Source organism: Bidens hawaiensis, unplaced genomic scaffold (genome assembly GCF_021521415.1).
Source record: "Bidens hawaiensis isolate Kalapana, Puna unplaced genomic scaffold, B.hawaiensis_p1.1 tig00035861_1, whole genome shotgun sequence".
Lineage (NCBI taxonomy): Eukaryota > Viridiplantae > Streptophyta > Magnoliopsida > Asterales > Asteraceae > Bidens > Bidens hawaiensis.
Genome location: NW_027496231.1, coordinates 154,484 through 226,572, shown reverse-complemented (window position 1 = coordinate 226,572; position 72,089 = coordinate 154,484). Strand labels below are relative to the sequence as shown.

At 37.6% G+C, this 72,089-nt stretch overlaps 2 protein-coding genes and 3 pseudogenes across 4 annotated transcripts in view; 3 read left to right on the top strand and 2 right to left on the bottom strand.

Annotated features, from left to right (window-relative positions):
- The window catches only part of LOC143587758 (U-box domain-containing protein 5-like), a 2,981-nt pseudogene extending 1,483 nt beyond the window's left edge, over window positions 1–1,498 (bottom strand). Inside the window, exons 1-4 of the transcript XR_013144965.1 lie at window positions 1,445–1,498; window positions 668–853; window positions 496–603; window positions 1–405 (exon numbers count right to left, since the gene is read on the bottom strand). The exon at window positions 1–405 is cut by the window's left edge and continues 398 nt beyond it. The product of XR_013144965.1 is annotated as a U-box domain-containing protein 5-like (transcript). The remainder of the gene's footprint in view (window positions 406–495; window positions 604–667; window positions 854–1,444) is intronic.
- Window positions 1,499–45,508: 44,010 nt separating this feature from the next.
- Window positions 45,509–53,252, top strand: LOC143587755 (uncharacterized). The gene is made up of 6 exons (XM_077068951.1): window positions 45,509–45,722; window positions 50,221–50,361; window positions 50,438–50,475; window positions 51,196–51,273; window positions 51,356–51,447; window positions 53,096–53,252. The coding sequence occupies exons 1-6, from the start codon at window positions 45,509–45,511 to the stop codon at window positions 53,160–53,162; spliced, it is 630 nt and encodes a 209-aa protein (XP_076925066.1). The 3' UTR covers window positions 53,163–53,252.
- A 369-nt stretch (window positions 53,253–53,621) lies between these two features.
- LOC143587753 (kihadalactone A synthase LFS-like) lies at window positions 53,622–54,373 on the top strand (annotated as a pseudogene).
- A 3,262-nt stretch (window positions 54,374–57,635) lies between these two features.
- Window positions 57,636–62,366, top strand: LOC143587757 (bifunctional aspartokinase/homoserine dehydrogenase, chloroplastic-like; annotated as a pseudogene). The gene is made up of 18 exons (XR_013144964.1): window positions 57,636–57,781; window positions 57,868–57,938; window positions 58,382–58,756; window positions 58,847–58,935; window positions 59,035–59,338; window positions 59,458–59,510; window positions 59,588–59,802; window positions 59,893–59,980; window positions 60,057–60,170; window positions 60,252–60,350; window positions 60,444–60,638; window positions 60,708–60,790; window positions 60,861–61,086; window positions 61,167–61,312; window positions 61,394–61,529; window positions 61,595–61,678; window positions 61,774–61,866; window positions 61,952–62,366. The product of XR_013144964.1 is annotated as a bifunctional aspartokinase/homoserine dehydrogenase, chloroplastic-like (transcript).
- Window positions 62,367–67,786: 5,420 nt separating this feature from the next.
- Window positions 67,787–68,251, bottom strand: LOC143587752 (putative mitochondrial protein AtMg01250). Its single transcript, XM_077068949.1, has one exon. It carries the CDS (start codon window positions 68,249–68,251, stop codon window positions 67,787–67,789), a length of 465 nt encoding a protein of 154 aa, XP_076925064.1.
- Between the last annotated feature and the right edge of the window lie 3,838 nt (window positions 68,252–72,089).

Here is a 72,089-nt window from a genome sequence, read left to right as displayed (position 1 = left end):
ACTCAAGTGTCGGGTTTTGAACCGCATTGGTATTTCAAGTGAATCGAAAACATCGTCACCGTCATCACCACCTTCAAGCCCTTCTGTTTCTTGTGGTCTAGTTGAACTCCCATATTTTTTCAAAAGATAGAATAAATAATTCAAGATTTTCTTTTTCACCGGATCGGTATCACTGATCTTGCTAAGCACCTTTCTTATGGAACGTTTCTCGATCACGAGAGCTAACGGGGAGATAATGTGTAACCTTGAAGCTGCAAATTTGAAAGCTTTTAGTTCCTCAGTTTGAGTAACTTTTGATGCTTTTATGTCTTGATGGAGTAAAGCTAGTAACACTCTCCCTGCTTCATCTTCTGATGCATCCAAAGCAAAAGCTACACTTTTTATATAATCTACAATTTGGGATATCTGCAATAATTAAAAATATAAAATTACACAAACATAAAGGAACACATATAATATTATAAGAACATACATGATCAATTGCGTTTAACAAACCTGTGCAGCCAACTTCGGTTCGACCATGTTTTGAAGTTGGCTCAAACATAACTCTAACGAATAACGAATCCTTTCACACCTCACAATGATTTTCTCACCGCTAATCGCCTGCAAAAATGATAAATTAAATCTAGAATCATGTAGACATGGGAAAAGAAACATAGGTATGTACCAAGTAAAGCTTGCTGGATTCGGAACAATAGCGAAGAAGCAATTTGCATTTTTCCATGCTTTTGTGTAAAGAGCATAACACTTGTAATCCTGATTTGCATCGGGGTCGAGCTGACTCAAGTGCTGTAAATATTTTTGTGATTTTTTCCATGATTTTTTTAAGTTCCAAACATGCCAAATGATGAACCTGTTCCAATCAAACTTACTTTTAAGCTTATTAAACATTTTGAAAGAATTGAAACGAAGAACAACGATATAGTGAATTAAGAATAGTTTCTGTGTATTAAATAACCGAAAAAGAGATTACTATAAAAAAGTATAATGATAAATCACTATGTAAATATTCAAACAAATCAAATAAAGAGTAACAAACAGATCAAATAATAATCATAGCTATAATAGCTAATTGAACTAACAAGTAACATAACTAAAAAATATTTCTTGTGTATTAAATAGCTTCTTTTTTGAAAGGCCTTATTAAAACGAAAAGAGAAACCACTAATTACAAGATACAAGCAACCCCAACAATACAAAGGAAAATAAATAACTATAAAACTGAATAAAAATACTTGTATGTATTAAACGACTGAAAAACCATAGAAAAAGAATAATGATACATCACTAATAAGTAATAACTATGTTAATATTTAAACAAATCAAACAAAACAAGTCGAGCAATAATAATAACTATAATAGACAATAATTGAAGTAACAAGTTTCATTTCATGACTGAAAAATATTTAATGATAAATCAGTAATAATAATTAAGTATGCTTACTTTCCATCTAGTTGTGGTATATGCATGTTCCACACTCTCCATTTTTCACCACAATTAAGTTTCCCTTCTTGCTCTTGCAATACAATTACTGTTTCGTCGGTTTGGTGCAGAGATCATGGTGGGTGTGGAACCGAAATCCACAATAAAATAAGTTTAGTTAAAGGTGGTGGGTCAATGGGACGACTCCAAAGGCTTGTTGTTGAGCTAGCAGCAAAAAGTATAAAACTGACGACGGCATAGGTGACGTACGTACCGGCCACCAGTGGTCCATGTACGTGTAAATACAACATCATTGACTCCACCGGGTGGGTCAATTAACCACGTTTTGTGGAACTTTGACTCGGTCTTTCTTTCGGCTTTGTGAAACTTTGAGTTTGATTCTATTAGATATTTTGTGTGTGTGTATTATTTAATTTGTTACTAGTAGCATTTGGCTTTGGAGAGTGGAGGCTTGACTAGTTGACTTTTAAGTTCATCCACTCACATGAGATTGAGAGTGCATGGGACGTTAATATATATGGCGATAAATTTTTGGGTAGCTAAATATATACACCTCTCAATTGTCTACCGTATCATGATATCTTTTCTAAAAACAAATTGAGTTAGTGAGCAATGATATACAAGTCATAACGGCGAGGCTTGGGCTTAGTAACAGTGGTGACTGAAGTCACGGACCCACTGCCTCAGAGGTGACTGTGTTCAATGTCTATAAAAGTTTTCAAACAATACCGTGAAAATTTCCCTATTAAGCGAAAAAACGGCAGTGATCGGGGTCGTCCCGGGCCCCTCTTATATCCTGCAAGTCAATAAGTCATCAAAGCAAGCAAATCGTAAAAACCATCAAAGTTATACCATGATTACAATTTTTTTTTCCTTTTTTACAACTTTTAAAATATGACGTTTTATAGAATTTTAACTTGCTGTTATGATGTGTTTGTACCTCTCAATATTTCATTGTGATTTTTTTTTTTCAAAACTGAGTTCTTAATGCAAGTTTAGTTCGAGCCACAAGATAAATACTAACGGATAAACCGTCAAAACCAAACGTTACAAATTTAAAGACCTCCGACGCAACGAATGGGTTCACCCTCAAATTATACACATCACTATCTAATAGTTTGAAAATTTGTGCTGGTTTTAACTTTTTAATACAAAATTCCTGATATTAAAGTTTATGTGAATAAAAGAATCATAAAGTATCACAATAATAAAAAGGAATCTTGACAAACAATGTAAAGTTAAGAGACAAAAATGCATCACTAAATATAAACAAACAAAAATCAAAATTGTCTTTTATGTTGTGTTCCTGAGTTTCATTTAAGAAAGAAAAATGAAGGAAAATATAAAAGGGGTGTTCCCGAGTTTCATTAAAAGAAAGAAAAGGAAGGGAGGGGAGATAAAATGATGAGTAAATTAAGTGAATTTGTATCTTTCCAATTTTGAAAGATTTGGAAGGAAAATAAATTGAAGAGAATGAGGAGATGTCAAAAGAAAAGATAAGAAGATAAAACTTTCTTTTTCTTGCTTTTCTTTTCATAAATGAACTCGGAAACACAGTGTTAGAGAGTAGAGGTCGAAGTACTTTTTTTTAACATCATTGGTTGACGAATAATATATAAATTTCTCTTTAAAATTAAAAAGAAATATTTTCTACCAAATTTTGTAATTTCAAATGTATTTAGAATAATTTAATATTTTTTTCTAAAGTACGTCAGTAAATCTAGCTGAAGAAGCACAGATTGAACTGGATAGTCCGAATCTATGTTTCCCCAGGTGTGATTGTACTTACCGCTTGATGAGATCAGATTCCAGCTAATTTCCTGCAAAACTGAACACCGTGAGTCTCGCTACAGGAAGGACAAGATTGAGGGTATTCCCGTAACCACCTCTGGCGTGAGAATAAGTACTGTACTGTAGAAAATAAGCACGAGATACAAGTAAATTGCTCTGATTATGTGAGAGTGAATCCCTACCTCATGGAGATGATTCGAGTATTTATAGCCGGGGGTAGTGGGAAGGTGATTGGTGGAGTTGTCATTGTCAGAATATTCCATATCTCTCTGAATGGGCACATGTCAAGCGCTTATAGGATATAACAACATGGCCACGTTAGAGGCGGTTACCAGGTTTTCAGGTGTCATTCTTCCATTGGTCGATGTCGCTATCAGGGAATGTTGAGAAAATCTTCTAGAAGTAGTTTGTTACAACTGCTCTTCCAAATTACGTGGGGCCTTGCTCGTGTGGGGTCCTTTGTGTGACGTGGGTTCCTTTCGCAGATGTTAAATGGTAATCCACAGATTGTATTGGAGACCCCCGAGGTGTATTTCTTGGTTCGCAGTCCATCTATAAGCCCCCCAGTCCATTGTTTCTTCCGTGATGGGATGTCGCGGGTGGAATTATGGACTCATTGCTCTGTTCTTTGGCGTGAGTTGAGTTGATGACCCGCGAATTTTCACAGTTTTCTTTGGACTAGGGTTATTGTTCAATATTTTAAGATGTGATGGTTTCAGTCGAGTTTTTTCAGGCGTCACTTTCGAGATGTCTGCACTTATTTTTAGGCGGCTGATTCAAAATCATTTTGTTTTTGTCAGTTTCTGCCTAACGTGTCTATCTCTGATTGGACGATGACTTTATAGTGAGCTGTTCCCCTTCACATCGCATTAATTGTGATGGGTATAAAAAGGGGTAAGCGTTTCCTTTGTCTTTCTACTTGCAAAAAATTTTCTTAACCATCCATCTTCTTTCTATGCAATCTCTCTATTAATCATCATAGCTCGTTGTGAAATCTTCACCTTTGCTCTAATGGCTGGTGGCAGACGAGAGGGTCCACCGTCCACTGTCGAGATTATTCAGATAAACTGGAAAGAGAGAGATTTCCAGGATATTGTCAACCTATACGGGTTGGCGCCGGAGTGGGGTCGGAACTCCCTACTGCCGGTTCTACTACCAACAATCCTCCATCGGGCAAGATTGCCCTGTATGGCGAGTTTTTCACCACCGGAAACTTTCAATTGCCAATTACAAAGTTCTTGAGCCGTTTTCTCACGCTGACAGGGATCCATATATCCCAGATGCATCCTTTCGGGCTCATGCGGCTGTGACATTTTGAGTTATGCTGTTAGGTTTTGGGAGAGGCTCCCTCCGTGGAGCGTTTTTGTGCCATCTACAAGCTCCAAGTCCGCGTGATCTGGTTCAGTTGTTCTGTTATCAAGAAGGTAATCGGAACTAAACCCCCGCGGAGTGCTCATGAATGGAAGACGAAGTTCTTCTGGATCAACAAGGACGTTATACCAGACTTCATGGTATACCGTTCTTTGACTGGTAAATTCGCCGATCTTACCATGGCTGATTCTCACAATCAGCCATGGTATAATACCTTGACACGGACTCAAACTCCGATGGGTCTAATCCCAGAGTCGGCGCTCGTATTGGTGGGGATGAGCCGCCTGTGGCCATTCCCCAACGAAGTTTCGTACTTTTCCAGGGACGATGGAGGTAACTTGTCTTTCTTTTTTTTTTTAACTTTGCTTTGGTTTTAGGGGATTGCCTGTCTTTGATATCCTCATCCCTACCATCACTGGAAACATGTTCCGGCGCCCGCTTGAGATTGGGCAACTGCCCATTCTTGAGCAGACTAAGGAAAACTTCAATTTTCCGATCCGCGGGCGCTCAAAACCTGTGGTGAACGAGGTTGCTGTAGCTCAAGGTGCGTATATTCTGAACCCTCATCCTCTTACTGTTATGCATCCAGACGGGACGATTATCCTTTCTTCTAGTGACGATTCTTCTAGTGAATTATCATCGTTCCCTGATATTTCACCTTTTGACTACGCGGGAGTTCTGCGTGCTATTGCAGATCTCACCTGCAGGCGCAAGTGGAAGGCTGATACCGCCAGCGGATCTGGCCAGGGTGGGAACTCTAACGCCGATGATCCCGCCAGTGGGGAGGCGCCAGAGGTTACTGAGAAGGCCTCCAAGGCTCCGAGGAAGTCCAAGAAGATTCGTCTTCGTGAACGAATTGTTTAAAACTCCACCGAGGATCCCGCGGGTATGTGATTCTATTTTGTTTATTGGCTTTCTTCCATCACTTTGGCTTTGCATTCTGTATTTTGACAGATCTTGATGCGGTGGTATTCACTGCGCCGCCTCCTTCTCCTCCACCTCAATCGGAGCCACACATTGTACTAAATATGCAAGGAAGGGTCTTGAGGGGGGCAGTGGCGGGAACGGAGGATGTGCCTCCTGTGGTAATATCTATTAAAGATCCTTCCGCTTCCGTTGGGGGAAGGTAGAGGGGTCTGCTAAACCTTCTACTTTCAACCTTTAACAAGAGAGTTCGTCTACTTTCCTTCCTTCATGGACTCTTGGCCGTTATACACTATTTTCGGATCCAACCGCGTGCCAAGAGTTTTTTGAGCACTGCCTCCCCCCGCCTTAGGTGAACACAATCACGCTCGCACCCGGGAAAACTTGGCGCATAACCTTAGTTTCCATTTAGCCAATGCTGTGTCTATCGGGCGCGAGATGTTCGATGGATGGCTTACAGGAGAGATCGCCTTGATCCGAGCCACCGTGAGGTTGAAGAAGGCGGAGGAGGCCAGAGATGCTGCCCGGGTGGATGCCCGAGAAAAAGATGTTGCCTCCCAGACACTTAAAGAGACGAATTATAGGTTGGAAGAGCAGGTCTTGGTACAAACAAGTCTCATTTCCGCCCAGGACGAAGAGATCAGGCGGTTGAAGGCCGAACTCTCGGAGAGGGATGGGCGGATCTCCACTTTTGAAGCCAATGATACTTGCCTCTCCAAGGAAAATAAGGAGTTAAAGGCGATGAATGAGTCGCTTTCCATTGAGAAGCGCTGGCTCTTCAAATATGGCTTCCCCATGGTAACTTTAGTTTCTAACTTCTGTTTTTCTTCCCTTCTTTTCTTATTTGTTGTGATTTGCTCATCCTCAATTTGTTTGTCATAGGTCATTGACCACATCAAGGATGGCCCTGAGCTTGGGGATTACCTGGCGAAGCTCCTCATCAACTCGTCGCGGGTTGGCCGAAAAGCCGGATTTGAAGAATGTTTAGCCATGGCCCGCGAAGGTCGCTCGTCTTCTGATTTTGCACATCATGGGAAAGATGTCCAAGGCGAGTATGACGCTAGTCTAGATGCCTTCGACAACTTGACTTTTGAGATCAAGGACTACATATAGGCGCATCGTTGTGACGAGTGCTGCGTAGCCAACTTGGGGGTGCATCTCAAGGCCCTTCAAGGCGAGGCAGAATATGAAGGGAAGGCTTAGCTGATAGGATTTTGTACTTTGTAATTCGCTTTCCTTGTACAATGTTTTTGTAAAGAAATAAAATTGTATTCTTTCTTTTTCATATTACATCATCTGCTTCTTGAGCTTGGCACTTTAGAATTGTTTTTTGTAATCTTTCGCCCGCCTTATTCATCCGCGGATAAGTATAATGTTTCTTCAATCACCTCTTTTGTAACCATGTTTGTTCTAAACATTTGGCGTGTTTGCCATAATCATTTAATTTGTCCTTTTGTCAGTTTGTAACTAGGAACGCGCCTAGTTTTTGGGGATGACGAGACGTGACTGGTTTGATCAAAACGATGACTTGACAGGTATGCAGTTTTGACGGCTGTCATTGGTTGTTTTTCAAACTTTTCAGTTTCCCGCCTGACGTGTCATGATATTATTGGTCTTTAATTTACTTTTACTATTCACTTCATTAATTGCGATTAGTATAAATACCAATTGACACTTCATTTTTCTTCTACACCGTCTTCATATTCTTGATTTTATTTTTTGAAACCTTAACCGCCGTCATACTCGCTGTAATCGCTTCTTCGTAGATCACATAATGTCTACAAAAGCTGGCTTCAGACCGTCGACCACATCCCTATTGATTGGAGTGAAAGGGGGTTTCGAGACGTCGTTAATGCATATGGGATTGCTCCAGAATAGGAACCGGAACTCCCAGCTCCTGGATCTACAACTGATAGACCGCCCAGGGGGGAAATGGCCGTGTATGCCGAGTACTTTTCCTATGGGAATCTACGATTTTCCATTACCAGATTCATGGGAAACCTGATTACTGAAAATAGGATCAATATATCTCAGATACATGCATCTGGATTGATGCGCATGTGCCATTTCGAGTTTTGCTGCTGGGCGCATGGTATCATTCCCAAGGTGGACAAGTTTACAGCTTTTTACAAGATGCATTTTATGGGTGGATGGTATAATTGCTTGCCAACCAATAAGAAGGCGATTGCTCTTGAAGCGCCAACTGGAGATCCTGACTGGTGGAGCAAATTCTTTTGGATGCGGGAGGACGTAGTCCCGTTATCCATGTTCTGTTGTCCTATAGATCAACCTTTTCCTTCTCTTCCAAGTTTTGAACGCCCTGAGGGAATGGGGCGTTACAATTTACTGACCGATACTCCCACGCCCATGCGCCCCATCCCTGAGGCTGCCTTGGTGTGTGCTGGGATGAGTCGCCTATGGCCATACCCCGAAAATGTCCCTTATGTATGCAAACCCAATGGATGTAAGTGTTCCCTTATCTTTTAAATGCTCTGTCTGGGTTCCTTACACGTCTCTTTTGTGAAGGTGAAGGGATCCTTCTGGCGGTGCTTGCCGATGAAGTGCTGGGGACGATGCAACATTGTTCGCGGGATAAGAAAGAACTTTCATTCTTGATAAAACTAAAGACAACTTCTTATTCCAGCGGACTACCCGCCCGGAATCTGTAGTTTCCGAGGCCCTTTATGCGACAGGTAACGAATTTTTTCTTTTACCTTACATGCGATCGCTTCTGATACTTGTATGAATCACAGCTTTTGGTCGCAAGAGGAAGAAAGTCACTCCTTCCGGGACCTCTGGGGTAGCGGTTTCTGAGAACCCTAGTTCTAACCCTTCTCCTCCGGCCTCGCCCAAGAGATATAAGAAGACCCGGCTTCGCGACCGGATTACCACCCTAACTCACGATCTTCCAGGTATACTCTTGTTTGTTACCTCTCTCTTTGTTTGAGTACTGACTATTTGTTTTGTCAGATCCTGTGTATCAACCGTCTGCCCCTATTATCATCTCGGACTCTCCTCCCGCCAAAAGCATTTCCAGCAAGCTTTCTGTTACTGATAAAGGGAAGGCCCATGAGAGTTTTGTTTAGAAACCGCTTCTCAAACAATTGCCAGTTGTGGAAACATCGTTGCCTGTCTCGCCCCCAGTTTTGCAAGGGGTCGGTGAACATGCAAGTCATTCTAGACTTCCACCTCCACCAACCCCTCACGGGTCATTTGAGGGGGATGCAGTGACCCAGGATCTGCAGGGGGCACGCCTCCTCATCGGCCAAACTGGAAGCTGACCCGGAATACAAGGTTCACTGATGTTGAAACTTGTTATGAGTTTCTCAGGGAAGGTGTTCCTCCTGCGGAACGCGATTTTCAGGGTAACCGAGTCCGCGTATCTCTTGCCAACGCCCATTTTTATCATATGGCAAGCCTAGTCTCTACCAGCCAAGAGATCTATCATGACTGGAAGAGGATGGATTATAACTGGGGCAGTCAGGAGAATGTCATCGAGGATCTACGAGCCGAAAAAGAAAAGTATCGCCTAGAAGCTAACACTACAAAGTGGAAGCTGAAAGACGCTTAGAAGGCCGTGGAATCCGAGAAGACCCATCAAACGGTTGCGGCCAAAGATTGGGAAGAGGCGTGTCAGCGATAAAATGTTACACTTGAAGCCTTACGCTCTCAAACCCATGCCCGCGAGGCCGAGCTTGTCAAGTCAGAAGATGTGAAAGCTGCCAAAGAGGATGCCATCACTGCCTTGCATGATGAGGTTGCCACCAAGGGCACCCTGATTGAGGAGCTTACTGCAGACAATGCCCAACTTATTGGTGAGCATGGTGACCTTAAGTAGAGCGCTGAGCGAGCTTTTAATGACAAGGCGTGGCTTATGCACCACAGTCTCCCTCTGGTGTGAACCTTATTCTTTCATATGTTTTATATCTTGCCAGGAATCATAATTATTGTGTCTCTTTTTCAGACTATCACCCATATTCATGAAGGATCCATCTTGGGAGAATGTCTTGCGCGACTTCTTCGTGCATCATATGATTCTGGTCGCAAGGCAGGCTTCCAGGAAGGAACTTCTTTTGCGCAAGAAGGGAGTCCTTTGGAAAATTTTGTATTGCACGATGTGGAAACCGATGCCAAATATGCTAGGGAGTTGCAGGCCTTTGACGATCTCCACTTTCTAATTCAAGATGCTATTCAAGGTTTTGCTCTCCAAGATGATGGTGTCCAACAGTTTCGTGACTATCTTCAAGATGAAGAATAATCTTTTTATTCTGTTGTAATTATTTTATCTTTCCACTGTAATCTCTTTTTTGGTTGTATATATAACATGGGTTTTACATTTTGTCTTGTTGATTTTTACAATATAAATGTTTGCAATCTAAACCCTCCATATATCCAAAATATAGGATTAGCAACTTTACAGGCATGCAGGCCTACATAGAACATATAAGAAAACAAAAATTGTTGAATGACACGCAGGTCAATAATTATCTAATGTTCATGAGAATTTGGCGTGCAACTTTTGTTTAATATTACCAAACAATTCGCTATTCGTTACATGAACTAAAAAAAATTGGCATGCAGGCCATCAGTATGGCACGCAGGCCGTCAGTATGGCACGCAGGCCTTTATAAGTAACACTTCCTTAAATGTGCCACGCTCCATGTTCTGGGGATCAATATTCCGTTTAATTTAGTCTGTATGCACCTTTCCCCAGAACTTCATTAATTTCATATGGTCCTTCCCAAGTAGGAGCCAGCTTTCCTGGTGACTCAGCGATCGATGCTTCGTTGTCTCGGAACACATAGTCTCCTTTGTTGAATTCACATATTTTGACTCGTGCATCATAATATTTTTGGAGTTGGCGTTTGCATTTGCTTTCTTGTATTGCTGCCAACTCTCTTCGTTCTTCTAGGAGATCTAGGTTCAGCCATAACTCCTTTTCGTTATCATTGAGCAAGAGTGTTCTTGTAGATGGAACACCAATTTCAGCGGGGATCATTGCCTTTGTTCTGTAGGTTAAACTAAACGGTGTTTCAGAGTTGCTTGTTTTTTTATGAGTTCTATGAGCCCACAAAACATGTGGCAGCTCATCCACCCACCCCGTTCTCTTTATCCCCAATCAAGCCTTGATTCCGTCTTTAATGCTTCTGTTGGCTAGCTCCACTTGCCCATTGGCTTGCGAATGTGCAACCGAAGTAAAGACTTGTGAAATATGCAAATCGGATAACCATTCTTGTAAGCCCTTGTCTGCAAATTGGGTACCGTTATCACTTACTAGTGTCCGTGGGAGACCTAAGCGGCATATAATGAATTCCCATAGGAATTTCTTTATGTTTGTTGTTGTAATGGTTGCCAAAGGCATGGTCTCCACCCACTTGGTAAAATAGTCATCGCGACTAACAAGAATTAATCCTCCATGTGCTTCAGGGAACGGACCCATGATGTCTATGGCCCATTTTTGAAATGGCCAAGCATAAGTTACCTAAATCAGCTTGTTTTGGGGACGGAGTATATGCAGCGCATGCCTCTGACAAGAATCACATTTTCTAATTTCCTTTATCACGTCTTCGTGCATGCCCGGACAATAATACCCCACATTCATGATCTTCACCACTACCATCCTTGGTCCTGCGTATAGTCCGCAGATACCTTCATCTTGGACTTGATAAAACAGCACTTTGTGGCGAATTTTTCTTGCTGCTGCTTTGTCTTCTGGTATATTTACAAAGGACAGATATTCCGTGATGGGTGTCATCCATGAAGCTGTCCCTGTTTGGATAACCAAAACTTGATGTTGAGGGACGGAAGGGCTGTCCAAAACCTCAATGTGTGCCCTGCCCAGATGTTCGAAACTTGTGGATGCCAGTATACTCACTGCGTCGGCGGGTCGATTTTCGCTTCGTTCAATGTGAATAACTTTGCAAGATGTAAACTGTTGCATAAGATCTTTGGCTTGAGATAAGTATGAGGCCATTACCTTTTTTTTTGCCTCATACGTTCCCGAGACCTGTCCTTCCACAAGCGTGGAATCTACCCGTGCTTCAAGATACTGGACACCCAATTTCTTCGCAATTCTCAGCCAGCCAAGAACGCCTCGTATTCCGCCTCATTGTTGCTACTTTTGAAGTTCAACTTTATAGCATACGTAAACACCTTGCCATCTAAACTGACCAGCTTTAAGCCTACTCCTGATCCTTCTCCACTAGATGCTTCTTCAGTGAACAAGTCCACATTGGACTTTCGTCTGATGGAGCTGGAGGTTGTTATTCGTATAAACATTCTTGAATTTTTTCATTCGGTACCTTGGTGACGAAGTCCGCCAACACTTGGCCTTTTATTTCGGGTCTAGGTTTATACTCTATGGAGTGTTCACCTAGCTTGATTGCCCATTTGGACAATCTCCCCGACAATTCTGGCTTACTTAACACGCTTTTCAGCTTGTAATCTGTCAGCATGTTGATGCGATGCCCTTGGAAATATCTTTTCAATCTTCCCGCAGCGTATACTAGGGCCAACACTAATTTTTCCAGCATCGAATATCGGGTTTCGGCATCCGCCAAAGTTATACTTACGTAGTAAATTGGGGTCTGGATTGTTTTTCGGTATGTCAATAAGACTGCCCCTATCGCGTTATATGATGGGGAAAGGTACAACGTGAGGGGCTCTCCTGAGCACAGTGCAGTTAACATTGGGAACTCCATTAAACACTTTTTTACTTCCAAGAATGCTTTCTCGGCCTCTGGTGTCCATCTGGAATGTGCTTTCTTTAGGCAATTACTCAGTGTGGACATGAAGGGATAAGATTTAGCAACATGATTCGCGATGAATATGTTCAGTGCTACCAACCGACCGTTTAACATCTGCACCTCTTTGTGCGATGATGGGGAAGGCATCTGGGAAATTTCCTGGACTTTATCTGGGTTTGCTTTATACCCTTCCCCAGTGATAATCACCCCAAGAACTTACCTTCCTCCATGCCAAAAGAGCATTTTGCTGGGTTAATCTTCATATTATTTTATTCAAGGTGGAGAAGACATCCTCAATATCACATAACATCTGGTCTTCTTCCACACTTTTGATGACCAAAAGTCATCCATGTACACTTTTAGGTTCTTGACAATTTGTTCTCTGAACGTGTTGTGCATTAAACACTGATAAGTGGCCCCCGCATTTTTTAAACCGAATGGCATCATCTTATAACAGAAGGTTCCTTGATCAGTCCGAAAGGCTGTTTTGTTTTCATCGGAGGAAGCCATTCGGATATGATGGTAACCTTTATATGCATCCAAAAAACATTTGAATCTGTAGGGTGCCACTGTGTCTACTTTTAAATCGATCTCTGGGAGCGGGTAGCGATCCTTCGGGCAAGATTTATTTAGATCTTTGAATTCTATGCACATACGCCATGTACCGTTTACTCTTGGGGACCATCACTGGGTTTGCTACCCAGGTTTGATATTGGATCTTGAGGATGATCCCCGCCTGTAACAAGTCCTAGACTTGCTCATTCATAGCTTTGGTTTGCTCGGGGCCCATTTTCTTTTGAACAATCGGTGTGTACGCTGGATTAACCCTCAACTGATGCTTGGAAATTTCTCTTGGGACTCCCGTTATATCTGATGGAGTCCATGCAAAAACATCAATCATTTTTCATGAGCAACTGTTTTAGAAACATGCGGACCGATTCCGAAATAGTTGGCCCATTAGTCACCATTTGTTCCAGGTATTTCGAGTTAGTTACACATTTCTCTGGTTCTGTTCTTTCCATACCCTTGGGAGTTTTTTCGGGTTTTGTCCCTTCTGTTTCAAAGCAGTGTTTTTTGACTCGAATGATGGCAACGCCCTGTTCTTGTGGGAACCCTGACTGCACTTGTGCAGTCGGTGGATTAGCATTAACATCTCCTATCGCCTCCCGTCCTAGGATTATATCGTGCTTGGATTTCGCGGGTAGGACCAGGAATTCAACATCTTCTGTCCTTTAATGAGTTCCGTCACTAAGCGTGACTGGAAACATTATGACCCCTCGTGGGTGCATAACCTCATACCTGAATCCTGAAACGGGAGTGTGGATAGGCTGTAAACGCCCCTTATCTTATTCATCGAGTTGATTGAAGCATTGTTCGTACATGATATCGAACGTGCTTCCAGTGTCGAAAAAGACATATCGGGATCTGTAATGCCTGAACAATGCTGTTATGATTAAAGGTTGTTTTATGCATGAACCTCCTTTCATTTTTGGAAAAATCACCGGTGCGCTCTTCCAATCATCTTCGTCAATTTCAGCTCGTTTGTTTCGACGGAACGATCCGCCCTGAATCATGTGAGCATTCAGGTCTTTGATTTGTTTCTTGGGCGGACCTTTATCCGCCTGAGTTGACTGTTTTCGCGGACCTTGTCGAACGTTTTTTACCATATGCTCAAGTTTTCCCGATTTGACCACAACTTCTATTTCACTCTTTAAGCTTACACAAACATTGGTATCATGCCCGATGTCATCATGAAATAGGCAATGTATGTTCGGGTTCAGGTGCGCTCCCCGTGTCAATGGTTGTGGTTTTCTGAACTCAATATTTTCTGTTGTAAGAATTTCATATGGAGTTTTCCTTAGAGGGGTCCATCTCTGCTCTTGCTTTCCTTGCCCATAATCCTTTTGTTTTTTCCCTATCAGCGATATGGCATCAAATTGTTTAGAAGATTCTTCAGGTGGTTGGATTCTAGACCAAATTGAACCCCTTTCCTCTTTTTTAGGGCGGGCACTTTTGAATTCTGTTTTTGCTGGCTGCTTTGGCGTCTCCTACCCCAAAAGTTTCTCGGTAACTGCGAAGACTTTGGCTGCTAAGTTAATAGCATCCCACGTCCTGGGCATTCCATCTCTTCCTGATAAACAGCGGATCAGATCGTCACTTCGCACATTTTGCCTGAACGCACCCCTTAACATGTCTTCACTTATACCACCAATGTTCAGACTTTCGTTGTTAAATCTGGTGATAAAGTTTTCAATGGATTCTTTATCACGCGACATTTAGGATCTCCGAAGGGTCACGCGTGTGTTTGCCCTGTTGGCTATAGTGTTGCGAGAACTTTGCCACTAAATCGTCCCAGCTTTTTATTTGACCGTCTGGAAGTTTCTCGAACCATTCACACGCTGCTCCAGTTAGGGTTAGTGCGAACATGTGACACCAGTAGGGTAACGTCCAACCGCTGACTCCCCCAAGCGCAGTAAAGATATGTGATCACTTTGATCAGTCATCCCATTATACTTACTAAGGTTGCTTTGGATCTTGACATTCATGGGGAAGGGCGCAATAGCAATCCAATGAATGATTTCGATTTTTCAGCAAACGCGGCTTGCTGGTAGGGTTTGGTAAAATCTTCCTCCGCATCACTGCGGTACTCAACGTGCTTTACTAGTGTTTGCGCACGACTAGTACCTTCCCTACCATGCGCGCGGCTGTCGTCACTTGCATACCCCTCTTCTTGGTATGTAAAGTCTCTTTGCTTCTGGGAAGCATAAATCTGATCATACACGACCTTGCAGGATAATACCCGTTGGGTCGGGCGACCTCTGTCTCGACTTCCACCTTGCTGACGATCAGCTGATTGTTCAACATCTTCCATTTCTGGAATAGTCTGACTTCGCCGAATACCGGCGAAGGTGAATGAGATGGTGAATCATAGACCAGGGTTCTCGCCTGTAACTGATTGTTTTTCATCATTCTGTCATACTCGTCCTTCAAATTTTGTTGCTCCTGCTGGTACCTCTTGTTCGGGGTTAACACAACTTTTAGATCTGGATTGGTGACGAACCCGTGTTTCGTCACCTTCAAACTTGGGGAACTCTCCGGCTCTGTCTTCCAGAATCGGAGTTTGAGTGTTCCGGCGAGGTTCGACCAAGATACGTCCGACTTCGAAGACCAGATCTTCAAAAACTTCGGTTCTTCTCCCTTTTGCCGAAGTGACCGTAGGCAATTTTTGGTTCTGACTCATCGTTTAAAATCACAAAAACTTCAAAAACTTCAAAAAACCGTAAGATCTAGTGATAAAAAGTTAAATATATATAAATCCCTTGTACATTTTATGTAATATTTTAATAGTTTATGCTTAGCTTTTATTAGGATTTTTATATTACTAACATAATTGAATAATCTAGGTACCGGGATTTGTTCGTGGTTAAAGAGGGCGAAAAACAATAAAAAATGAGCTAAACCGGTGAACCGGAGCATCAGGAAACGAACCGGAGCGAACCAGGAAGTGAACCGGACCAGGCCCCCCCTAGCAAGAGCACCGTGCGGCTGAGGGGAAGCAGCCCATCGCGCGGCGCCGTGGGTGCTATGTTCCAGAATTTTCTGTTTTGTGGGTTTGGGCCTTGTATTTTCCTATTTAAACACCCCTAAACTCAACCTTAAACATAACCTGAATACCCTGGTCATTTTGGACGAATTTGGGAGCTCAAGAGAGGATATTTCCGAGGGTTTGAAGGCTACGAATCAGCCGGCAAAGTGCTTATTATTCAAGGACGAAGAATCCGGGTTTTATCGCCTTTAATCTTCCGTTCTTATTTATTTTCGCCTTGATTTCGTTTATCATTGTTTTGTTTGATTTTATGATGTTAGGTTAAACATTATAGACTGCCTAGGCTTATGATGAACCTAATTTGACGTTGTGTTTTTATTTGGGATTCATTTATCGTTATGGTTTTATGATTTAGTAAAAGGTTTAATTATATTAAATTGATGCGTATGGATATTTAGGATTGTTTGATTAATTGTTATTATTCCATAGTTGCCTTGATTATTGTTTGTCATTATGATAGGTTGCTATTAGGTCATCTACTTTGTGTTTTTGACTAGTTTATGATTGGTTCGCGACTAGATCATAGGAATAATAATTATTAATTAAATAAACCTAAGTGTACTACTAACCTAAATCTGTAAAGTGCTAGGTTATTGATAGATCTTTATTATTTGATCTTGCTAGATTTAGTTCTTTGTAAGGAGTCCGTCTAGGTTTGATATTTAATTTTTGTCTATTGAATCAATTAAATATATTAAACTGTCTTTGATTTCTGTGCTGTAAGGTAGGATTTCGTATAAAGGAACTAAGTCATAAATAATTAGGTGACCGTAAGGAAACTTGATTTTTAATACTGGTGTGCGTTAAAACTTATTAGAAACCCATAGGTGTCTCTTGAGAAGGGTCAGGGGTCTTGTTCGGGTTTTATCTTAGGTGTCTATTTTACGATCCCATTCCATAACTAAATATTTTCCCTATTAATTAACAACTGAAATTTAGGGGATTCTAGCCTAGGTAGTTATCTCATCATCATCTAAATTAAGTCTAAGTTATAAGTTTATTCGTCTTTAGTTTTCTTAATTAGTTTATTAATAAAACCCCCCATAAACAAATAATAAATAAATAGTCATGTCTGTAGTTGAGTCTAATCTAGCTAGTTTACGTAATTAAAAGAGTCTCGTGGGTTCGATATCTGGACTTACTTAGCTGTGCTAGAGTCGACCGGTTCACTTGCCGGTTAGTAGTTTTAGTTTAGTTTAGAGTCTAGAATTTATTACTTATGTCTAGATTAGCATGTTTTTATTAGACTACTTTTAGCACATCATCTAGCTAAAAACCGGATTGCGCCAATGAAGAAACACAGATTGAACTGGATAGTCCGAGTCTATGTTTCCCTAGGTGTGATTGTACTTACCGCCTGATGAGATCACTGTGAGTCTCGTTACGGAAAGGACAAGATGGGGGGTCTTCCCATAACCACCCTCCGTCGTGAGAATAAGTACTATACTGTAGAAAAGAAGAACGAGATACAAGTAATTTCTCTGATTATGTGAGAGTGAATCCCTACCTCATGGAGATGATTTGAGTATTTATAGCCAAGGGTATTGGGAAGGTGATTGGTGGAGTTGTCACTATTAAGATATTCCGTATCTCTCTGAATGAATATGTGTCAAGCACTTATAGGATATGACAGCGTGGCCCCGTTAGAGGCGGTTACTAGGTGTCCAGGTGTCATTCTTCCATTGGTCGATGTTGCTATCAGGGAATGTTGGGAAAATCTTCTAGAAGTAGTTTGTTATAACTGCTCTTCCAAATCACGTGGGGACCTTGCTCGTGTGGGGTCCTTTGTGTGATCCGCGAGTTCCTTTCGCGGATGCTTATGGTAATCCACGGATTGTATTGGAGACCCGCGAGGTGTATTTCTTGGTTCGCGGGTAGTTTTACTAACCTACATCTATACTAGATATTTATGCTCTTAAGTTCACAAGAGTCTTCCTTTAAAACTTAAAAACAGCAATATTTGGTAAACTCGTAAAGATAGCATGGGGTTGCAACATGTTGTAGGTTCAAGGTATTATCCAGTAATGCAAGATCAAGAAGTTGCACACCTTGAAACACTTGCTTGGAATAATGCGCAAAACAATTACAAACTACAAAGTTATAAGTAGTTTTGACACATAGTTTATACCATTGTATTGCCAAACATGTACAATAGTGCCTGTATTTTGTAGGTTTGACGCATTATTGTAATGTTTTGACATACAAGTTTAATAGTGGTGTATAGCATATTAAATAATGTGTTGTAATTCTTAGATTTGAGTTGTTGTAATTATGTCGGATTAACCGTTGTATATATCTTCTTACACTGGTGTGTCAAACTTTACAGCTTGATCGATGTACTATTGTAATATATGTTGATGCACATATCATGATACTTTTGTCAATCAAATGGTTGATTTTCAACTTTAACGCTTTGAAAGAAAAAAATGAGTTATATGCTACAATTAGGAAAAAAATATATATAAAGTGAGATTGTTATGAATAATTATTGGTATGGTTATAACACCTAAAATAAATTGGCTTATGCTCCAAGTTTCTCCATCCCTGTATATATGTATATTTCATTATATATTATTGTAACATACACACGATTAATAAAATACTCTCTTTCTCCCTGCATCCTTCTCTCATATTATTATGCTATTACGCTAGTTTTATAACACGTTATCAGCACGAAGTGCCTTTGGAGTTGGATCACATTATCATAAGGTAAAATAACGTTTCATTATTCTTTAACATCGTAGACATAAGCCGATTGTAATTCATACAATTTTGGGTTTTGTTAAGGATTTTTGTTTGTGTTTGAAATCACTTAAATTAGTCCATATAGCACGTTATACAATTTTGAGTTAAATCAAGATTCATAGTTATTATTCAAATACACTTTTTGTAAGAGAATGAAATGTCTAGTACTTAGGTCTTGTGTTATTAGGTCAAGATAGCATGTGATGATTGAATTAAGAATTGTGCATTAATGTCTAACACAAACATCTTATGCGGCACATAAGATATGCGGCGCATATGCGCCACATATCATATGCGCCGCATAAATCACCAAGTGTGCCTATAAATAGGTTTCTTGGTCTTTGTGTTCATTTGTCCCTCTACCTTTCTGGTGGAGATGATCCGTGTTGTACATGAGCTTTACACTGTCATATCTTATGTACTTATCATTGCTATCAATGAATAAACAAGGAGAGTAAAGAGAAGTTTTCGTGTTTTCACTTTGTTATGATTTCCGCTCATAGCATCGTTGGGTAGATCTGGTCGTAGATGCTCTTACACGTCACTTTGAAGAACCATCCTGGACTTTTAATTGGTATCAGAGCCTTGTGGCTCATGATCTACCTAAAAAGGCTCAAAAACGTTTCTTTTCTACACATTTTTTATCATTCCAGACGATGTAACCGTTCAAACTTCACCAAAACTTCACATACTGTCATATACTTGGTGTTGAACAACATACTCAAAATTCAGATCATTTCATCATCGTCTTCCCAGAAACAATGTCAAAAACCTTCATTGCCAACTTATGTGCCGCTTAAGTTATACGGCGCATAACTTATGCACCGCATAACATATGCGCCGCATAAGTACCTTTCCACATATACGGTTTATTTTTCATTGTTAAATTTTCATGTCGGGAAACAGGTTGAAGGCATGTATAAAACTTAGCATGATTCTCATTGCTTCAGTGATACGGATTATGTTCAATTAGGCTCAAATTTTAGATGGACATCACTTAAGGAACTGTGATGCCTCCTATCTATTCTCAAGGCGTATTTGGCTTTCCCCAGATCACCCCGAGTTGACTTTGACCTGTAGTGTCTGATTTAAACAATGCACATTTGAGTCGGCTTCACAATCCTTACATCTTGCACAAGACTCAGTTGGTGTCTCATCCATGTTGTTTTAGTCTTTGTGAATTTTAAAGGCAATAAGACATAATAATCCTCTTTTTTTTTAAAGAACTATAACAAACACCCGCAAGTCCCGAATCTGGATCACTGCAGAAGGATAACACAATATACGCGGGGATCAAGACACTAACGGGCTCGTGTATGACTGGGTAATCACTTTTCTGCCTATCATTCGGAGAGATATATGTGGAGACATGCACATTTCAAAATGACTCTCCACAGTAAATCGAGCAGCTTTAATTTGTATCACATTAACTTTTACGCACCATGGAAAGCTACCGTACCAAACAATGATTGTTCTAAAGCCTTTTAAGCCTAATAACTTCACCCGTTAGGCGTACAAAAACAGTTCATCTATCATTTTTCATAGGTTGGATCAATTTTTAATTTAACATCAATTTTGAAGCTTCATGAGAAGCTATAGACTGAAAAAGTATATCATTTCCCTTAAAAAAGAATTTTATATTCAGACGCCCTGATCACTTCTAAGTCTTTGGGTAAATGGCTATCCCAAAAATCCAGTGGATTAGCAGGACCAAACACATACAAATATGTGTCCCTCCAACTGAGTGTAACCGATATAATTTTCAGCGAAGGAGTAAAAACTCATCATAACCGTCCCAGTGGCTTTCAGTTATTTGGTTAATGGCTATCCTTTGAGTCTACACGTAGATACAAGGACCAAACATATTCAAAACATGTCCTTTAAACTTGAGCGACCGACATAATTCTCAGCGATAGTGATGTTTTTTATTTTTTTATTTTTTTTATGTAAAGGAAAAAGATGGTTACTTGGGATTGATCATCCTATTAAGCTCAATAAGGTTTTGAAAACGGGACCGGTCAAAAGCTTTTGTAAAGAGATCGGCAAAATTATCCGGTGAATCAACCTTTTCAAGCATGATTAATTTCTTCTCAGCACAATTCCCGTATGAAATGATAACGAATGTCAATATGTTTTGTTTACTATGTTTTACGGGATTGTTAGTTACTAAGATAGCAGCAGTGTTATCAATGCAAATAGGAGTTTGAGTGAAATTCAGACCATAATCTCGCATTTGTTGTTGTATCCATAAAACCTGGGAGCAGCAATTTGATGCTGCCATGTATTCTGCTTCACAGGTGGATATGGCCACTGAAGCTGCTTCTTGCATTGCCACGACACCAATCTTCCTCCTAGAAATTGACATCCACCAGTTGTTGACTTCCTGTTCTGGTTGCATCCTCCATAGTCTGAGTTTGTGTATGCAACCAGATCTAGTTTTCCTCCTTTTGGATACCAGAGACCCAATTTAGGCTTCCCTTTAAGATACCGCAAAATTCTCTTCACTCCCTTCATGTGTGACTCCTTTGGGTTTGCCTGAAAACGAGCACAAAGACAAAATGCAAACATAATGTCAGGTCTAGAAGCAATTAAATACATCAAAGAACCTATAATAGCTCGATACTGAGTGGGATCCACATCTTCATCGCTGTCAGAGTCAGCACCTAGTTTGTGGTTGACACAAATCGGAGTGTCAAACGGGGTGCTTTCGTCCATCTTAAAACGTTTAAGCACGTCGTGAACATATTTAGTTTGATGAATGAACATGCCATCCTTCTTCTGATATACCTGTAAGCCCAAAAAGAAAGTTAGTTCACCCATGGCGCTCATCTCAAACCTTTTCTTCATGACCCCTTCAAACTCCTGACACAGAAATCTTTGAGGCTCCGAAGATGATATTGTCCACATAGACCTGAACGAGAAGAAATTCTTTCCCATTCCACTTTACAAACAACGTACTGTCGATCTTTCCCCTCACAAACCCATTTTCCAACAAATAATCAGATAAAGTTGCGTACCAATCTCATGGAGCCTGATGTAGGCTATATAATGCTTTATTAAGCTTATACACATGATCTGGAAAGTCTGGATCAGAAAATCCCGGAGGTTGCTCGACATACACCACTTCATCGACCTTGCCGTTTAGGAAAGCACTTTTAACATCCAGCTGAAACACTTTCATATTTTTGTGTGCAGCAAAGGCCAAGAAAAGTCGAATTGCTTCTAGTCTTGCCACAGGAGCAAACACCTCATTGTAGTCGATCCCTTCTTGTTGATTAAATCCTTTGACTACTAATCTTGCCTTGTTCCGGACGATTACCCCTTTCTCATCTCTCTTGCATTTGAATACCCACTTCGTACCGATTGCATTCACATCTCGTGGCTTTTCAACCAAACGCCATACTTCCATTTTGTTAAACTGAGCCAATTCTTCCTGCATGGCTTCTACCCACGAACTATCCTTTAATGCCATCTGATAGTTCTTTGGTTCAATCTGACTGATAAAGCAAGCATACAAGCATTCATTCATAATACCAGTATCTTTAATGCTTGCATACACACATGTGTTTTCTTCCAAGCTCCTTCTTGTTCGCACTCCATCAGAAGGACTACCAATCACATTCTCCAGGGGATGATTCTTGTGGATTCTAGTGGTTTGGACAGGACCAACCTCTAAGTCTTCTCCAAGATTTGGAGAGATTTCATCTGAATTGTGTTGAGTGTGAAACGGATTGATAAAGTCATCACCACTTGAGACAGCAGGAGTTTCAACATTACTTGACACTGGAGTTTGTTTTTCATTGAACTGTGGACGATGCAGAAATGCCTCATCTTCATCGAGTAGCATCTAAGTTGCCATTCTTTCTTCTGTATCTACAAAATCAAAAGAAGGTAGATTAAAGGATTTGAATAATTTATCATAATCGAAAGCCTCTGTTGGTCCCATGCTACGCTTTGGTGATTTGTAACTTGTAATGTCAGTGTTACAGACCACCTCAACCTTATTGTTCGATAGATTAAAGACTCTTCTGTTGGGTGACCCAACCACGAAGCCAACAAGAATACCTTCGTTAGCTTTCTCACCAAATTTTGAGTTAGTCTTTAAGATCGAACATGGGGACCCAAAAGGTTCAAGACCTTTCAGATTTGGCTTTCTACCATGCATTAATTCATAACAAGTTTTATTTAATCTTTTAACAGTTAAAACACGATTAAGGATATAGCAGGCCGTGGCAACAGCCTTAGCCCAGAACACCACGGGAAGTTTAGCATCTGCCAGCATAGTCCTAGCTCCCTCGATTAGAGTTCTATTCTTCCTTTCAGCTACTCCATTCTGTTGTGGAGTATATGGTGCACTAAACTGATGCTCTATCCCTTTCTGCAGACAAAACATCTCCATTTGATAGTTCTTGAACTCTGTGCCGTTATCGCTTCTGATGAACTTGACTTTTCCCCCAACAATATTTTCCACTTTGGTAATCAAGTCAATTACCAACTGCACTGTTTCATCTTTAGCTTTCAGAAAATAAACCCATGAGTAACGTGAGTAATCATCAGTCACAACCAAGCAATAGGATGTTCCATCCAGACTTTTAACATTGATAGGACCAAACAGAGCTATGTGAAGCAAATCCAAAGGTGTGACAATTGAGTTAACCAATTTGGAGTGATGTGATTTCTTGCGCTGCTTTCCTTTCTTGCATTATAGACATTGGCCTTCAAAGTTGAAATTCTTTAATGGAACCCCAAGTACCAGCCCATTCTTGACAATGTAGTTCATCTTACGTAGATGGATATGACCCATCCTTCGGTGCGACAATTCCGACTCAGATTCTGTTGCTTTTGACAAGAGACATGATTCTTCCGTCTCCATCTTGGTGGACCTCATGTCCATCAAGTATGTATTCTTCTCTCTTGGAGCTTTCATCACAACCCAGGTTTCAGGAATCTTGAAACCAGGATGAAGCACTCGTGCTTCATCCTTTGTAAAGTGCACAGTGTAGTCTTTGTCACAAATCTGAGAGACGCTCAGAAAATTGTGCTTTAACTCTTCCACAAAATTAACCTTCTCCAACTTGATTTTCCCATTAGTAACAGTACCGATTCCAGAAATTTTTCCTCCACTTTCTCCTGCAAAACTAACTCTGCCACTGTCGATAAATCACATGTTGTTCACAGTCCTGTTCGACTGTTCCTGCACAGTTAAAGGAACGAATTAAAAGCGAGGGACCCAAGCCCTTCTGGTCTTGGGTTGGTCAAACCTGTTAAGCGGCATCCAACTCCTTGGTTGCCTATGGTTCCCTTGAGGGAAGTTTTCATTTGATCTGAAAGGAGGATTTCTAGAAAACTGATTATGAGGCCATCCAAACATCCTTGAGTTTCTAGCATTAATGGATTCGAAGTTACCCGTTCTGTGATTAACTCGGAAAAAACGAGGTTGGTTTCTTTGAAATCTGAAATTTGTCCAACGATTAAAGTTGGATGCATTAGAATTCTTACCAGTACCAGTTTTAAAGTTCGTTTCATTTTCTGTTTTGGTTGGCCTCATGTTTTTAGATTTCTTCCTTTTCAGCGGACAGTTACTGACAAAGTGACCTATCTTGTTACATCGAAAACAACTTTTGTTCGGACTATTAATTTTGTTTAGACAATCTGTGTCTATCCGAACATTTGTTTCAGAAGTTGCAGCAGAAGATGAAGTTGCTTCACTGACAGTTTGTTTCACATAAGGGGGAACAAATGGGTTTAAAGAAGATTTCTTTTCACTAAAAGTATCACCCCCCCCCCCCGTCTGAGTAACACAACTTCATCATCCACTTTGCGAATGTTCACAGACTCCTTATTCGTGGAATCTTGATCCACGACTGACGATTTTGTCTGAACCGTTTCATTAATATCTTTCCCGAGGTTCTCATGATTGTTCAATTTAACGTTGGTGTTGCTTGATTGAACTCTAACGGGTGAATCGATGGAGCTGACATTTCCCGTTACTGTCTGATCAGGTTTAACAAAAACAGATGGCTGATTACACGGATTATAAGTATAGTTGTTGTTAAAAGGTGGTGGAACTTCATTGTATCCAATTCCTCCTTTATCGTTAGGAGAACGTTGAACACTACGGACATGATTAAGCATCATTGAAGAATTCCTAAACTGTTCAAGTTTTCTGTTTAGTTCCACCACTTTCACTTGATAATCTGCTATTTGTTTGTCCTTTTCAGCAATAAGTTTGGTTTTTTCTTCCACAACTTCATAACTTAGATCGATTACTTGGATTTTCTCAGCTAATGTTGCCTTAAGGCATCTTATGTCTTTTTCACCAGCATTAATTTTGACCGAGTAACTGTTTTCCTTTTGTTTAGAGTAATGATGTTCTTCTTTTACAATTTTTAATTCTTTTTCCAAACTTACATACTGATCAGTTAAAGCATTTAATTAATCAGACAGTTTTTCACATTGTTCACAATGAGGTTCAGAACATACCTCTGAGAGCTGATCATTCACTTCTGCCATGTATGCTTGATCCTCCACTGGTTCCTTGTCACATCTTTCACTCACGATATTCACCAGATTTGCTTTTTCAATCACCTCCTCAACTTTGATGTTCCAATTATATCCACCATTCTGTTGAGACACCATGGCTTTTATTTCACTTCCATTCCTTCTACTGAGTAGGCCTGTTCTAACTCCGTTAAACTTTTTCATTTGTACACTCTCTTGCAAAGTGTCCATTTTGTTGACAGTTGTAGCAACGAACCTTTGACTTATCAAATCCCGGTCTCTCTCCCACGAACTTTCGTCCAGTCTTCTTCATAAACCGTTTTACTCTTCTTACTATCATCGCCATTTGCCACTGCAGATCCATTTCTTTCCATGTCATCGGCATCTATCTGATCATAGTCCTCATCCAAGGTTGCAGGGTCAACTATCTTTCCCTTGATGTAATTCTCATAAGACGCAATGAAAGAGGCATAAAGGGCAAATTGTTGTTCAGCAGATTTTACACTCATAGGCATCTTTGAGTAGTTTACACTTGAAGGACTTGTAGACGATTTACTGACTGAGGATTGCGGTTTTGAAGAACCACTTCCACTAGCTACAAAGCATATATCTCCATCCATATTCATCACCACATGACCATCTTGTGTAGAATTTGGTTCCCCGCCTGAGTAATAGGCGGTCGAATCTGTTTTAGAGCTTGAGTTTGTAGAGCCTTTTGCACCATACATTCCCGGATCCTGAACCTGATCAGTAGGTGTCTCTTTTCGTAACATACTAAGCTCATAATTACGTAACTTGTTAACCACATTCTCTAAATCAAAGCTGTTAAATTCTTTATCTTCTTTCATCAGAACTGTGTACATCTCCCATCTTGGTGGAAGAGCATCAAGAAGTTTTTCCACGATCTCACTCTCAGAATAATTTATGGAATAGTTGTCCAATTCGGTCATCAAGTGATAGTATCTTGTGATGATGTCATCAAGTGATTCATTCTTAAAGTACTTGAATATTGAGAACTGAGTCTTTAGTAACTTTGTCTTTGAGTTTCGAATTCTGACATTACCTTCATAGCGGTTCTCCAATGCTTCCCACAATTCTCTAGCCATCTTGTACTTTCTAAAAGTATGAAGAATTTCCTGAGGTAGTGCCATGGTGATTGCAGCTAGTGCCTTACTTTCTGCCTCGTACATTTTCTTCTCATCGTCCTCCATCTTATTATATTTTTTAGTTGCTCACGTCCTTCAAACTCAGTTGTTGGAGGGATATAGCCATCCTGAATACATACCCACATCTTTGCATCTTGATATTTCACATACTGCTCAAATCTGTCTTTCCACGCAACAAAATCAGTGCCCTTAAGTAACTTTGGATCTTTAGTCGCTAACCCAGCTTCAACTTCCATCTTTACTAGTTCAGTGATGTTTATTGACGTCATATTAAGCAGAAACGAGAGCTGGAACTAATTGAAACGGTATTCCGTGGTGGCGAAGATAGTATAACTACGCCTTGTGCTAACTTCGCTTGACGCGAAGTTATAATTAACTTCACTTCCTACTAACTTCACCAAGTAACTTCGCCAAAGTGCAACTTCGCCGAAACCCTAATGACAGGTGACGGCAACTTCGCTGGATGTGAAATTTGATTTTGAGCAGTGTTTTTCTTGTTTCGAATGATTAAATGGTAGTATGGAGTGCCACGAGGGTAGTATAGTGTAGGAATGGACTGAAACGAACGGTGTTCTACGTGAAACGAATCCGCGAAAAGTCTAGCTGAGTAATTTTAACACTTGTGTGATAATCCCGAACCACACAATCACGAGCAAATGCTCTGATACCAATTGTAGGTTCCCAGCCGGATTAACACAGGATTATCTCGTAACACGAGGGTGCGGAATCCCCTACGTATACGATACGAGTATTTAATCGAGAGACACGTAAAGAAACACGTAACACGTAGGACAAAGGTTACTTGTTATTAGATGTTAATACCAATAACACCAAAACCCTGCTGCGGCTTACAAAACGAACACCCAAAAAAACCTCTTTTATTAAGGGCGCAAGTTAGGTTTAAATAATACGACAACTTCGTCTAACACCCTAGGCGAAGTTGTCCCTAACTTCACCAGAACAGAAGTTCGCCAAAACTAGATAACCAACCTAATTAGTTCATAAAGACAAAACAAGCATCGTAACGATTACAGACACGATAGACTCGAGACAAATGAACTACTGGCATAATGCACCAACACTTAAGTTGTTTATATATTTTTGCAGACGATATATATCAGAAGAAATAAAAGATCTGTTATGAACCTATTAACAATAGAGAGCCGGATCAATTATGATGTTGAAAATTATTGAAAATTCGTGCGGGCATTCTTTAAAAAACCAAAATGTCCTTCATTCTAAGGAAATTACATGTGTTGCATGCTCACAAGGAAAATTAATTACTCATCCTTCACCGGCTTAAGTGGGAACCGAAACTCTTAGTTTTTTAGAAAGAATATATGGTGATATGTGTGGGCCTATAAATCCCTCTAGTGGACCATTTAGATACTTTATGGTCCTAATTGATGCATCAACTAGATGGTCTCATGTGGGTTTTTTATCAAGTCGTAATATGGCATTTGCACGACTACTTACTCAATTACTAAGGTTAAGAGCACATTTCCCAGATTACCCCATTAAGAAAATTCGGTTAGACAATGCTAGTGAATTTACATCCCAAACATTTAATGATTATTGCATGTCTATCAGGATAAGTGTGGAGCATCCTGTACCTCATGTACACACACAAAATGGGCTTGCCGAATCGCTTATTAAGCGACTTCAAATGATTGTGATGTGTGTCTAATAACCCTATAAATATGACCCTCACAACTAAGCTTTAATATTAAAACGAAAATCCTAAAACCACACACAACCGGCAAGTGTACCGATCACAAGTTATATAGACTTAGGAAGTCCGAGTATCGAACACGTGGACAAGTAAGACGATAACGATTACTAACCCTAGACAAGACCTACCTTAAAATAATATTATATTGATTTTTGATTTTTACTTACTTAACTGGACTAACTAGACTGACCGACAAAAGTTACCTAAAATAGAAAACTTAATGGAAAACTAACTGAGTTGACTTAGGCTGGAGAAAAACGTCTACCTAGGTCTGAATCAAATTGTAGGCCTAACAAGCTAATGGATTGAATGATATATAGACACCGGTCCCAAAAGATGACACGACTAAGGATTTCTCGGGCTCACTAGATTACCTCTCGGTCTCACACAACAAACCCTAACTACTCAAAATTGGTTAAAACGACCAAACCGGGAAACAATTGCTAACGTGTTCTAATGAAGGATCACCTCTCGGTCTCACCAACACTCGACCCTAATGGCAATGAATACTACACAACCAAGGATAGAGGAACAATTCAACTTAAACCAAAATAGATCAACTAGTCGCTCAAAACTCCTAAACCTGACAAGAAACGAACTCGCTCTCGCGCAATCCTTATTCTAGGATGCAAAGGCAATAAGACAACCCTAACTTCCTATCACCTCTCGGTCTCAAAGAAGGTGTTTAACCGCTGTACTTAATCCAATTAATCACGCAACAAAACCCTACGGTGGTACCTACCGCAAACAAACCCTAAACACAAAGTCTATAATCAAACAATGCACCGATCAATCAATACAAAACTAATCAATTAACACACGGGGTTTATGCAATGAATCACTAAAATTTCCAGCCCTTAAACACAACCTATTTCATGTCTAAATCAAACTTTACAATAGCAATTCAAGTCTATCAATCAAACAATCCATAAAACCTATCAAACACTAACAAGAATCATCATTCCTAGGTAGAACTAACAAGATTAGCCTATAATCATATTTGGACAGCCATTAACATTTAATAAAAACATTAATAAACTCATACCAATCATCTCAAAAATCATTCAACAATCAATCCTACTCATAAACACTTCAATCTTTCAATCAATCGCAAAACTAGTAATCAATTGAACAAGTATAAAACGATAATGAACAATGTTATGAAAAGAAAGGATATGGATGAATTCCTGGCTGTTCTTGGCTGCTACAACTGATGAGAAACGTCCCCGAGACTTGGTTCTTGTGTCTTCTTCCTTCCCTAGCCGTCACACGATCAAACCCTAAGCCGAAAACACTTTTTCTTCTTCCTACCTTGCTGGAACAGCTGCAATGGGCCAGCTGCTGTGTGCCTAGGTTTTTTTAATTTTTTTTATGTTATAATATAATAGGGTCTTGGGCCTCCATGATGCATATGGGTCGGGCCTTGAGTTGTTTACTTGAAAACGTATGCGTAAAATGCTCGTAAACTGCTCCAAAAGCTCGGTTTCTTTCTTTCTTTCACCCAAAACTTACAAGATTAATAAATGTATGTAAAACCTATCTAAAACGAGTTAAAACATATAAAATATAATATAATATGTAGATAAAACGTGCGAAAAATACGTGTGTTTTACAACACATCAGATTGCAAGACCAATGATTATGAAATCAAAATTACCATTTACTGCTTGGGGGCATGCGATTTTACATGCAGCAACACTAACTCGAATCAGGCCAACGAGTTATCATACTTCTTCCCCACTAAAATTGGTTTTTTTGTCATGAACCAAATGTTTCCCATCTAAGGATTTTTGGTTGTGCCATATCTGTTCCAATCGCTCCACCACAACGTACAAAGATGGGGCCTCAAAGGAGGTTAGGAATATATGTTAGGTATGAATCACCATCTATAATTAAGTATTTAGAGCCAACAACAAGAGATTTATTTACGGCTCGTTTTGTTGATTGTCACTTTGATGAATTAACATTCCCAATATTAGGGGGGGATGAAAAGCAGCCAAAAGGTGATATATGTTGGAATGAATTATCGTTATCTCATTTGGATCCTCGAACTATATAGTGTGAACTTGAAGTTCAAAGAATAATTAATTTACAAAGATTAGCAAATCAATTACCAGACTTATTTACCGACCTAAAGAGAGTGACTAAGTCACATATACCAGCTGCTAATGCTCCAATTGAAATCAGTGTCCCTGAAGGACCACCACATATTGGTAATGAATCTAATGCACGCCTAAAGCATGGCAGGCTAATTGGTTCCAAAGACAAAAATCCTCGAAAGAAAAAAGGAGCAAATAATGAACATAGTCAAATCGAGGTAGCAGTAATACCAGAAAAAGAGTCTCCTAAAGAGACACTAGACATGATGGTTCAAGATGAACATAAGGTACCTGAAAATGAAGAGATCTCAATAAACTATATCATGTCTAGGAAGGTATGGAACCAAAACCAAGTCGACTCGATGATATCTTTTAATATAATATAGCGCTAGAAATAATGGAAAACAATAAGGATTATGAACCAATATCTGTTGATGAATGTAAACAGAGACATGATTGGCCAAAATGGAAAGACGCAATTGAAGCATAATTAAATTCCCTGATGAAACAGGAAGTCTTTGGTCCCGTAGTTCAAACACCTGAAGGTGTAAAGCCTATTGGTTATAAATGAATCTTTGTACCAAAACGTAATGAAAAGAATCAGATTACACGCTACAAGGCATGATTGGTAGCACAAGGATTTTCGCAAATACCTGGAATTGATTATGAGGAGGCGTATTCTCCCGTGGTAGATGCAATGACTTTTGTTATCTTATTAGTCTGGCAATACAACAAGGTATTGATATGCGTCTAATGGATGTTGTGACAGCCTACCTTTATGGCTCACTTGATACAGAAATTTACATGAAACTACCTGCAAGATTCAAACTACCAGAATCATGAAAATCAAGTTCTAGAGAACATCTTTAATTAAACTAAACAAATCACTATATGGGCTGAAACAATCCGGGCGTATGTGGTATAATCTCCTTAGTGAGTATTTGTTAAGAGAAGGTTACAAAAATGATTCTGTTTGTCCATGCATTTTTACAAAAAGATCAGAATATGAATTTGTTATAATTGCCATATATGCTGATGACTTGAATATAATTGGAACTCCTGGAGAGCTCCAATAGACTATTGAATATTTGAAAAAGGAAGTTGAAATGAAAGACCTTGGAAAGAGAAAGTTTTGTCTTGGGTTACAAATAGAACATCTTAAAAGTGAGATACTTATGTATCAAGAAACTTACATAGAAAAATTACTCAAAAGGTTTTACATGGATAAATCACATCCACTGAGCACTCCAATGGTTGTAAGGTTGCTTGATGTGGAAAAGGACCCATTCCGACCACGAGAAGACGAGGAAAAATTCTTGGTCTAGAAGTATTGTATCTGAGTGTAATCGGTGAATTAATGTTCCTTGCGAGCCATTCACGACCAGATATATCATTTTCATGAAATTCGTTTTCAAGGTATAGTTCATGCCCAACAAGGAGACACTGGAATAGGGTAAAACAAATATTTCGATATCTCCAAGGAACTAAATATATGGGCTTGTATTTTACTAACCAATCGAAAACAAGTTTGGTTGGTTTTGCAAATGCAGGGCATTTGTCTGGTCCTCATATTGGCCGATCCCAAACAGGATATTTATTCACACATGGAGGCACTACAATTTCATTATGTTCTGTGAAGCAAACAATCACAACCACTTCATTTAACCATGCAGAATTATTGGCTCCATGAAGCTAGTCGAGAATGTGTTTGGTTGAGAACTATAATACAACACATTCATGGATCTTGTGGTATTTCGTTTGCAGACGAAGGACCAACGGTTTTACATGAAGATAACGCAACATACATTACACAACTTAAGGAAGGATACATCAAAGGAGACATAACCAAACATATCTCGCCAAAGTTCTTTTTCACACATGATCTACAAAAGAATGGAGATATTATAGTTCAACAGATTCGGTCTACCGAAAATTTGTTTACTAAATCACTTTCAACCTCAACATTCAAGAAATTAGTTCACGGGATCGGGATGCGTCGACTCAAGGAGCTAAAATCATCATGGGGAGAATAATTAGCGTTGCACTCTTTTTTTCCTTAGCTATGGTTTTATCCCACTGGGTTTTCCTAGCAAGGTTTTTAATGAAGCAGCATCAACAAACGTATTTCATCAGATGGATAGTCAAGGGGGAGTGTTATAAATTATTAGCCATTCAAGTGACTCTTCACATGTATTTGCCATAAAGTGATGACTCTTAATATGTTTAACTCCTCCTTGTATTTAGTTTTGTGTTAATGTGAGGAGCCTACATATAATAGTATTGTACTCCATATTGTGATGAATATGAAATCATTCCCTTATTCTCTCTATTACCAATAAGTTCATAACAAAATCATTATTTTTATCCTTAGATTTCATGAAGCATGACATAATATATTATTAAAAACCTTTTTTTTATTTATAAAAAATACATGGAAAGAGTTCAATTATATTATAAATTTTTTGTTGAATTATCAACATGGTTAAAACTTGGGTATGTTGTTTTACTTTTTGCTCTCATACCCTAGGTATAAAATAAAACGATGAAAGTTTTAATGATATTAATTGAATTGGATCTGTCACAACAAATAAATGGATACTTCCTAATGCATGATGCTCTAATTCTCTAAAGACTAGTTCAATATCTTTTATGTTATGAAGCAATGTAATTCATATGAAAGCATTATATTTGTTTTTGACTATGTGAAAGGCCCCAGCTACACAATGACTTGTATGATGTGACATCCAAGCTGGTATACATTTTTGATGGTGTATCGATAGCATAATGAAAACTGTCTTCTAAATCTGCAATGCAATTAGTATGTTAGTCTGTTGACTACATGTTGTCTTTTCTCATGGTATCAAAATGATGACACGTTATATCATAATAATGTAGCTTAAGGTTTTATATTGTTCATGATTTAGCAAAAAGCGAATGAGTATTATATTTTAAATAAATGCAGGTTTTAAAAGCATACAACAAGGCTCACGTTTCCTTGCACAACAAGAGGGCATATTGCTGGATTATCATTAAAGAGAAGGTTCTGTTAAGTTATATAACCTAATATTTTGTTCAATCATTTTCAATATGTATAAATGCCAATAGAAAAATAAGTTTTTATGGTTCGTAGGTATATGATGTCACACCTTATGTAGAAGAACACCCTAGTGGGTGATGCAATCCTTGCTCATGCTGGGGATGTCTCAACTCAAGGATTTTTTGGGTGAGCCGTCTTTTCACTCGTGCATTCAATAATCACAATCTGCCTATGATATATTGTTACAAGCAACCTCTGCTTTTCTTTTGGCTGACTATCTGTTTTGTTGTTATTTTGCACAAACTCTTCTGTTAGGTAACAATCACACACGCTTCATATAGATCCATTAGTTCACTTTTGTTTCATGAAATGTGGTTGAATCACAGCAAAAGCCCACATGTAAAGGTTAACCAATCAAAAAAAATTTTCCCGCCTATCGTTTCAATATCAAAACAGCAAATCATGTCAAAGCCGAGTCAGACAATATGCATTTTATGATAATCTAGATACTTTTGCTTTGATCAAATCATTCACAAACATGAAGGTTGACTGTTAAACTAGACCACATATAACTTTGCAAATTCAGGGTTGATTACAATAATTTGCATTTTGAATTTTGTCTGGTACAATTATTTGAATCTAATAACAATTGTTCTTGAAGTATTCCAACTTAGATTCAAGTACCCTTGCTTAATCTCGTAAAAACTTAAAGTGATTCTGCATGTTGAATCTCAAGCTGATTCCTGAAATTCTTGATGAAATCAACTTCTTTTTAAATTTGTTTATAAATAGTTGGGCATCAATTTTAGTCCTCTTACTTATGAATGGGTCATTTTGTGACTTCTTATATCTAACGGGTCAAGTGGTTAAATTGAAAATAATAAGTTAAACAGTAAACAGGTCGAGTTAAAAGTCACCCAAAGTGTTTTTAATGTATACAACCTCCTATATCACTTTATTCTATCGAGTATTATTTTATGGTTTTTATAATCATATTTGAAAAACTAATTGATAAAGATGTAAAATAGACAAAAAGTTTTTTGGGTTAACACAACTCGACCCATAGTTGTTTTTTGACACCTTTAGTATTGTTAAGTTACTTCTGAGTTGTACTTCAGTCTTCATTGTCTTCTGAGTTTTATGGTTTGCTCCATTTATCTTTTTGATTGGTTAAACCCTGTATTATTCGAACTTTTATCCTAATTGAATAATTATTTTAACTATGTAGACATCATACCTTGTAGAAGGAACTACTTAGTCATGGCCTATTAAAACTCAACATATCAATTTATGACTGTATCCAAACACCCCCATACCTCCTAAAATAAATACAATCTTTTGTAACACCTTACAATCCTTTTTTCCAAACATTCATTAGTCTTTAAACACTACAAGAATCAAGGATGTCATACAACTCATGGTTGAGATGGAAAAGGAGCCCGAACTCAACGGGTAAACTTGAAACCTGAACCATTTTAGTTGGGCAATGAGATGGGTATTTAGGTATGACACGGGTAAAAGAATAATTTTAAAGCACGGTTGAAATCAAATTTGAACTTGAGACCATGCGATCTCTAGCCTATGGTAAAAAAAACTATTTTTTAACGGTAAAGAATCTCACGTGTAAACCTACCCTTTTGGGTCTATGCCCAAGGTTGACTCCCCAACCGCCGTGAGATCGGACCCCGCTGATGCCCGGGAACCGGATGTAATCCGTAAACCCTCGGCCCCTATCGAGTTCGAAATCAGGATTAAAGCCCTGATTCGTCCCTTCACCTATATATCCTTCAAACTCACCTAAGTGAGAATCGAACCTGCATCTACGCTAAGAGAAGAAAGACCTCTTACCACTAGCCCAACTTCTTATGGTGAAAAAAAAACTACAAATTATACGCGTCTTCTAAATGCTTTAATTTTTTGAATATTGACAATTACAACTTTATTTTACAGTACCTTGCTTACCTTTTTTTTAATGTTGCAAATTACATAAATTCATTCTTAGCATTTTTCAAATGCTTTTTGTCTTGTACATGTTTTTTTTTCTTGCAAAAATAATGCTATCTTTTATCTATATTATATATAAATGAAACCCCTAAAATCCTACATGTCGCGATGTGGTCGCTCCTCCCTTTTATGAAAGCCACCAGATTGCTTGATTTTTAAGTGAAGGCCTCTCATTGATTTAACCCAAATACAAGGGTATGGGTTTTACTAAAACCAGATAGCTCTTAAACGGGTTATAACATCTCATTAAATTAAAATTAATCTTACCAATTATTTGATATGAAAATCCTATAAAATAGGGATATACTAAAATTTAATATCCAATTTAAAAAGAAAAAGATATTATTTATAATTAATAAACAATTTTATAGTAAAAAACATAAGCGGGTCATGGGTCACCAAATCCAGACAGCTTTTAAACGGGTTATAACATATCATTTATTTATGAAACCCTTTCATCATCAAACCCTAAGTATATTATTAACTTTCTTACAATAAAGAAAATTAAAATCCAAAAAATAAATACTAAAAAACGAAAAATGTAAAACAACCATTCTCTCAAGCCATCAGATTGCTTTATTTGTAAATGAAGACTTCTCACGCATTTGACCCGAATTCACGGGTAAAGGTCTCACCAAACTTAGATAGCTCTTAAACGGGTTATAACATCTCATTATATTGAAAATTAATCTCATCAAATATTTATTATAAAAATCCTATAAAATAGGGATATACTAAAAATTAGTATCCTATTTTATTTAAAAAATATATTATTTATAATTAAGAAACAATATTATAATAAAGAAAATAAACCGGTAATGGGTATTACCAAACCTAGATAACTTTTAAACCGGATTATAACATATCATTTATTTGTGAAACCATTTTGTCATCAAACCTCAAGTATATTAATTATTAACTTTCTTACAATAAATAAAATTAAAATCCAAATATACATATATAAATATTAAAAACGAATAATGTAAAACAACCCCCGTAATACGGGGGATAAATCTAGTAATCAATAAACGAAAAAGAAAATGAATACGCTTCCTTGATTCCACCATCAGTCTAAAAAGATTGTCAATACCATGTCACGTTGATACGTGATAGTAGTTGTTTCCCATTAAAGCTCACACAATCTCAATAACTTTGATGAACCAAACCTAGAAAACTAGTCAAATAGGTTCAATATGTTATAATACTACCACTAAATTATAACAAGATGAATATAGAAAATAATTAGAAAGAGAGTAAGAAATTTTATTGCAGGGATTGATTTTACTCTTTTACACACATGCATATTTATAATACTATACAAGGAGACAAGTACGTATAGTTGGTTTGAAATATGTGTGCATCCACATGTCTTTTTCTTGTAAGACTATCCAAAGTAATTCATTGAATCGTAACACTCCCCCTTGGATGACACTTTTCAAACTTCGGGGTTTTGAAGTACTGCCTCATTAAAAACCTTGCCAAATAAAACCCAATGGGAAAAAACTTTAGCTAAGGGAAAAAGAGTGCATTATATAGCTCCTCCTCAAGTTGTAGATCGTTACATTGTTCGTACATGTTGCATGCCAATATCATGAACACGTTTCCTGAAAGTCGCTGTAGGGAGTGCCTTTGTAAAAAGATCACCTGAATTGTCGCTAGATTGGACATATCTTATTCAACATGTTTATCTTTGATAAGGTATTAAGTATATGAGAAGAATCTTGGAGGTATATGTTTTGTTCTTTCAGTTTTGATATACCCTTCTTTCATTTGTGAGACACAGCCTGAATTGTCTTCGTAGATTGGTGTTGGACTTGCTTCTTTCTCTAGTCCACAAGAAGTTACTATGAGTTGTGTCATATATCTTAACCAAAAACACTCTCTGGAAGCTTCATGTAGTGCAATGACTTCAGCATGATTTGAGGACATAGCAACGAGTGTTTGTTTCTGAGAGCGTCATGAAATTGCAGTTCCTCTATTTTTAAACATGTATCTAGTTTGAGATTTTTCCTTGTGGGGATCTGATAAATAACCTGCATCTGCATAACCAACTAACCCTTCTTTTGAGTCATTAGAATAAAATAAACCTAAATCAACAGTTCCTTTAGATACCGAAAAATATGTTTAATGCCATTCCAATGTCTTTTGGTAGGGGATGAGCTGAATCTTGCCAACAAATTTACTGCAAAAGAAATGTCAGGTCTCGTACTGTTAGTAAGGTACATAAGCGCTCCAATTGCACTGAGGTATGGTACTTCTAGACCAAGAACCTCCTCATTTTCTTTACAAGGACGGAATGGATCATTGTTGACATTGAGTGATCTAACAACCATTGGGGTACTTAAAGGATTTTCCTTGTCCATATTGAAACATTTTAAGAGCTTTTTAGTATAATTCGACTGGTGGACAAGTATTCTATTATTCGTATGCTCAATTTGCAAACCAAGACAATATTTGGTTTTTCCTAGGTCTTTAATTTGAAATTCTTTCTTTAAATGAATGATCGTTTCATGGATTTTGTTATGCGTCCCAATTATATTTAGATCATCAACATATACACGGCTATGATCACAAATCCTGATGTTGTCTTCTTAATAAAAACACATGGACAAATAAGATTATTTGTATAGCCTTTGCTTATCAGATAATCACTCAGAAGATTGTACCACATTTTTCCAGATTGTTTCAACCCATATAAAGATCTTTGTAATTTGATTGAACACATTTCTTTGGGCTTTAAGCTTAATGCTTTAGGCATTTCAAATCCTTCTGGAATTTTGATATAGATGCACTATCAAGTGATCCACAACATCCATAAGACGTATTTCTAATTTTTTTAGAAACTGCCAAGCTGATTAAATATCTAAACGTAATAGCATCCATAACAGGGGAATACGTTTCTTCATAGTCAATTCCTGGCATTTGAGAAAAACCTTGAGCTACAAGTCTAGCTTTATATCTTGTAACATCATTTTTCTCATTACGTTTTCTCACAAAAACCCATTTATATCCTACAGGCTTTATTGACTTTGGTTTTATGACAATAGGTCCAAAAACCTTTCGATTGTTTAGTGAACTTAATTCAGCTTGTACGGCATCTTTCCATTTGTTCCAATCTTGTCAATTTTGACAATCATCTACAGATTTTGGTTCAGGATCATCATTTTCTTCCATGATATAACTTGCCACGGAATACGAAAATATATCATCAATATTTTCCATCTCATCTCGATCCCACATTACATGTGTTTGGCCATAGTTGATTGACAACTCTTTGTTGGAATCATTTATTTCTTCCTGAGGGAAGGTTATATCATTTACCTCTTCCTGAGGGAAGGTTTTGCCATTTTCTCTTTCTTTATGGTCAGTATCCTTATCCTTTCCAGAATCTTTTCTTTTTCGAGGATTTTTATCATTGGACCGATTGGCCTCCCTCGTTTTAAACGTTTTTGGGATTCATGAGATGCATTATCATGGTTTTGCTTACTTGGAATCTCAACTCGGGCTGGAGCATTAGCAGCTGGTATATGAGATTTAGTGAGCCTGTTTGTATCAGTAAATGCATTAGGTAACTGATTTGCAATTTCTTGTAGATGTATTATATTTTGAACCTCTGTCTCACTTTGTTTTAACCTTGGGTCTAGGTGTAACAATGATGGCACACACCATGATATATCACTTTCTTGTGTTTTCATTTCTCTCCCTAATGCCGGGAATATTGTCTCGTTAAAATGGCAATCAGCAAAACGTGCTGTAAATACATCACCCGTTAAAGGTTCAAGATATCTTATGATGGAAGATGTTTCATATCCAACATATATTCCCAACCTTCTTTGAGGACCCATTTTTGTACGTTGTGGTGGTGCAATAGGAACATACACAGCACACCCAAAAATTCTAAAGTGGGAAATGTTTGGCTCATTGCTGGAAACAAGTTGTATGGGAGAGTATTTATGATTTGCACTTGGCCTCACACGGATTAATGTTCCAGCATGTAGAATTGCGTGACCCCAAATAGAAACAGGGAGTTTTGTCCTCATTATTAATGGTCTAGCTATCATTTGTAGGCGTTTGATCAACGACTCAGTTAAACCATTTTGCGTGTGTACGTGAGCAACATGGTGTTCAACAACAATCCCCACAGACATGCATTAATCATCGAAGGCATGCCATGTAAATTCTCCCTCATTATCGAGCCTTACTCTTTTAATGGTATAATCGGGAAAATGTGCACGTAATTTGATAATTTGAGCAAGAAATTTTGCAAAAGCAACATTACGAGTCGATAATAAAGAGACATAAGACCATCTGCTAGATGCGTCTATTAAGACCATGAAGTATTTAAATGGTCCACATGGTGGATGAATTGGTCCACATATGTCACCTTGAATTCTTTCAAGAAACATTGGTGACTCTTTATCAATTTTTAATGGCGAAGGCCTTGTAATTAATTTCTCAAGAGAACAAGATGTACATTGAGGCATTTTATCTATTTTGTGGATCTTTTGATCTTTCAATGGATGCCCATGTGTATTTTCAATGATCCTTTTCATCATTGTGGATCATGGATGGCCTAATCTATCATGCCATAAGTTTACGATACCAGAATCACAACAGTTTTCTTTAACTGTCATATGTGCTTGAGGCACATTTATATATGTATAATGCAAACCAGAATGAACATTGATAGCCTTTCCAATATATGGCTTCTCTTTACAATATGTAAATATTTTTCATTATCAACAGTCCTCGACTGGGTATCAAATCCATTATGATATATATTCTTGAAACTCAACAAATTTCTGGTTGATTTTGGAGAAAATAGAGCATTTTCTACCAAAAGCTTTGTACCATTCGGTAATTCCAAATTAGCTTTTCCCACTCCTTCTATTATGTTAATATTTCCTTTTGTTGGTTTTAATTCATGAAAATATTTTTGAGATTTTAAGATAGTATGTATAGCACCACTATCCGCAATGCATAAATCAGCATCATTTGATTGATCTTTTGCTCCAACGAAATTCATTTTAATCTTCAAATATAAAGAAAAAACAATAAGTGCATATATTATACATTCCTAAATTTATTACAAGAGACTTTTGTTTTTGCATGAAAGGAAAAGTAATTAAACATAGTTAAGACATAAACATGAAAGGAAAATACATAATTATCATTGTGATTTTACAATATCACTTTCAGGGTTCAAATTCATTGATAAAATCTGAGATATTTAATTCAATATCGGCATCATCAATTTTGTCAATATGATTCACTTCCTTTTCCTTTCCTCTCAGAGATGTTTGATATAATTCACATAGATGTTGTTGGGACCAGGATTCTTGATCCTTGTGGATAAGCTATTCTTGGCTACTGTTTCCAGGAATAAAGATCCTTTGAGGATAAAGGATCCTCAACAGCTGAAGACTTGGTCAAAGCATTGTAGACGTTGGAAGGAGTTACAACTCGTTTATACAAGTCATAACCGCTCCAATATTCTCGCAAGGACAATAAATGCTCTTTATGGCTAGTTATTATTAAATTATTCTTCTTGTAACTATATATATGAGTTGATTATATCACATAACACACACAACACATAGCATACTTAGAATCATACTAGCAAACACTTTGTACTCACGATCAGCTATAATCTCACATTTTGTAATCTTTTCAAGTTCAATAAAATCGGTAGTGATAGTTTTCACTACCTGAGGTTTTTATGCCGGCGGGATACTAGTTACCAAGGGCTTTTCCTCGTATAAATCTCGGTGTTCATCTTTTGATATAGTCAATTTGATCATATTTGTCATACAAGCATCAATTCTCACATACGAATTTGGTTACTTGATCCTTAGACCGATTTTTGACTATAACAATTTGGCGCCCACCGTGGGGCATTGATGCTTTAATCCCAAAAAATTCTTACCTTTATTTAATTCCTACACTCAAAGTTATCACTCAATGGCCTCTCAAGGAAAAATTGTTTCTACAACCGCTGCATCAAGTGTTACGGCTCAAGTATCTTTGCCACCACTACCTGTCTCTACGAAGCCACAAAAGCCCATAACTGTCGCTCAGAAGAAGGAGACTGCCGTTTTCTCCCGAACAAAATCCACTACTGTCTCCCAAACGACCAACCAGAGGATCCTTCATGAGATTGAGGAAATCAAGAGAACTAGGAAGACTACTGAAGATGCAAGTCCCATCATCTCGAAAATACTTGACTTCAGCACTCTAGATTTTCCTGGTCAAAGGTGCCCAGCATCCTCTTATCCTCAACAGGGATCCTCGGATTTCTTCCAGAAAGGATTCTCTACCCAGTATTCGCAAGGATCATCTATCCTTCAACAAGGATCCTCAAGTTAGCACTTAAGATCCTCCGGTCACCATTTGCAAGGATCCTCCGCCTTCCAATCTAGACCCTCAGATTTCCGTCAAGGACCTTCTACTCACCAGCCTCAAGGATCCTCTGTCTATCAACCAGGATCCTTGGGCTTCCAGACAAAATCCATCATCCATCAGCATTCAGAATCCTACTATCTTTACAGGAAAGAACCTTTGAAGGAACCACGATCAAGGCCACTTGAGGTCCACGAAGGGGACTTCATACCTATGCAAACCACTGCTCCTGCTAGACCAACTCTTGACGCTGAAACAATGTACCCCGGACACAGCTATGGGGGGAGATCTTTTGATCACACAAGAGGTAACACTTACAATAATTTATCTTTTGGTACTAATCATGGTGGTATGCAGGATACAGGAATTAATCAAAGTATAGCCCGTGAGTTACAAAAGCTCAAGGATATGATATCCAGTGTACCAGGAGTCATCAAACCTATACCTGAGTTATCAGTAGGAAGTCATAACATATCCAGATTCGCTCCACCAATTTGTGATGTTGAGATACCAAAGCGCTTCACCGCCCCTAGTATGAAGTTATATGATGGATCCACTGATCCTGAGGAACATGTAGCATTATACCGGGAGAGGATGGAGATCAACCCAATCCCAGAAAGGTTGAAAGAGGCTTGCTTATGCAAAGGCTTCGGCTCAACACTCACTGGATCTGCTCTCAAATGGCTGCTAAGTCTTCCTCCTTATTCAATTACCTCTTTCTCTCATTTAATCAATTTGTTTAATAGTCAATTTTCATGCAGTAGATCCTTTGAAAAATTAACTAGTGATTTATATAAAGTTGTCCAACTTCATGGGGAACCCCTTAGACTGTTTCTTACTAGGTTTGGAAGAGAGGCATTGGAAATTCCAAATCTGTATGTCCCAATAGCTATTGAAGCATTTAAAATGGGATTACAAAAGGACTCTCCATTTTACCAATATCTTGTTATGACCCCTTGCAGGAACTTAGATGAAGTCCGAAACAGAGCTTTAAGATTCATCAGGTTAGAGGAGGGTCAAAGAATCAAAGATCAACTGAATACTCCGGCAAATAGTGAAACTCAAGACAAGAAACAAGGATCCTACTTCAGGAATAACGGCTCCAAACCATACTCCAAACCAAGTGGCCAGAAGATCAACGCTGTGAAGGATGAAAAGGATGATGAAGATTGCCCTAGGATATCTGATTACTGCTTCTCTATAGATATGGGAGGAGTAATGCTTGCTGTTAGGAGTTTGGGCAACAAAGCAAGATAGCCAAGGAAGAATGAGAAGGTGCCTCATCCCAAAGACAAATTCAAATGTTGCGCTTTTCACGAAGACTTCGGCAACATGACAGAAGACTGTATCGCCTTGAGAGGGGAGATCAGCTACCTCCTCAGCAAAGGCTACCTCAAGGAGCTATTCGGAAGATAGAAGTCAAAGACCCAGGATCCTGAGCCAGTCCCAGAAAAGGCTGCTCCACCTCCTTCGGACGCTCAAGTTACAATGTAATCTTTGGAGGTTTTGACATATGCGGGACTTCGTATTCTGCTACGAAAAAACATGCCAAATAAAGCAAATTGGAGAATGGTGAAAGGCCGATCAGGACTTCTACAACGGTCGAGCAAAAAGTCATCTCTTTTGATGAGGATGATCGGATCACCGTCCAGGATCCTCATCACGATGGTTTAGTCATTACTCTGTTTATTTCTAACCATTATGTTCGTAGGATCCTCATTGATGACGGGAGTTTAGTCAACATTATACATTTAGAAGTGCTCCGGAAAATGAATATTCCAGAATCGGAAATCGTCCCGAGATCCTTAGTTCTTGTAGGATTCAGTGGAGAAACGAAGAATACATTGGGGGACATCAAACTCCCCATATATATAAGGGAGTAAATTCTATTCAAAAATTTTGTGTTATCGATACTTTGTCATGTTGCAAAGTTATTCTTGGCAGGCCTTGGATACACGAAATGAAGGCAGTTCCCTCTACTTACCACCAATGTGTGAAGCTACCTACCCCATGGGGAATAGCGAAGATAGAAAGTGACCAGCAAGACGCTAAGGATTGCTATTCCTCCTCCATGAAGCCTACAAAAAAGCTAAGGGAAGCATAGCAATTACAGAAAGCAAGAAGAAACGTCACGAAGACTAGGAAACAAGATTCTAAGGAAGTGGTCTTGCACCCAGAGGATCCTGACAGCAAAGTACTAATCGGAGTTGAGATACAAGAATCCATCGAGAAGGATCTAGTATCCTTCTTACAACGAAGAAAATCAACCTTTGCATGGAAACACAAAGATATGACAGGTATTTCTAAGGATGTTATAACCCATAAACTTTGATCATTCTTTCAGACCTATTCATCAAAAAAGAAGGAAATTTGCTCCGGAAAAAAATGCGATCATCCAAGAAGAGGTACAGAAACTACTAAAGGCAGGTATGATTAGGGAAGTAAGGTATCCAAAATGGTTAGCCAATGTGGTTGTAGTTCAAAAGAAAAACATAAAGTGGAGGGTATGTGTCGATTTTACTGATTTAAATAAGGCATGTCCCAAGGATCCTTTCCCTCTTCCCCACATTGACTCTATGGTGGATTCTACCGCAGGGCATGAAATGTTGACCTTTATGGATGCTTCATCAGGATTTCAACAAATCCAAATGGAACCATTTGATCAAGAGGACACAACATTTATAATCCCTACGGGCATATATTGTTATATTGCTATGTCGTTTGGTCTTAGAAATGCAGGTGCTACGTATCAGAGTCTAGTTAATATGATGTTCAAGGATCAATTAGGAGACACCATGGAAGTCTATATCGATGACATGGTGGTGAGATCAAAGAAGGCGGAAGATCACCTCAAGGATCTGGTGTGAAGGCAGGAAAATTCCTTGGATATCTGGTAACCAAAAGGGGGATAGAAGCAAGTCCAGAGCAGATTCAGGCTATCTTAAATCTCAAGTCCCCAACGAACATCAAAGAGGTGAAAGGTTAACAGGAAGGGTGGCAGCATTGAATAGGTTCATATCAAAGTCCTCAGAGAAATGTAAAGATTTCTATGATTACCTGAGGAAAAACAAGAAATTCGAGTTGACGGAGAAACACGAGGCTGCCCTCACCGCTTTAAAGGACTACTTATCCTCAGCCCCCGCTCTGATGAAGCCTATAGATGGAGAAACCTTGATCCTCTACCTAGCTGTCTCTCTCACTGCTTTAAGCGCAGTACTAGTAAAGGATCACGAAGGTAACCAGCATCCAATTTACTATGTAAGTAAAAGTTTACTTAATGCAGAATCTAGGTATTCTCACCTAGAAAAACTTATTCTCGCTCTAATTATGGCTTCAACTAAGTTAAGACATTATTTTGAAACTTATACTATCATTGTAAAAACTAATTATCCTATTAAGAATGTCCTTAGAAAACCAGAAATGTCAGGTAGAATGGACATAGTGGGCAAACTCCCTACAGCTCCAGGGGGAAATCTCTTTATGTTAGTTATGACGGATTATTTCTCTAAATGGATTGAAGCTGAGGCATTTCCTCAAGTCAGGGAAAAGGAAGTTATATCCTTTATTAAACGTAATATTATTACTAGATTTGGTATCCCTTCTGAAATTATTTGTGATAATGGTTCCCAATTTATTGGGAAAAGAACTACTAACTTTTGTGACAGCTGGGGAATTAAGATGATCACTTCAACGCCAGTCCATCCACAAACAAATGGCCAAGCAGAATCAAGCAACAAAATCATTATCAACAACTTGAAGAAGAAGCTTGGAATAAAGAAAGGCAAATGGGCTGAGGAACTACCCTACGTGCTTTAGGCAGATAAGACAACTCCAAAGAATGCCACAGGACAAACACCATTCTCATTAGTCTTTAGAGCTGAAGCAGTGATCCCCACCGAAATGATGTATCCAACAGCCAGAACAAGCATCCATGATCCTTAGATGAATGAAGAGAATCTTGTCCAAGACCTAGATACCGTAGAAGAACTTAAAGATCAAGCAAGATTCAGGATGGCAGCCTACCAACAGAAGATAGCCGGTGCATACAACAAAAATATCAGAATCAGAAGGTTTCAAGTTAGGGATTTAGTTCTTCAAAAGGCTTTTCAAAATACAACTAATCCTGCTGATGGAAAGTTAGCACCTAAATGGGAAGGTTCTTATTTAATTGAAGCCAAAGCTGGAAAGGGGGCATATCGTTTGATGAATATGGAAAGTTAGCACCTAAATGGGAAGGTCCTTATTTAATTGAAACCAAAGCTGGAAATGGGGCATATCTTGGAATGCAATTCATCTAAAAAGATATTTCTGCTGATCAAGATCTTGGATTCTAAAAACTTCTTCAATCCATTACTTGGTAAAATTTTACTTTATGTTAGATTTTTGTTTTGTCATGTTGCAGAAATGCCAAGCAATGGGGCCCTCAAGTGGAAAAAACGGGTTGGCCAACTCTCTCCTAAGTTTAATCGGCCTTGTCACCAGGTTTATAAGGTCTTCACCTTATGCCATGAAATTAATGTTTTGACACCCTCGCCTGGAGCGCATGATTATCCGAGTATGATTGGAGGCTGTGGGACCAGTACACTATATGTGGCTGACAATTTCATAGCTAAAAATCATATCTTGGATCATACAAATTAAATGGTAGACGTACCATATGCACAAGTTAAGGTCAATGCTGGGTTAGGCTCGTCACCGCGTTTATTTGGGCCTGTCAGGCTCGTCACCGCGTTTATTTGGGCCAACGCCAAGGATCGGCTCGTCGCCCGTATCTAATTGGGCTTGTCCCCACGTTTTATTGGGCTTGTCCCCACGTATCTAATTGGGCTTGTTTCCACGTTTTATTGGGCTTGTCCCCATGTTTTATTGGGCTTGTCCCCACGTTTCTTTGGGCCTGTCCCCACGTTTTATTGGGCTTGTCCCCGAGATAGTTAGATCAAGATACAACTTTTCTATTTATTTTTTTCTTTTTTGGTTACTTATTTTAACAGGTAAGCAATTCAAGAAGTACTATAAGGATTCAAGATCCTCTATCCTAGCAACACAGAAGACAAAACGGAAACCAAAAGAGTTATATTATCAAGTAGCAAACCAAAAGTTGACCAGGGCTTCTCCAGCAATAGGTGGACCATCCACCCGGGTCAAGCCTTTACAAGATTATCATATGTCTATGCAAAAATTAAAAGCAACGTCCTTGATCTCCACATATCGTCGGAATAATGTTTTTAATCTGGAATGAAGAATGGTTATAAGGCGCCTCAATGCTATAACCTAGGGATAATAATGAGTCAGCAGGAAATGGTCACATCATTTTCTCTCCAACAGTTGCGATTCGAATTCTTGGGATAAACATGACAGCTGTTATCCATTCACATCTATCATGTTTGGGGGCAATTGTTGGGACCAGGATTTTTGATCCTTGTGGATAAGCTATTCTTGGCGACTGTTTCCAGGAATAAAGATCCTTTGAGGATAAATGATCCTCAACAGCTGAAGACTTGGTCAAAGCATTAAAGATTGTAGATGTTGGAAAGAGTTACAACTCGTTTATACAAGTCATAACCGCTCCAATATTCTCACAAGGACAATAAATGCTCTTTATGGCTAGTTATTATTAAATTATTCTTCTTGTAACTATATATATGAGCTGATTATATCACATAACACACACAACACATAGCATACTTAGAATCATACTAGCAAACACTTTGTACTCACGATCAGCTATAATCTCACATTTTGTAATCTTTTCAAGTTCAATATAATCGGTAGTGATAGTTTTCACTACCCGAGGTTTTTATGCCGGCAGGATACTAGTTACCAAGGGCTTTTCCTCGTATAAATCTTGGTGTTCATCTTTTGATATAGTCACTTTGATCATATTTGTCATACAAGCATCAATCCTCACATACGAATTTGGTTACTTGATCCTTAGACCGATTTTTGACCAAAACAGATGTGAAGGTGTTCGACAAGTCTTTGCCCAATGATTAGTACTTCTACATCTGAACATGAGCCTCCATCATTCTGGGACGTACCAGCATCATTTTTAAACTTGTTTTGCTGGTTAGCGTGGTAATTATTAGCTTTTTGGCTACGACCACGACCGCGGCCGTGTCCACGTCCACGATTATTATTCCATTTAAATGAGTGGTTGCGACCACTAAAATGGGTTTTATTGAAATAGTTTCGGCCACGCCCACGGCCTTGTTCCCATTTACCTTATGATCATTATTATAAGCAATATTTGCTTTTGGTATGGCTAATGATCCTGTGGGACGAGCTTGATAGTTTTTCATTAATAGCTCATTGTTTTCTCTGCTATGATGAGATTTGTATTCAGATCAGAGTATGTTTGAAAATTTTGCAACCGCAATTGTTGTTGCAAAATTATGTTTGATGCATGAAAAATAGAGTAAGTTTTTTCTAACTTATCTTCTCGGACATAATTTGTCCACAATATTCAAGCCTTGAACATTTATTTAATAGCGCAGATGTGTAATCATTCACTTTTTTAAAATCTTGGAACCTTAGATTGTTCCATTCGGCTCTAGCAGTAGGGAGTAATGAATCCCTTTGATGATCAAATCTGCTTTTTAATTCTTTCCATAAAACACTTGGATTATCATGATTAAAATACTGCAATTGAAGTATTTCATCGATGTGTTTATGAATAAAGACATCGGATTTTGCTCTATTGTGGTCATCCAATATGTTGTTTTCATTAATTGCTTCTAACACACCCATTGATTTGAGGTGTCTTTTGATATTTGCTGTCCATGGCATATAGTTATCTCTAGAACTTTTGAGAGCCAAAAATTCAAGCTTTGCAATATTCGTCATTTTATTACTAAACACAAATTAAATAAATATTAGGATTACTTACTTATTAAAATTGAAAGAAAATATAAAGGTAGAGCAATAAGTAGATAAAGGAAAAAGAAAAAAATCAAACTCCTTAGGTGGGAGATTACAAATTCAGAATAATAAGATTATCATCATTATGGTGGCTAAGGTGAAGCATCTTTCAAAAATATTATCTTGGGTATTCCTGAGAAGAATAGTTTTGTATTTGTGAAAAGATTGAGATTGATAATTGGTTATTTGCAGTGAAAAATTTATAACCGTTTTATAACGGCTATATGACCTTTTCATCAGCGGTTATATATATATATATATATATATATATATATATATATATATATAAATTATTTTGTAAGTAATAGAATAAATGAGATATAAATGATAATCTATTAAATAAGATGTAAAATTAGTATGCAGAATAATAATAAATAATAATAATAATAATAATAATAATAATGAACTTGATTATGATACATAAATAATTAGTAGTACATGAATAAAATTCAGTGTGCATAATAAAAGTTATAAAGATAGTAACTAAATGTTTGAGAGCTATTAATTCCATAATTAGTAAAAGTTTATAATAAAATGTCTTTTATATCTGTTTTGGTTTCATTATAGTTACCTTTTTAACCATTATTAATGATATGTTTACCTTGTTTATGATTGACGTCTTCTTACTTGGTTGATCTTCTTGATTAAGCCACAAGCGATTCGTGCTGATAACGTGTTACAATACTACCACTAAATTATAGCAAGATGAATATAGAAAATAATTAGAAAGAGAGTAAGAAATTTTATTGCAGGGATTGATTTTACTCCTTTACACACATACATATTTATAATACTATATAAGGAGACAAGTACGTATAGTTGGTTTGAAATATGTGTGCATCCACATGTCTTTTACTTGTAAGACTATCCAAAATAATTCATTAAATCATAACACAATCATGTCAAGCCTTTATTTTTGGAGTCTAATATAATAAATGCGTTTTGGTTCATGTTTATGCTAAATAACTTTAAGTAAACATTCATTTTTCCTTAAGTATGAAATATAAGTTTTCTCTAAAAGTTTTAATGATAAATAAATACTCACAAGTTGACTAGTAAGATCTTTCGTTGTGGGGTGTTACGGAGAGTGGCAAAATGACACAACAAGGCTTTAAAGTCTAACACCGTGCCGGGGTTTTAAAGCGGGGACGGTAAAGAAGGGGGCTGCAATGTGTTGCTGGGCATGAAAAGGGATAGGGGTGGTGGGGCCAGCTCATGTTTTCAAGAGTTAGAGAATTGGATTTATATTAAGTGATAACGAGGCTTTAAGGAAATTGAGTTCTTTAAAGCTCTCACTACCAGTGTGACAGCAACGTGGCGTCTTCATCAGGGCTTTAAACCTCTCGACAACAAGTAGTCTAGCAATAACTTTAGCCAAATTTTACTTACTAAATTAATTTATCTCCTCCCTCATCATCTACCGTCGTCTATTAAGGTTAAAATAAATATAATCCAAACCCTACAATATAATAATAATAATAATAATTATTATTATTCAATTAGGGAAGAGCATGCTTGGAATTGAGTTTGAAAAATGTATATTGGCTAATTGATAAAACGCCAATAACTTAAAATATAATATGTTTAACAATCACTGAAATCTATTTTAGTTTAGCTTTTTAAAAAAAGTTAAAAAAACCTATTTTCAAAATCCCAAATCCGACTTTTCAAAATTGAATAAGGATCCAGAGCTTATTTTTCAAACTGAATCCCCTGGAAATTAGAAACTTTTGAAGGGAGATTGATCCTCTCTATCTCGTTAGCATTAGTTAGGGCTGAAATTGAAATTGGCGGAGCTATGGAGGAGGTAATGCTGCTAGTGCTCACTTTGATCATTGGATTCTTGTTCATTTTAGTCCCTCGATTCATCAAATCAGGTCAACCAACCTCTTCTTTCTTGTTTAATCTTGTCTGATTTGCTGCAATGTTAAAGAGTCCTTTGTAATGCTGCAGATCAAACCAAGAAGCTTCATTCAGATGCTAACACTAAGGTACTCATTCACTTTCATAACGTTTCTTTTTCTTTTATCTAATTCAACATTCATAATGCTTGTATCTCCAAACACAAGACTTTATTTATTGCACAAGAATATTGCTTGCTTGTTTTTATTTATTTAAGCCCCACCGTACTATCTCTTAAACCAACCAAACCAACTTCATACTTCCTCATAGAATATATATAGATGATGCTCTAATTCTCTAAAAACTAGTTCAAAATCATCAATGTTATACAAGAATCTGAAACCACTATATTTTATTTTATTTTTTTACTATGGGAAAGGGCCCAGCTACACAATGACTTGTTGTCATACGACCCACCCGTATAGCCATACGACTTGTAATTTTCAGCGTTTTGATAGACTAAATCATACAGCCGGAATGACAATTTGACTCACAAAGAAATGACTGACTGACTGACAAAAGTCATACGGGCCGTATAATCTTATTCTCCCTATCGTATGATATCACACCACTCGTATGATAGGGCGAAAAAGGTCATCTGGCTTGTATGATGTCACATCCAAGCTGGTAATGGTGTACCAATAGCATAATGAAAACTACTGTCTTCTAAATCTGCAATCTAATTAGTATGTCAGCCTGCTGTCAAAATGATGACACGTTATATCAGAATGCAGCTTAAGGTTTTATATTGTTCATGATTTAGCAAAATGCAAATGAACATTATAGTGTCATGTATATTTTAAATGCAGGTTTTAAAAGCATACAACAAGGCTCAAGTTTCCTTGCATAACAAGAGGACAGATTGCTGGATTATCATTAAAGACAAGGTTCTGTTAGGTTATAGTTATATAACCTATTGTTTTGTTCAATCAATTTCAATATGTATAAATGGTTGACTATGAATTGTAGGTATATGATGTCACACCTTATGTAGAAGAACACCCTGGTGGTGATGCAATTCTTGCTCATGCTGGAGACGACTCAACTCAAGGATTTTTTGGGTGAGCCGTCTTTGCACTCGTGCATTTAACAAGAAAATCTGTTTAAAGTAATATGCATGTCAAAATCTGCCTATTATTATTGTCGCAAGCAGCCTATGCTTTACTTTTGTCAGACTGTCTGTTTTGTTGTTATTTTGCACAAACTCTTTTATTATATAACAATCACACATGCTTCATCTAGATCCATTAGTTCGCTTTTGTTTCATGAAATGGGGTTGAATCACAGCAAAAGCCCACATGTAAAGGTTAGCCAATCAAAAAACTTTGTCCCGTCTATCGTTTTGATATCAAAACAGCAAATCATGTCAAACCCGAGTCAGAAAATATACATGCTATGAGAATCTAGATACTGTTGCTTATATAGTTATATCAAATCATTCGCAAATGACATAACTTGAAGGTTGACTGTTAAACTAGGCCACATATAACTTTGCAAGTCCAGGGTTGAGTTACAACAATTTGCATTTTGAATTTTGTCTGATATAATCATTTGAATGTAATAACAATTGTGCGTGAAATATTCCACCTTAGATTCAAGTGCCCATGTCTAACATCTTGTAAAAACTTTTAACTGATTGTGCACGTTGAATCTTAAGCTGATTCCTGTAATTCTTGATGAAGTCATCTGCTTTTTACATTTTTTATAGATGGTTGGGCATCAGTTTTAGTCACCTACTTATAAATGAGTCAGTTTGTGTTGTCTTATATCTAGCGGGTCAAGCGGTTAATTTGAAAGCAATTAGTTAAAATAGCAAACAGGTCAGGTTGAAAGTCACCCATAGTTTTTTCTTTGTCCACTTTTAGTATTGTTAAGTTACTTCTGAGTTGTGCTTCAGTCTTCAATATCTTCTTCTGAGTTTTATGGTTTGCTCATCTTTTTGATTGGTTAGTCCTTGTATGATTTCAACTTTTGTCCTAATTGAGTAATTATTTTAACTATGTAGACATCGTACCTTGTAGAAGGAACTACTTAACCATGGCCTATTAAACCTCAGCATATCAATTTAACCCTGTATCCACCCCCTCCTCCCCCCCACCCACCCACACACACACACACAAATACCACCTAAAATATATACGATCCTTGTTTCCAAGCACTCATTAGTCTTTAAACACTACAAGAATGAAGATATCTTACAATTCACAGTGGGGTTGTAAAAGGAGCCCGAACTTGACGGGTAAACTCAAAACCCAAAACATTTTAGATGGGCAATGAGATGGGTATTCAGGTATGAGACCGGGTACAGAGTAGTTTTAAAATCTTTTAGTAGGTATGGTGTTAGGTGATACCCGACCCAATTACCAAACATACATACCCGTAAGATATTTTCATTTTATTTTTCTTTTCCTTTCTTCTTGGGTAATAATAGTAAGACTAGCAAACTGGGTGGTTTGGGTGGCTTCTGGTGACGGGTCAGAACGGGTTTGCGTTGAAACATGTCTGAACAAAATGAGTTGGGTCAAAACGGGCCGTTTAAAAAGGTTTTTGTCTCAACACTCAAGAAGTAAGGTATATTTAGGTACAACATTTGTGTATAAGGTATATTTATAACTTTTGAGTTGTGACTGTGTATTATCTATAGTTGCGTTGTGTACTTTGTTAATCGCTATTTGACTTTTTAGCTAATTACGACATTTATGTGTGAAGGCCACAGCATGCAACTCGAGTATTTGATATGATTGACGATTTCTATATTGGAGAGCTAGAGAAATGATGTGTTCATTATGCCGGATTTGTTATTTTGTTTTCATGATTATGGCATACATTTTTTAATAATTGTTCCTGATTCGAAGTTTGATTATTAATTAGATTCTGTTGTTTATTAATGCCATCACAATTTGTCATTTTTTCTGGGTACAAACAAGTTTATCTCCATACAAATATTCTTGATTTTACATAAATTAATAAAAAAAAGTGGACATTATCAACAGTTTTAAACAAATTGATGATAATTAAGAATCAATTTATGCTCCAATCTGTATGGCTTTTCCCTTTTCCTTATAAAAAAGTAAATGATACAGCTGGTCCTTGTAGTTTGGGTTGAATTAGGGATTTCGTTCCTAAACTGTGAAAGTTGCGATTTCAATCCCCAACTGCCTATTTTGCTTTCACAAATGGTCCCTGACTGAGTAAGGGAACATTACAATTGGCTTTGGGCTATGGTTTTTGTGGCATGCATATAGACATTTGTGTAGCACATGAACACAAATGACCATTAGAACAATAAGTTTTATACCGAAGATGTGGATCGAAGCCTGGACAAGATGGTAACAATATTCAATTATATTTTTTATGTATTGAATAGGCCAAGTATCCGGACCCTGCAAAGGGAATATATGGGGCGGGTGCATATTCTGACTACGGTTTGATTACTCTTTTGGCAACTGATGGCGGTTCTGGACTCCAGGTATGCAACAAATATATTTTCAGATTTTTTTAAAAATTATTTTATGATTTTAAGATATGCAAAGACAAAGACGCTATGTTGAATAGTTAAAAGGGTAAGTCGGTTTAATGTTTACACCGTATGATGAAACGTGAACCATGTCTGTTGTTGTTTACGCTTGATGGATTATAGTATATGTTTGTTTTAGCGCGTTTGTGGTAAATCTTGGTGATATGTTGGAACGATGGAGTAATGGTATTTTCAGGTACAAGTGTTATTGTTTTGCAAAGTTTGACTTTTCTGTATATGACTGATGTTGATTTGTTCTTTGACTTTTGTTTTGCAGGTCAACGTTGCATCGCGTGTTGGGTAATGGGGAAGAGCGATATTCTGTATGACAACTTCTGATATAAGACGATCTTTAAAGCAAGAACTCATTCATACTAACAATGTGTGTTGTTCTTTTGTATGATCAGATTCCATATTTTGTGGAGTCTAGTCATGATTGTGTGGTTGAATGTTTATACTCTCTTTTTTAATTATAATTTAAAATAATTGCTTGATGCGTTTTACTGAATGCTAATACTCGTTTATTAGATTTTAATCGTGTTAGGTTTCCTCGTGTCAAATGCGAAGAGTGCCTTCTTCAATGATATCGGGACACCCATGCCAATCTTAGTACATACAACAAAACCTGAATATGAATGCTTGCAATGGAGTTTGTTGTTTAACGGTTGTAAACCACATTTTATATTAAAGTTAAAACTAAAGGAACAAGTGTTTATACAATTTTACAATTCTTTTGTCAAAATTTTGTTTTATATTGAGCTAGTATTAGGCACCTCCCGCGTTGCGGTGGAGGAGTAATACCATGAAGAAAGTAACTATGAAATGTTTTATTGAACCCACATGTTGATGGGGACGTTGGATCGTGCTTTGCGGCGGGACTGTTAAACCAAATGAAAATTAATGTAAAAACGTTCAACCACGCTCCCCAGTTGTGACGTGTTAACACGTAAAAATTAGACTGAAACGTAAAACATAGAAAAAAGTAACTAAATCGATTTAGGAACAAAACATTCTGAACGGAGAAAAATAGACGTAAAAATGTTAAACCACACACACGCATTTGCATTATGTTAACTCGCAAAATTTAGACCGAAACGTTAAACGAAAAATTTGTAAAGAAGAAAAATGTTGGGCTCCAAAGTTGAAAGTGGAAAAGTGTTGGAGTTAAAAACAAATAAATACTTCGTGACAAACTTGTAAAAGATGAAAAGAATAAAGTTTAATTAATAAGTATAGGGTTATAATTTTTTTTTGAAAAAAACTCTTATGCACAATGTACAGACTTAAATGCACACAGAAGTTGATAATTGTATATATATAAATTATAAATATTTTCTTTTTAGAGATGAATAGTTTTTTCCCAATGACAAACGGATAAAGTTCGCTACGTGGGATAATCCAATCGCAAAATGCGACACCATATGTTCGCATTCGCCGACATCTATGGGTAGTTTCAGCCCACCATCTCCTGTTCAGTTGAAATCAATTGCTCAAAAGTCTACTGCATTAAAACTCAGTCGTGATCAAATCCAAACTTAAAACCTTGCGATCTTTACTTTCCCTTCAATTTGGTTGAGCTAAAGGCCGTTGAGCTAAATAATTAGTAAAGGACAAATTTTATTTTAGACAAAATAATTTTTTGTTTTTAGAATATTATGTTCTTAAACATATAATAAAAAACTGGGTGAAAGCGACATCAGGGTATTAATGTCTTGTTTATTTTAAGACATGCTGGTTATGCGATGGTCCCCACTCATGCACTCACCACACATGCATCAAAATCATTAAATAAATTAAATTATTCTGAAATGACATTCATATAAAATTATAAAGTTACATAATAAAAAATATTCTAGCATGTAACTAAATTTAAATAGCGAAACAAAAAAATGTATAACTCCAAATTTGTAACAATGGGAGATGCCAAGTTGAATCCTAGTAGAGGTCACATTCATATTTGTAATTATAATTTCAAATTGAACATAATATATAATACCTAAATTTTTATTATAAACTTAGATACAATAACTATTAATATGCATTTAGTAAATTACAAATAAAAATTATATAAATATGTTTACTCAGCGTGATAAGTAAAGCTGTAGGGTTGTTCAGACTCATTTAAACTCAACACCATAAAAACCTAATGAGTCGACTAAGGCTGCTAAACTGATTGTGTTCGAAGTTTGGCAGGCCAAAAGTGACGCGAACTCGAAACTCGTATCACACACAGACTCACTCTCCTTTAGGGCCCATGGGTTTCTAAAAGTATTTTATATATTAATGTAGTTTCTGGTCCATCAATTTTAAAAGACCCACCGCTGAGTTTATATGTTTATTTGTTAAATATAATTGATTTATAATTTATTTTGGTTTTTGAAGAATCTGTTTTGATTACTTTTTTGTTACTATTTTTATGTTTTAGAATAGACGTTTAAAGTGTACTATTAAATTCAGAAAATTCAAATAATTAATGCTGAATGATACATGATTAAATCAATTTATATTTTAATGAATCATTGAATCAATTTTTATGTTATTTTTATTTTTCTCAGACATCATGTCTTCAAAGCCTAAACATTTATCTGTTAGAACATGGCTAATGTATTCAAAAGTGATTAATAAACTATTTTGCTTTTGTTGTAAGCTATCTAGATAAGGTCCTTTGAAATGCTAGAAGAGCATCATGAGTTGTTTAAATTAAATTATTTTGATAAAAAAGAAAAAAAAACTTTCGTTTTGTATTATTGTTATCACATTTGTCTAAATTATATAAGAGTTTAAATTTGTATTTTAGGACCTTTCGTTTTTTATATCCCATACCCACTTTTTTCTTTTTCTATTTTTTTTTTGTATTTTCGGAGATGGCCCTGCACACGCATGTATCTAAACATTGTGTATTCGCGAGTTGACATGAATCCTAATATGGCAGGTGTATTCACGAGTTTACATGTTAATACTTAAACTTAAGTTAACATATTATTTTTGTTTTTTACAAGGTCATGCAGCATTTAAATTCGCTAAAAAATTATGTTAATAGTTTATGTTATTTTGTAGCAAATACATTTTGGAAAAAATAAAAAATAAAAAAAAAATATGTTAAAGGAGTCAACCCGCTCGGTTAAAACAAACACGCCACATTTAACTAAACATGTGGAGTAACTTTCTTAATCAGATGACTCTTTTCCATCCACTACAAACTGAATCATGAAACGAAACCCACCTTGTTTTCATGCAAAAAAGGAAAAAAATAAGAAAAAAACTAGTGGTGTTGATTCAAGTTTAATTATTCATTGCCACAAAACACTGTATAATTGGTGGCTGGTAGTACTAGTACTAGTACCAGTATCCGCATCACTCACCACCAGTAGGGTTTACTAATTACTACAAACAACATCACTCACTCGCCGTCTTCTTCCGGCACCTGTAAGCGCATTCAACTCATCGGTTACCACCTCTCAAACCTTAATCTAATCTAATTAAATCTTAATCTAACAATCGCCTTCACAATACAACCTTTCTTTTAAATTATATATATATATATATATAAAATATAGAAGACACGTTTGATAGCATCCAGTGCTCAATAGTCAATGCATTATATGATTATTATTATCAATTTATTGTCCCCTGTATTTGGACTGGTGCTAATTTGACGGTTTTTGTTCAAATTGAAATCAATTTATTGTTAATTAACTGGTTACTGGAATCAGTTGTGACTGTAGGTGAGATATAATGGCGTTATCGACTCCTGTTTCGACATCGTATGTGCCGAGAGTGTACTCGCAATTAGCAGCTCATGATGCAGCGTTAGAGGCTAAGTCTAGGGTTTGCTTATCGAGTGCGTCGTCTCACCTTCAACGTGCTTTGAGTTACAAGTAATATGCACTTTGATTTTAAGTTTGTTTTAAACTAGTGTTTGATTGTTAAAGGTCTAAAGTTATGCATGTAATTTGCAAAGCAGAGCAGGTTTGCCTTCTCATTTGGAGAAAAGAGAGTTATGTAGTTTCAGAGTTTCGGCATCGGTTACAACAGGTCTAGATTTGATTCCTTTTTAGGGATTTTATATTCGGACACCATCGATCTTGGTGTTTGTCAGGGCCTATACAAGTTGAATAGACATTGCGCGCATGGCAATGGTATGGGAATGTCAGACCTGCACTTTGACATGTCTATTCGACTCGTATAGACCATGAGGTGTTGTATAATATCAGAGGCATATAGTTCATCGCTTAAGAACTATATACCTCGCCTCGTAGACACATTAACTTTCGTCAACATCAGCTGATACCATCTGACAGATAATATGACCCGCATAGGCCTCCACCTATACAAGTTATATAGATGTCAGACGATGTTTGGATATAACATCTCCATGCCTGTATATCTCATGCTTTTTTTATTTATTTTTATTTTTTTATTATTGATTACAAATTTACAATTTATGAATATTCTGTTTGACTTTATCAATTTGTCAGATGTTTTAACAGCTGAAGTGCCGATGAAGTCTCCAATAGTCAAGGGTGACACATGGTCGATCCATAAATTTGGTGGCACATGTGTAGGAACTGCACAAAGAATTCAAAATGTTGCTAATATTGTTGTGGAGGACAGTTCTGAGAGAAAGCTGGTTGTTGTTTCTGCAATGTCAAAAGTTACGGATATGATGTATGATCTTATTGAGAAAGCGCAGTCACGAGATGATTCGTATGAGTTGGCACTTGATGCTGTGTTTGAGAAACACAAGCTGACTGCAGTTAATCTACTTGATGGGGATGAACTTGCTAACTTCTTGTCTACTCTCACTCATGATATTAATAACTTAAAAGCAATGCTGCGTGCAATATATATAGGTTTGTATCCCTTGTTTTCATTTCCTACGCTTATGCTTTTACTACGTTTATAAATCTTGATAATAGAAATAATAATGTCTTCGTGTTCAGCCGGACATGGTACAGAATCCTTTTCAGCTTTTGTCGCGGGACATGGAGAGCTATGGTCAGCTCAGATATTGTCAGCTGTCCTCAGAAAGGTGATTACTTTGATATTTAATATGCTCCAAATATGATTAGTTTTTTTTATAAATTTAATCTCTCTCTGTTTTTATTTTTATTTTTTATTATTTTTTTAGGGTGGGATTGATTGTACCTGGATGGATACAAGGGAAGTTTTGATTGTGACACCTGCTGGTTCTAATCAAGTTGATCCTGATTATGAGGAATCTGAGCATAGACTTAACAGCTGGCTCTTGAAAAATCCTTCTAAGGTTGTTGTTGCTACTGGTTTTATAGCTAGCACCCCTCAAAATATACCTACAACTTTGAAACGGGACGGAAGCGATTTCTCTGCTGCTATCATGGGTGCTTTGTTCCGGGCCCGCCAGGTGACAATATGGACAGATGTTGATGGTGTTTATAGTGCAGATCCTAGAAAAGGTTAGTTTTGTCATTAGGAGGCATAACATAAATCTTATCAAAATTCTAAAGCCTGTTGATGTATGTCTGGAATGCATTTTAAGTATCACTAGCTTTCTAAAGAACAAAACGTTTTGCAGTTAGTGAGGCAGTTGTACTGAATACTTTATCTTATCAAGAGGCATGGGAAATGGTAAACTCATTCATCTCTTTCTGCTTGAAGACTTTTGAGTTCTGTGTATGTAACTAATTTAGAAGTGCTTAATGCAGTCATATTTTGGGGCAAATGTTTTACATCCTCGAACTATCATTCCAGTGATGCAGTATGACATTCCCATTGTTATAAGAAATATCTTCAACCTCTCTGCACCTGGAACAAAAATTTGCAGGGCACCTATCATTGAAGTTGAAGACAAAGAGAAATTGGTAGCTTATGTAAAAGGCTTTGCAACCATAGACAACTTGGCCCTTGTGAATGTTGAGGGGTGCGTTTTTCTTGCATTTTGTTCCATCTTCATGCCACCTTATTGTGTTTTTTTCCTTTTGAAATTTGTATTTATGTAATACTTTTGCAGAACTGGAATGGCTGGTGTTCCGGGTACAGCAAATGCCATTTTTGGTGCTGTTAAAGATGTTGGAGCTAATGTCATAATGATTTCTCAGGTATGCGATATGTGTTTCTACTGCCTTTAAATTCATGTAATAGTTGAGTGGTATGTTAAGTGTGGTTTAATTACAGGCTAGCAGTGAACATTCTGTGTGCTTTGCTGTGCCCGAGAAGGAAGTTAAAGCGGTTGCAAAGGCTTTAGAGGCTAGATTTCGTTAAGCTTTGAGTGCTGGACGCCTTTCTCAGGTTTGACTCAAATCCAAATGCTTAGCTATTTACACAGTGGGGACCCACATACATAACATTTTTGTTTTTGTTTCCTTCAAGGTTGCAATAATTCCAAATTGTAGCATTCTTGCAGCAGTTGGCCAGAAAATGGCTAGCACTCCAGGTGTTAGTGCCACGCTATTTAATGCACTTGCACAGGTCAGTTATGTAAACCTCGATTTTTCGTACATATAATATTGTCTGCTTGTTATAATATTATACTATCAACTCATTTTAAACAACACAATGCAGGCGAATATTAATGTTCGAGCTATAGCACAAGGATGCTCAGAGTACAACATCACGGTAGTTGTCAAAAGGGAAGATTGTGTGAGAGCCCTTAGAGCAGTCCATTCAAGATTCTATCTTTCTAAAACATCAATAGCTGTGGGAATTATTGGGCCTGGGCTAATTGGCGCCACTTTGCTTAATCAGCTTAGAGATCAGGTATATTCACATTTCATGTTTTATTAAAATTTATTTGCTGCTTCATTAACTCATTTCTGCCTGTTGCAGGCTGCAGTTCTGAAAGAAAAGTCTAAAACTGATTTACGTGTTATGGGTATCATCGGATCGAAGAAAATGCTGCTGAGTGACACGTAAGTCTAAAAGAAAACACTAAAATGTCAAATAGACCCTTTTGATAATGTTTTTTTTTATGTGCTTTAGGGGAATTGATCTTTCTAAATGGAAAGAACTTCAAAACGAGAAGGGTGAAAAAGCCGATCTGGAGAAGTTTGTTCATCATGTCCATGAAAATCATTTTATTCCCAATACAGTATTAGTAGACTGCACATCAAGCACTGAAGTTGCAGACCATTATCATGACTGGTTACACACTGGAATTCATGTAATTACCCCGAATAAGAAAGCAAATTCTGGACCACTTGATAAGGTAATACATTTGATTTAATCTGGTTACACGTATTACTTGAATTGTTTCTAGTTCTTGATGGAGGCTTATATATGATGCAGTATTTGAAGCTGCGAGCTCTTCAAAGGCAATCATTCACTCATTACTTTTATGAAGCTACTGTTGGAGCTGGTTTACCAATTATGCATACTTTAAGAGATCTTCTTCAAACAGGGGATAAGATTATAAAAATTGAAGGAATATTCAGGTTAATTAAGCAACCATGTTACACATTTGTTAAAAGTCAAATCCAGTACAACTTGATAACATTAGTCTTGTGTCTTTGCAGTGGGACATTGAGTTATATATTCAACAGTTTTGTTGACACACGATCATTCAGTGAAGTAGTGAATGAGGCAAAAGCAGCCGGTTACACCGAACCAGACCCTAGGGATGATCTTGCTGGTACCGATGTAGCCAGAAAGGTATTTCTAAATGGAAATATAAAAACGTGTAAAGCGGTGAATTATAATTTTGAACAATATTGCAGGTGATAATTCTTGCTAGAGAATGCGGTTTACACCTCGAACTTTCAGATATACCTGTTCAAAGCCTTGTGCCAGATCCATTAAAGGTTAGATTATGATCATCTTCATACTTGCATTTCATAATATACATCTGTCATCGCATATATTACAAGTTCAAATATAACCTTTTGTTGAATTTCAGGAAACTGCATCAGTGGAAGATTTTATGCAGCAGCTACCTTCTTTTGACTCGGATATAGCTACCAAACGGAAAGCTGCAGAGGATGCCGGAGAAGTGAGCAACTTTTATTAAATCTTTTCTAATCTTAATTTGCTCATTGTGTTTTTATGTGATGTAATATTTTTGTTTATGTTTTCAGGTTCTAAGATATGTTGGGGTTGTGGATGTTAAGAACCAAAAGGGAGTTGTGGAGTTCCAAAGATACAAAAAGCAACACCCGTTTGCTCAACTGTCCGGTTCTGATAATATCATTGCTTTTACAACAGAAAGGTACAATAAACAACCACTAATCGTTCGTGGTCCGGGAGCCGGAGCAGAAGTGACAGCTGGTGGTGTTTTCAGTGACCTATTACGGCTTGCCTCAAATCTTGGCGCCCCTTCGTGCTAATACTCGTGTTTGTTTGTAATAATTGTGGTCCTTATTTCTGTATAATAAGCGGACCCTGGTTTGTTGTATTGTTGATCTATGGGTTCAATGACAATAAGCAATCTTGGGTTTTAGTTTAGCTAGCTTCTAAAGAGGTTAGGACCAAAAAACCATTGTTGCAATGGTATTCTTCTGTTTCATGCTTGTTCACGTAATGATTAGTTCGAATGAAATAAAGCTCGTTCAATTTCATTAGTTGTGTGTTCACTACACTTAGAAATTAGAAAGTAACTCTACAATCTTCATAATGTTTATTTTGTTGGGATGATTGCTTCTTTTAATTCTAGATTTAGTCATTTTTGTTTAGTCGATTATTTCTTGTTTGTTTTTGCTTGTTTATTTAACTATTATTCTTCTAGTAGTGCTAAAACATTTAAGAAAAATCATATTCTTAACACAATCCACATTACTTTCCACCATTATATTATATTATTTTTTTTGGTCTCATTGTAGTTTTAACAAATTTGCCATCTTTTGGAGGGCATCCATGAGAATTTTGGGGTCCTTGACAGGTAGAAACCAGGGATGAGATCGGTACCGATCGTTACCTGGTATTAAAAATTCTGGTTTCAAAATTCATATGTTCTTGGTACCGGTATTGAAATATTCGGTTAGGTATCGGTATGGCACCGGTATTGAAGGTAAAAGTTCGGGAAATACCGGTATTATACCGTACCGGTCCTGAAACTCAAAACCTTGGTACCGATTCAGTACCAAATTGGTACCGATTTCGGTACCGGTATCCAATTTTCTCATCCCTAGTAGACACCTCTAAAAATGGGTTTAATTGTTTAATTACAACCTAGGTTCAATTCCTGCTCGGCTGCCCCTATCATTCAGTTTCAGTGGGCACCAGGTGATGATGAGAGACTAGGCGAGTAGGTGACATTCACTAGTTGGATCCTTGAACTAAACGAGTTTTATCTCACTGCATTGTCGTGCCATCGGGCGAGTGTTCACGGACGTTGGCTTTAGGTGAGGGTTTTCTCTGAATCAAAAGTGAGTATATCCCAATGTAGTGAATTTAGCAATTAGCTCATTTGAAGGATTCACTGGCCACTAAAAGAATTATTTATATATGAGGGCCATTTGTAGAATAAAATTAAAATACTTTTATTAATTAAAATACATCAAAGAGATTAAAGCAGTAAATTAAAATATAGGGAAATGAAATGTTACAACTAAATTAAACAAATAACAAGAAATTAAAATAAAGCGGTAAAAGGAGGCCGATGATTCGTTTAAACATGAGTCCTTTAAAAGAAATTATGGGTCTCCTAAAATAATCTGTCTGTTTCTCAAGATACAATGTACAGCCGAAGCAGTTGTCGGAGGGGTACTAAAGCAAGGCTCATCTTAGAGCTTAATTTTAGAGCCCATTGAAAACAAATTACAGTGTAAATAAGATAATAAGCACAAGGGGTCAAATTGGATTCCAAAGAAGGGGAACTCTTAGAGTGAGGGCGACTTTGAATAGACTTCTAATAAAAGATTCATAATTGAAAAAAAAAAGATTTTTATCTATTCATTAATCCATTACATTTAGTTCACTACATTCAAATATTCAATCCATATTTAATGACATACATTTTATTATGTACAATAATAATGGTGGGCTTGCACCGATTGAATTAGATGCAATACTAGTTATCCCGTCGTAGCACTGGTAATCATATGTTTTGTGGGGTCAAGAAAATGAATTGGTTTCTTATTTATTATTATCATGTAAATTTTACAAAACACTTTGGCCCAAATCAACTATGGTGCTACTCCATAGTCCATACAATCTTTTTAGCAACTCTCTAGTTCTTATATCTCTAGTTCTTGTGGAAAACGAGAAACAATAAATCTTAAACAATCAATGAATCAAACATTCCATCCGTCCAAGAATAGAAGATATAAATCTGAACACGTATTTATAGTTATAAATACGGGAAATGGCATAAAATCTTGAGTGAAATCTAAATCATATCGGTGTTGGTTCTTCTTTTCTCATGCATGTCCTTTTTTAGCATTATGTTTTCTCAGGTCTAGCGACTTGATAGTTCCGTTTTATAATATTATCGTCGTAAAAAAACTTAAAATAGAGTTTCGATGTTTCTTTTATTATGGTGATTGCCTATGTAAGTATAGTGTCTCACTTAATTAGGGTTAATTTGTACCATCATTAAACATAGCATGATACCTAGATGTTGTGTTTGGTGATTAATTATGTTTTTTTAAAAATTAAACTTCATTCAACAAAATAAGCCACATGCCAATCCTCAAATCAAGAACCGCATGAAAAACCAGAAATTACAACAATATAAGAGGGTAATCGTACCAGTCCTTCCATACATTTGAATTTAGATCTATTTCTAATAAAAAAAAAAACCAACTAGCTTTAATCTTCGCGATAACATCCACCACTTTAACTTTCTTCCTTTGAAAAACCATCTCATTTCTGGCAATCCAAACACACCATAAAGTCGTTAACACAATCCCGTGAACCGTCCTCGTCTCATGTTTCTGCAACTTCAAACCTTTTGTTAAAGAGAGTAAATCCCTAACCTCAAACACATAGAGAGGAGGTAACCTACACCAACTCGCAACCTGATCCCACACCTCCAATGCAAAAATGCAAGCAGTAAATAAATGGACTGATGATTCTGTAGAATCGCCACACAACTGGCAATTTATATCTTGTAAATCATACCTCTCTTCGTCAATTCCGCCCTAGTTGGGAGTCTATCTAGTTCCGCTCACCATGCCAAGACATTGCACTTCAAAGGGATCCATCCATTCCGTCTCATTTGATAGAAATTGCTATAATTCTGATTCGAAATAAATAGTTGTTTAACCGCATATACCGTAAAATTAGATGGGCCACCACCTACCCATCTCCACGAATCCACTCCCTGAGCCCAACCGTAATCATGGATCTGCTCCAAAAGACCAAAAAGTTCTCCAACCTCCTCAGCTGTCGTCGGTTCTCTTTTCCAATTCTATTTCAAATTTTTAACGGTGCTTCCAAGGGTGATTCTGCTTTCAACCATACAATCTTTACATTTTTCTAATCGAAATAGATTAGGACATGATTCTCGAAGAGGCGTTTCCCCAATCCACTGTAACATCTCGGGAATACACTGTTCAATCTTGGGCCAAAAGTGACAGTTCTGAAACTTAAAGGGGTTAAAATGAAAATTTTGGGTTTTCAGACCCATCGCGCTACGCGATGGGTGGACAGGTTATCCCATCGCGCTACGCGATGCAGCTTCCTAAGAAATCAGAAAAAGGGGGCGCCGCGCTACGCGATGATCCAAGAATAAGGGGGCATCGCGCTACGCGATGATTGGGTTAAGTAATCAAGGCCACGTGGCATCACTTCATCAATTGCGGCGTCGCGCTACGTGATGGCCTAAGGAAATGACCTTCGCACTATGCGACGGTCCCCAAAACTTTTCCTATAAAAGAGGGGCTACGGGTTTGAAGCTAATTCATCCCACATTCACCATCACCTTCACATAGTTAACATCGGAGAACGTGCCCGAGTGTCGTGAGGTTCCGAGGTCCATTTTCTTGAAGTTCATGCAAGTATTGGAGATATAATGAGCCGTAGAGAAGTTAAGCGAGTTAGGAGCGAAGTTCTGCCAACTGAGCAATCATTCTGCCTTAGCATAAGTATTCCAAGCATTCACTAAGGTAGAATCTAAGTTTAAGTTATTGTCAATCGTATTATAATAACTTAGACTAAGTCAAGGCTATGGCCTTTAACCTTGAAAATATTTTCTAAGCATTCATAAACTGTTTTCAATAAACATTACCTCTATAAGGGTAATGATATACAAAACTATATTTTTGACGGGCATGTAGTAACTGGAAGGGGGATATCATTAGGAGACTCTTCTTGCCTAAGGTAAGTAATTCGTACGCATCCCAATCAACCGCGGGACCCGTTTACTTACCTGGAGAAGTTTGCCAACATGATAAACTCTATTAGGCCAAAGCATGTTATACCAAACGTCACACTAATACAATCATGATTTCAAAATACTTCACAAACCTAATCAAGTTTAAAACCAGACTTAAATTCTGCAGTCTAATCAAGTAACACCATCAAGGTGATCATTTAAACCTATTTGTTTATAAGTTAACAATCAGTCACAATCGAGAAAGGTTTTTAAACGAGATCACCACATCATTCAGACATACAATCACAGGTGAATACGTTCAACCTTTTTATAACGTGAATACGTTAAACTTTACACTCAGTCAAAACATATTTATATACTATATACGATAGACAGGTTGTTTGTCTTATAGAGTCAGTCAACATTTACATGAGATTACGTGATCTCTAAAACGTTATAATACAAATTAGAGAATAAAACAACTCAGACCGAATACACATGTGTCTGGATCCAAACATAACCATTAAGCCTAAACAGTCAAAGGCTACGTGGCCGCGGGCTAATGGTCATATATAGTTTCTCCTGAATGGGCTACGTGGCTCGGAGACTTGTGTGTGTGTAGGGCAGTGTCACAATACCGGAAATAGAAATATTTTTGCTGAGCAATGTCAAGAAAACTATATTTGTATTATAATTGTTATTTAAAATGCTTTTAGAGTCAACGATTCACCAGCATATCGTTGACGTATTTTTCCCCACATTACAGGAAAGCCAGCATAGTATAGATAGCAAGGCATAAGTGTCTTTATGGAATTAGATGCTCGCAGATGGTGATGGCTCAATTTTAAAGAAAATACTTAATATTATTTTCAAAATTTTCAAAAGAATTATAACAAGAATAAATAGGGTTTGTAAACCAAATACTTGGATATTTATCCAAAAGAATTTTCAAAATAAATTAATATTTTCAAAGACTTCCGCTAATAACCTGTAACTCTGATATATTTTTCAAAACAGATACCAACTATGGGTGTCACACCTAGGCCCTAAGTCGGGGTGTGACATCCACAAATCGCACCAGAACCTTATAGACTTGCTATCTCCAACTGAACCATAGAAAAGAGAATTCAGCTTCCTACCATCTGAAATACATCTTTCTCCCACCTTCATAATCTCTTTCCAACATCCGGAAGAATTGGAGGCGAGAGGAAGTGATGACCAATTGTTTTTACTCCTGTGACATTCTACAATAACCCGCTTCCACTAACTGTTTGCTTCTTTTTTGAATCTCCAATGCCATTTAAGAAGCAAGGCTTAGTTAATTTCTTTAAGACGGCTAATTCCCAAACCACCCACCTTTTTAGGTCTCGCAACTCTATCCCACACAACCCAATTAATTTTGTTGTCTTCACTCGTGCCACCCCAAAGAAACCTCCTCATAATACCTTCCAATTTATTAATCACAGTCATGGGGGCTTTAAAAAGCGAGAAATAATATATGGGGAGATTTTCCAACACTGATCTAATAAGTGTAACCCTCCCCCCGATAGACAACAGTTTGGATTTCCATGATGCTAGACACGTCTCCATCACATTAATCACTGGCAACCAATTGGTGATGCGATTCATGTTCGTACCCACTTTTATACCGAGATAATTAAAAGGAAAAATATCTCTTCTGCATCCCAACACGCCAAGAATTTTCCACCTCAGTATCAGTCGTCCCTACACCAAAAAGGTTAGATTTATGAAGATTGATTCGCATCCCCGAACATAAGTAAAAAACCCGAAGAATTCTAGCAGTCTTCTCCAAGTTTTCTCTCGACCATTCCCCTAAGATAAGCGTGTCATCTGCATAAAATAAATGAGTAATATCTTGTTCTTTCTCTGAAAGTTGAACTCCCGAAAGCTCACCAATCGACTTTGCTTTTTTTAGAACCCACGAAAGTGCTTCCATGACAATCAAGAAGAGAAACGGGGAAATCGGGTCTCCTTGTCGGAGGCCTTTCTCACAATTGAACTCAAAAGTCAGTGAACCATTTACTAGAACCGCCGATCGAACCGACTCCAAAATCCCTCTAAACCATAGAACCCACCGATCCGGAAAACCCATTTGCAACATTATGGATAAAAGAATGTTCCAATTCACATTATCATATGCTTTCTCAAAGTCGATCTTCAATAAAATGCCTTTTTGTTTTTATTCTTAAACCATCCCAAAAGCTCGTTCACAATTACAGGCCCATCTAAAATGAAACGGTCACCTAAAAACGCCGATTGATTCTCCGAGATCACAAACCCTAAAACCTTTTTGAGACGATTAGCAAGGACCTTAGAAATCACTTTACTAATAATCCCTATAAGGGTAATAGGTCTATAATCTTTGAGACCCATAGGAGTGCAAACTTTAGGAATCAAAGTTATAAAAGCCGACCCACAACCAAAACTAATCAAACCTGCCTCATGAAAGTCAGAAAAAATATTAAAGAAGTCATCCTCAAAGAAACTCCAAAATCTCTTCACGAACTTGAAATTAAAACCATCCGGCCCCGGGGCCTTGTCTACCCCACAATCAAACACTGCATCTTTAATCTCCTTTCTAGAAAACGGCTCGATCAGACTCTCCTTATACTCCATTGGCACCTTATTAATACCATCACATTCCAAAGGCGGTCGTACTTTAAACTTTTCTTTGAAATGATCTCTAAAGTATTTTAATACATGTTTCTTAATTAGTGACGGTTTAGAAACCCATTCTCCATCAATCTCTAAGCCAGGAATTGCATTCCTAGCCTTTCTCCCATTAACCATACTGTGAAAGTAAGCTGAGTTGTCATCTCCAAAAGAAGCCCATCTGACCCGAGGCTTTTGCTTTATATCTTTACATCTAAAAATTTCAATCTCTTCGATACTGTTTCTACATTCCATCCACACCCATAATTCCTCCTCTAATAAATCTCTCTCTTCCATACGCAACTCAATATCTTCTTTTTTCGCTTTAAGAATCACCATCTCTTCCTTTTCCTGTCTATTTTACTTAATTTGCAACCCTTCCCTGCTAGCCAAGTAGGTATATTTCATACCTTTCATGTTGTACTCCCTGACTTCTACTTCAAAAATAAAATCATTAAAATCCATGGCCCCCACCGGATCAAACAAAGTAGTTTTCCTGTCTTCGGGAAAGCGAACTGAATTAAATCCCCCAAAACAACCCACCACCCCTGCCCCGATTGAATCACCTGAATAATCTCCTGCCATAGAACCCTTTTAACTGTATTATTCTGAGAGGCATAAATATTCATTATGTTCAACTTGTGATTCCCATCCCGAAGCCAACCCTATGTAACCAAAAAATTATCATGCTTAATCAACTTTCCTTTTGAAACACCATTGAATCCCACATACTGAACACCTCCCCTGATCTACCATCCGCGTTAACCCAGTCAAACTTAAACCCAAAATCACCCCAAAAATCTGCCAACACCTCTACTTTAGGATCTGAACACGTCGTCTCTTGGAACGACAAGAACGAAGCTCCAAAATCTGACTTAATCCTCTTTATCCAACCTGCCTTTCCAACAACCCCAAGCCCACGAATATTAATTGAAATAAAATTCATGACTTACATAATTGTACCCTTTCATGAACAATTGAGTCCACAATCATGTAATCGAAGTTTGCCAATCTCGCACCTACTTTGTCACCAAGATTTTTTGTGGCTTCTACTTCACACATTTCTGATTCACTGCCAACCAACCTCGAGGACTGATTTTTATTCGGACTAACTTGCCTCTCCTCTTCCGTCTGAGCACGATCACCCACTAGAACAGGTTCACAATTTAAATCCAAACTTGCATTAATGCTTTCGCCTGAACCGTTACTCTCAATCCTTCTTGAATTATTTACTCCCAACTCATAATTATTTTCCACCTCATTATCGCTAGCAATATGATCCTCAGCTTCTAAATCATTAAAGTCAACAGGCCCAATATCAATTTCTTTAACTCCTCTTGTAGTAACCTTGGAGCCCAAAATGAACGGGTCCAACCCAAAAGGGTCATCTAGGTCCATGCTTAGTCATGTTTCTTTATGAGGTCTATCATTACCACTTTTGTAATTTTCCAACGAATCCTGCCCCACATCAACATGTTTTTTATTCTTTTTTCTTTTGTTTTTGTTGTTTTTTTCAACATTTAAGTCAACCCAACTACGCCCTCCCTCATTAGATAATGGAAACTCCTCCAAGTTAGAAAATTGACAATTATCATTCAAAACTCTATCATTATTACTCTCCATATTACCCATGATATTAATACCTTCTGTACTTTTTACCAGCGACATAATTCCGGCATCCTGACCATTTTCCGGCGAAGTGTTGGTAGCAACCTGAGAACCCGTTTCAGTCATGTCTTCTTCCTCCGTCGACGAATGAGTATCCTTTTTTCCGGCTCGCAAAAAATCCGGCATCCAATCCCCAGCGTCCTCTGAAACCCACACCATAAACTTCTTTTTTCTCCATGTCATGGCAAACTCACCAACAACCAGATAACCGTCATTGACCGCCAGCCCCACATAATAGTAAGATACATCTGCATACTCGGTTGCATGCTGCGCTTTATGGACTACCTTCCCAAACAAGTTGGCTACATTGTCAATGACCTCGTTCGACAACACATGTATCAGCACCCCTTGAACTTTGACCCAAGCGATCCTTTCGAATGCAAGTTCCTGTCCATTCCAAATCAACACAGATTCAAAATCCTCGCCTCTACCCACGAATTCATATCTTGCCATCATAGCCTATTTGTTTGTCTTATACGATAATAAAAAGTTCATTCATCCCAAATACCTCAGCCCTCCTATCGACAATCCCATCTCTTTCACAATAGTCTTGATGTTCTTAAGAACTTCAAAAGAGGCTGCCTTAAGAACAAGAGTCCTACCATGAAGGTTCTCAAAACCAGAAAGTTTATCATCAAGTACCAGAGTTTTCTTTATCACCTTATCCACGCCTCTATCTCTATCTCCGGTTACCACATCTTTGAAGGACATGGAACCTATCTTGGTAAAATTTGTAAACTGTCCACCATAACCATGTGAAGACGGTAACTTCGTTTTCTTTGGTGCTTCCGGCATCCGTCTCTCGTTGATCTCCCCATCTTCTAAAACAAACCGTTCAATGTTGATCGATAGCTTAAAGTCTCCCAGCCGAATGTTAGACATGCCCCTGACCAATTCAATCTTATTTTTGACATCCAGAAACGAAACAAACCCAAAGCGTTTGCCGCTTTTGTCTCTCTTCTTCTCTATGTAAATATCGTAAATAATACTATGTTTTCGTAAGACTCTGGCCAAATCATTGCCGCTACACCGATCCGGTAGGTTTGTGACGAAAATTTTTGTAAGTCGCCGTTGAATTTCCTCCGGCATAAACTGCCGCCGATCTCCCATGAGTATAGCCGCTTGATTCAGTTACGTCCAGATCCGTCTCGTCGGAGACAGAGAAGGAGACGCCGGTGGAGTATGACAGTGATGAAGCTCTGTGAAGACGGTGGAACCCTTTGACGGCGGTAACCCTCACGGCGGAACCGTTGGAGTTGACGGTGGTAAACCTTACCGCGGGAATGGTTGGAGTTGACGGCGGTAACCCTTGGTAATTAATTATTTAAATCTTTTTTTTTTCTTATATCCATTTTATGGGTGTAATCCTGTGCCAGGTGGTTAGTTTATTGAATTTTTATCTTATCAAAACAAAGAGTTTATCAAGTGATTAATAACAAGAAAGGTTCAAATGATGTAATGAATTCGTTGGAACCTGGTACTTTATTTACATACATATGCAACAACTGTTATGTAACTGTAAATGCAGTTACATGATAGCCATCGCAACGTTAACAAGGCAAAGAAAACAGACATAACTGCTAATCGGTCATGATAACCTAGTTACAATAATACATAAA

Bases quoted from the DNA above. Each gene is read 5' to 3' on its own strand.
- LOC143587755 (XM_077068951.1), top strand. From the start codon at position 45,509: ATGAATGAAGAGAATCTTGTCCAAGACCTAGATACCGTAGAAGAACTT. The intron at 50,362-50,437 runs GTCAACCAACCT...GTAATGCTGCAG, and splicing joins CCCTCGATTCATCAAATCAG to ATCAAACCAAGAAGCTTCAT. The intron at 51,448-53,095 runs GTGAGCCGTCTT...TTATGTGTGAAG, and splicing joins TCAACTCAAGGATTTTTTGG to GCCACAGCATGCAACTCGAG.
- LOC143587752 (XM_077068949.1), bottom strand. From the start codon at position 68,251: ATGTTGCAAATGGGTTTTCCGGATCGGTGGGTTCTATGGTTTAGAGGG.